We start from the raw sequence: 72,089 nt of genomic DNA, 5'->3' as shown, positions 1-72,089 counted from the left end.
CTAACCACAAGCTGGAACATATGCATAACAAACAGTGAATAACTTAAATCACAATCCCTATATGCAAGATCCAAATGTCTTGAACTACTTACATACAACCAAACCATCAGACCATGTGCTTCATCACAAACGAAAGGCAACATGAGTTTCTAAGGAATAACATGCTACTGTTATATGAAAATGGACAGATTAGACTAAATGCCATTACAATATACCACTAAACTCCAGAAATTGCAAGTAAATAGCTAATATTGATGATTAAAAGGAAAACGGTATTCATTCATGAGGATCTTCATGTAATTATAGCTCTCATACTTGCATTTCATCTCCTATAGAAACAAGGAATACCTAGAATTAAACGAAATAAGAAAAAGGGAGAATCAGCAGTAGACAGAAGGGATCAGCAGCAGGTTCCAGTAACAGAAACAAACCAACAAAGCATGTTCGAAACCCAGAAATAAAGTACTGCAACCCAGAAACCAGTCTCAAACACCCAATTAAATTAGCTGACCTCAGAACCAACCCTAATGACTAAGTTTCAAACCATTTCTAAGCTCAAACAATCAGGAAAATTGATTCAGGAAGAAAAGGATTTCAGATTATAAAGCTCAACCCAATGAAACAGTATTTTCTGCAGAAGTTTAAGCTGTTTTTGTTTTCCAGAATTTTTTTTCTCTTTCAAGTCTCTTGGGTTTGTATTTTAGCTCCTGAACCCCTGTCTTGAAAGGCAATATAAAGATGCCTTTATAGGCAAGGCATTAGGGCAAGCCTCAAGAGTTTATTTTTTGCCCTTTGGTCCCTTTTTAATTTTTATTTTTAGCTTAACACCCCTAGTTCAAATCAGATTTTTTACATTAGTCCCCACCCCAGCTTCCAGGAAGCTTCCCTCAGTTAGTTACATCAAGATTCCTTAAGCAGACTGACCAAATTACCCTTTTATCTTCTGAAAATTACTTCAATAAATACAAACGGGTCAACTGACCCTAGGACATAGGCCAAATTAAACGGGCCACACTTGCCAAATGGGTCAGCAACAGGCTAAAGCCCAATTCGTACATTAACAACCCTAAACTCTATGAGTTTCTGAGAGACAGAACCATCCAAGTATTGGAACAATTTTCAAAACTAAGACCTTAAACCAAATTACTACTAACTGACACAAATAGAGGGAAAAAAAAGATCCTGAACTAATCATGCATGAATAACAAAACTTCGGAACAACTAAACAAAAACCCAAAAGAGGAGATGAAGCAGAAACACACAAGAAAAGATAAACAAATAAACAAAACGGACAAAAAAGATACCTAACACCAGCCAGAAACCGATTCGGCAAACTTTGCAGGGCTTTTCAAATTTCTGACCGGAATAGCCCTTAATCGTGTATTTTCATGTGAAAATACGCGACTAAAGTCTGTTACAGTCTGAAACCTTCAGCACACCCGTTGATTTGGACTTTAGGATTTTAGGGTTCTTCTCTTCAGGTCAAGATTCGAGAAGTTCTGGGTAGATTCGAAGGAAATTGGTCCGGGATTTAGAAAGAGGGGAGTGGGGGGTCATGGGGTGTTATTTTGGTGGCGTTTGGAGGTGGCGCCGCCACCGAACGATGGTGGATTTAGGGGCGGCTCAGCTAGGGTTAAACCTGGCTTTCTGATAGACGGGGTGTTTAGGACGATGAAATGAGGAGGGGTAGGGTGTTAGGACATATTTATATCAGGTGAGGGCTGAGTTGCGGACTGTTTGATCAACTGAGATCAACGGTCCAGATCAACAAGAAGAAACGGCGTCGTTTGAATTAATTGGGGGATTTGGACCGGGTGAGATGGGTTTGGGCTGGGTTTCTGCGTGATTGGGGTGGGTAAGCTGATGGTGTAGGTTTGGGCTGGGGATTTGGATTGATTTTTGGCCCAAATTTTCCTTTCATGTTTTCCTTTTTTTTAACAAAAATCTTTTTCTTTTCCAAAATTGAAATTAAAACTTAAATTGAATCCTAAACCAAATTATCCTACCACATTAAATTAATTAACCCTAATAATTGTTACTACCAATAATTAAAAATCAAATTAAAGGAAAAAACTACCAAATTCAACATTAAAATTAAAAGTGCAAAATAAACTATTTTTGTGATTTTTTCCATTTTTTATAAAATAATTAATTTGTCTATTAATCCTAAAATGTAAAATTAAATCCTAAATGCAAATGCAACGTATTTTTTTGTATTTTCTCATCAATTAAAATGCACAAACAAAATGCAAACAATTAACAGAAAATGCCACAAAATCCGACAAAATTGCAAACACTAACAAAAATTATTTTGTTTTGAATTTGTTGGAGTATACATATAGGGCAAAAATCACGTGCTCACAACAACAACATGGTAGAAACCTCATACAATCCCATAACAATAACCGCACGACAGAAACCTCGTGCATCTCAATGTCAACAACCGCACGACAGAAACCTCGTGCATCCCCACAACAAGCACAACAACAAAAATGACTATAATATAAAGTACGCAAGTAAATCAACTCAAGAACTTTAGATTACAAAGAAACAGTATAACCAATTCACGAGGAATAACCACGGTAAAGAATGCTAGGCGTAAGAGAACAACTCAACAAGGTAAAACTAATATTTAACAATGACCCCACAATATATAATTCAACAGCAAGGAAGCTATCACAAGTCAAATAGTTCCAAATAAAGATAAGTCAATCAACTTCACAAGCCACTTGATGAGCAAAAGAGTATTATTAAGCACATATATTTACAATTGATACAAATTCACTCTAAGATAGATTGGAGATGCTTAATGTTCCAGAACAGTGCTAGACCTAAAGCCATATTTACTATGTGGCTACAGAACCATGGAAGATTGCTAACAAAAGACAGGCTGAAAAAATGGGGTCTCCATATGGATGAGATATATGTGTTGTGCCAGGCTGATAAGGAAACAAGAGAATACTTGTTTGCAGAATGCTCATATGCCAACAGATTATGGAACAGGTTATCTCAATGGGCTCAAGTCCACTCCATTGTTCCTAACACTTTGGATACAGTTTTTCCAGCTCATCATTCATCACTCGAAAGGGAAGACAGCTTCAGCAATGCTACTTAAAATGATGTATGCTGAATACATACATGTGCTATGGAGAGAAAGGAATACTCGAATATTTAAGGGTGCAAGTAGAGAACATGAAGCACTGGCAAGGGAGGTTGTGAGCATATGCTGCTTTAGGGCAGAAAAGAAAGTGAAGGGGCTGATACAACATTTATATTTTTGAAAAAAAGAAGAAGAAGAAGAAGAAGAAGAAGAAGAAGAAGAAGAAGAAAAGTAGTCATAGTGTTTTTGATTTGAGTTTATTATATAATACATGGATAGGGTTAGAAGGAACAGATAGTGTTAGATCTTGGGTAATCATTGTTGAGAACAGCTAGCTGAGATTGCTATGCTATGATTTATAATGTTTCCCTTGGTGATTAATAATAATTTTAATTACCAAAAAAAAAAAAGACAAGTCAAATAAGGATATGATATCTAAACTTCTTTTAAGGTTGAGTAATTACGAAGGAAATTCAACAGTTTAATTAAGGATAAGAGACGGAAAGATAATCATAACCTCAATTAGGACTGAGCAATTATAGAATCAGATAATAATAATTTCAATTAAAGATAAGCAGTTATGAAAATATATCAAGACAATTGGAGAAGTAAAATCTTCGGTCAAGTCAAATAGGCAACAAGAGTGAATCCTAAAGCAATTAATTCTAACCAAACCATGTAGGGGTGAAACTAGTAAATACAAACACAATCATAACAAGGACACCTTCACACTCAGTGAATATGAGGACCTAAGAATTCTAAAAGGCCAAATTTTCACAAATAAGTTCGAGCACGCACTCGTCACCTCGCGTACACGGACTACAATCAACAAAGAAGACTCAAATCCTAATAGGAAAATCTCTCACACAATGTTAGGCAAGATACTTACCTCAAGGAAGACAAACCGATATTCTAAAATGAAATTCTCGGGTGAAAATACCTCCGGACGGCTCAAATCTAACCAAAATAACTTCAAAGCACAAATAAAACTCATAAGAAACTATTCCGGATCATAAAGTCTCAATCTTTAACAAAGTCCAAAAATCGGTCCAAAAGTCGACCCCAAGCCCGCACCTCAGAACCCGACAAATTTTACAAAAATCGAATACTCATTCCGATACGAGTTCAACCATATAAAAATTATCAAGTTCCAATACCATTTCATCCTTCAAATCATGAATTTTTCATTTTGAAAACTTCCTTCAAAAACCACTATTTTCCTCAATTCAAAACACATATTAAATGATAAAAACAAAGATAAAATCATGGAATATATTAAATTCTAGGTGAAGAACACTTACGCAATCAATTTGCTTGAAAACCCCACAAGGAATCGCTCAAAACCGAGCTCTACAAGTCAAAATATGATAAAAATGGTCTAACCCTCGATTTGAAAATCTTATATTCTGCCCAGATGACTATGCATCGCGAACGCGGAGATAGGGTCGCGTTCGCAAAGAATAAAATAATAAGGTTGTCAAGAAGACCCTTTGCGAACGCGAGAGAAGCGACGTGAACGCGAAGCGCAAGGAACAGAAGCTTTTGCGAACGCAAAAAGAATGACATGAACGCGATGAAGAAATAGCCACCAGCCCTAGCTCCTAATTTTTACTATGAAAACGCGAAGGAGGGGATGCGAACGCGAAGAAGGGGAAAGGCAAACCTTCGCAAATGTGAGAGGATCTTCGAAATCTCGAAGAAGGACATCAGACACTAGAACCAGCAGTTCAAAAATAAAGGAAAATGACATGTAGCCCTCCCGGAACACACTCGAGGTATCCGAGACCCCGTCTCAACAACAAACAAGTTCTATAATCTAACACGGACTCGCTCGAGGTCTCAAATCATACCAAACAACTCCAAAAATACAAATCCTGCCATGAATCGAACTATGAACTTTCAAATCTTCCAACTTCGAAAACTCGTGCCGAAACTAATCAACCTACCCCCGGAATGACGCCAAATTTTGTAGACAAGTACCAAATGACGAGACGGAGCTATTCCAACTATCGGAATCGAATTCTGACCCCGATATCACAAAAGTCAACTATGAGTCAAACTTCTCCATTTTTCAAACTTCAACTTTTCCAACTTTTGCCGAAATGCCTCAAATTATCCTACGGACCTCCAAATCCGAATACGGGCGCATGCCTAAGTCCCAAATCACCATAAGAAGCTGTTGAAATCATCCAAAACTTATTTCGGAGCCGTTTGCTCCGAAAGTCAAATTTCGGTCAAATTCTCACCGCTTTAAGCTTCTAAAACTAGAATCTTTCTTCCAATTCGACTCCGAATCATTCGGTAACTGAATTCAACCATGCACGTAAGTCGATACACATAATATGAAGTTGTTCATGACCTTATGCCACCAAATAGAACTTAAATTCTCAAAATGACTGGCCGGATCGTTACACACATGCAGTGTAAAGCTAAGAGCGAACTAATGTAATGCCTCCTAATATGTGTTGTGAACTCCCAATCATTTGAATTTGGCTTATTATTCTAAGTTACTCGATCAAATAATAAACTCTCATCATCATCTTCCAAAGCATGTGTGCACAAGCTTATGATTTCCTATAACTAGATATTTACACCCGTGAATGTTGCTCCATTTACGAGTTGCCTACTTTTAGCTTATGCAAATCTTGTTGTCATTAGGGATGAGCATTTGGGCAGTTCGAATTGGATATAAAATTTTAGGTTGTATTTTATTTTCGGATTGAAGAAATGATAATCCAAATAATCTCGGATTGTGTCAGAGTTTTTAAGTTCGATTTCGGATTAATCGATCTGGATAATTCAGATTTTTGGTTTTTAAAAAGCTGAGCTAAAAGAAATATCAAAATTGAACGCGCCTCACGTGCGACAAAAACCTCTGAAGTAATGAGCTCTAACTCCTTTCCCTACCAACGACGACATTGTTGAACAGACATATGACAATTGGAGAACAATGAAGGCTGCGTCTGACACCCCTAAACACAATTAGTGAGAGATTTCCATCTCAATTCAACTACACAGCAGCGGTCGAAGGTAAGACCAATATGACTACAAATAGAGTGTTCGACAGGAACACAAACCATATGAACTTATGGATGAAAAAGTAAGAGTAATTTTCTCAAAAGAAGAAGAGGAGATGCTGGCAGAGAAGTGCAGACTACAATAGTGGGTAAGTTCTCGCGAAACTGTCCCCAAATTGACAAAATTAGGGATGACTTCAAGAAAACCTATCCACTTAAGGGGTCGATTAAGATTGGGGCCTATGATTGGAGGCATGTTTTCATCGACTTCATGGAAGAGGAAGATTTCAAGCGATTCTATGGTGGAAGACCAATTCATATTTGTGGAACAACCATGAGGATACAGAGATGGATCGTAACTTTAAGGCTGACATGGAATCTTGTAATGTACTTGAATCGAAATCAAAGAATTAGGGCAAAAATAAGTATTTTATGACTTGTAAGATTCAGCACAACAATATCTACAATGAAAGAGGACTAGTTCGAAGCTAAAACTCTATTAATGAGCTTCAAGCTTATTTGTTGAATTCCAAAAGAATTAGGAAGAAGAAAAAGAATATGAGAAGATAAAGAGAGGGGAGAAGTGAATAGAGAAGATATTTTGGGTAGTTAGAATTTTGCCAAATCTTGCATACCCTTTCATCCAGGTCGATGTGTGCATATATTAGAATGCACTGATAGTCACGTGCTTCTTATGTGTCCTAATAAAATTTGGATTCATGACAATCCATCCCGCTTGAAACTGACCTTGTCCTCAAGGTCATAGAGGAGACAATGGTTAGAAGCCATATGTTGTTTACTTGTAGGCAGGTAACACTGAACACCTACAAAAGTGCCAACGCCAATGACTGTAATGCAACTGAGTGAGCTTGTCAACTGAAGTCTTCTCAGGATGCCTATCAAATATATTATCGGCCTTTTGTATATTTAAAATTATAGCAAGAGATTTTGACATCCTTGCATAAGTGACAAGCACATTAATTCCCAAAAGCTCGGTTTTAAGGTCACCTTTTTTATAATGGCAACTGGTTATTACGCACCAAGAACCTATAGTCCTCTCCATTAAATCATTCTCAAATATATTCTTGTACTCACAACCTTCAATAATGAATCTATCAGTTGAACTTCCTCCATCCACAATGTTTGTGGCACTCGTTGGAAGCATTACAGTTGTAGCATTTCGTATGATAAGAAGAATTTCTCCCTTGTGATCTTCACCCAAAGAGAATATCCCTCCACAATCTTCAATAATTGCTCGTTTGTTTGCATCTTTAATTTTTTATGTCGTCTAAGTGTTTTCATGGAACCAAGCATGTAGTGAACATCAGTAGTACCAGTTGTTCCTCCCCTTAGAGTCCCTTTATCAAGAGATCTATAGTAATTCAAAACAATCAAGTCTTCAAAAGTGAATCATTTAGAAACTTGTAGCAGCAAACCAGATCTAGCTAATGCATTCTTAAATATGTCTTCATTTGAACAATCATGGACTAGAAAATTCAAGAATAAGAATTGGAATTGGAATCTCTCGTTGTACTCCACCTTCATTACCCATGATTTCAATAGTGTAACTAGTTGTTAAGCATAACTAGTTGTTCCCAATGCAAGATAAACCTATTGTTGGTTCTAAGAGCACCGGGTCAGCAAGTAACAATCACTCTCTTGTCCACATGAACCAACTCATGGACCCCTTTTCCATTCTCAAAATTTAATACTTCTGTGGTTTTGAGAGATACATATAAAATGATAACCACTGCACCAATAATAATATGTAGACTATTTTTTCTAACATTCTGTGAAATTGTTTTGATGTCTTTTTTCTCGATTATCATAGAAAATGTAATTAATGTGCCTTTGTACTTGACTACGTCTCCTGAAATTATCATTAGACTTCTTTGTACTGCACCATTTGAAAAAAAGATCAACCCAACACAATTACAGATATGCCACCCAATCAAAGAACATATTAAGAAAGTATCTTGTAACTCACTAACATCAAAATTGATGATTTTTCAATAAACATCAAGCAGCCTGGTAAACTGTCTCTGAGTCCACTCAAAAGTTTTAACATAGTCTAGAGAATATGAAATTATAGAAATAAAAAAAAATAAAGTACCAACAACCATTTTTAGCTTCTTTGTGCAACTCATTTAGTTGATGTAACAAACTGAATATCATACCTCCCGGATTAAAGATTATAGTAAAGCAATCATCCGTATGCCTTTCGTTGTTGACAGGAAAAATTAATAACCGAAGTAATAACATTTAGTTCGAGAAATTCGTTGAACAACTTAAAGGGATCATCTAATTCATAACTCATTCCATATAAAACATGACGGATTTTGCACTGGCTTACCTTAGTTTCAACAAGTTCATTCGGCTCATTGAACTTCCCTACAATTTCAAGTGGAAGTATCAGAGACTCGTTGCCTACCTCAATGTTCTTAAGGCTAAGAGATTTTCTAACGGAGGCATCTTCAAGCTCTAAGGGTTTTACAATAGGTTCGTTAGGCACGTCACTTCTTAGTGATTTCTGTTGCAAGATAACATAGTTCTCTTGTCGCACCCAAATATTCCTTTCATTTACTTTCATTATCTTCGAGAGTAATTCCAAGCATATCCAATATTTTATCTATTTTCTAATTGAGTCCATCTGATTCTCCATTCATTCTATCAAAATACGACTTGCTCTAAGCCATTAGAGACTGAAGTAGATTCTTCAATTGCTCTGTATATTCCTCATATGGAACTTCTTCTACCATGGATGTAGAACTTCCACACGTGTCAAGATATTTCTATGATACCATTTGTAATGTACTTGAATCGAAATCAAAGAATTAGGGTAGAAATGAGAATTTTATTACTTATAATATTCAATACAACAATAGCTACAATGAAAGAGAACTAATTCAAAGCTAAAACTCCATTAATGAGCTTCAAGCTCTTATGTTGAACTCCGAAAGAATTAGGAAGAAAAAGAAAAAGACAGGAAGATATATATATATATATATATATATATATATAGAGAGAGAGAGAGAGAGAGAGGAAAAGTGTAGAGAGAAGATATTTTGGATAGTTAGGATTTTGCCAAATCTTGCGTACCCTTTCAGCCAGGTCGATGTGTGCATATATGAGAATGCACTGGTAGTCACATGCTTCTCATGTTCCCTAATAATATTTGAATTCATGACAAATCTACATTGGCTCTAATTTAGTAACACTCCCTAAACTATCCTGGCACTATTATGAATGGCAGCGATGGAATGGATACTAGATCATATTGGACCTTTGATTGCTCTGGACAAAGCTATATTGACAAGAATTGGGCCAACAACGACAAAGGCTCGGGTGGAAATAGACTTATCAAGACCAAAATTAAAGGAAATAGAGGTTGCTCTTGTGGATTGCAATAGAGAAATTGTCATATTCAATCAGCAAAATGAATGTGAAAGTGTGCGGGATGCAACAACTAAAAATGAATGAACAAGAGATATCAGGATCGATGAATTGAGTAAATAATGGAACAAGATGAGGAGGGCTGGACCGAAGCAAGGAATTCCATAAACAACAAAAAGAAGGCTAGTGACAACAATAAAAAAGGGGCACCAGACAAAGTAGCGACAAAAACTAATTTATCGGAGGCAAAATCCAAGGTTGCTACAATGATGAACCAAGTAGTATCTAGCATAATGGAAATAGCTTAAGATCAAAAGGAGATGGAACTAGAAAAGAGGGTAGAGGAGGATCTAATAACCAAAGAAGTGCAACCAAGAGTTGCACTGAAGAGGTTGAAGAAGGCAAAAAAACAAAAGAAAAATAATAAGAAGACTGGCATGACAAAGGTGGCGAAAAAATCAAAAAAGAAAACTGCAATCTCAGTTCCTAGCCATCTTGAGGAGCAGACGCTTAGTGAAAAAGTAGGACTGATAAGCTTAAACGAGAACCAAGCAAAGAAACTATCAACCAAACGGAGGAGATTTCAGTCAAAAATTCGTCCCCAAATTTTGCCGGACCTGGAAATCCCTCCTGGATTTAAAGGATATGGCCAATTCCCCGCATTAAACCTAAGACTTATTGAGGTTAAAGGGAAAAAAGAGGAACTTGGACTAAATACTGCTATGGCGATAGAGGTTTAGGAACTCACACATGAAAAATCTCCAACGTGGAACATAGAGGTGGTCTTACCTCAAGGAAAAGTGAGGCAAGTCACGAATACACTAGATTCTGAGATTGTCTTAGAAACTCAATACACAGACATGGCTAACCTATCCAATAACGAGGGGAAAGTCAGATCTGATTACGAGAATGCAAGAAGACCCCAAAGAGCATTGGACTTTGACAAGGAAGAAGTTTCAGTCACTGGAGTAGGCAAAATAACACAATTCAACAACATTTCTCCCAGAGGTGTTCACAGCTCAAGTGATGTGAAGAAAAGAACATCACCAGGGGCTCACAGGCGCAACAAAAAGGACCAAATCCCTAATGTTCCCATGTTTAGTTCACTATCATGGAATATTAGGGGCATGAAGTCCCAAAAAGCCTTTGAAAGGCTAAAACTTCTACAATAACAATACAAATTATCCTTTATCGCACTACAAGAACCTACGGTAAGGTCCACAAAAATCGAAAGATTCAGATTACAACTGAGGCTGCAACATTGCCACTTTAATCGTAACAACAAAATTTGGCATTTCTGGTCATCAAATATACATGTAAATATATTGGAGGACTCCAAACATCAAGTGACATTTCAGGTAATCATTGCGATGTTATCCACACCCATACATGTGACAATAGTATATGCTAAATGCACTACAAGTGAGAGAAAAATATTATGGGATGAATTGAGAACTTGGAGCAATAACATACATGGATTGTGGGCAGTGGTAGACGACTTGAATGTTATTCCCAGTGCAGAAGAAAAATGTGGATTGCCATATAACCTGAACAAGAGCCTGAACTTCATGAATTGTTTAGATGATTGTGGTCTTCAAGATACAGGGTATTGTGGAGCTAAATTCACTTAGTGTGACAATAGGGGGTCAAACAAAACTATTTGGAAAAGAATCGATAGATTGCTTATTAATTCACAATGGACAAATACACAAAGAGACAACAATCACATACTTGGCGAGAGCTTGCTCAGATCATACACATATGTTGCTCAACATGAGAAGCTCAAACACTACTAGCCCAAAATACTTTAAGTTCTTAGACTTTTGGGTGAAACATAAAGACTTTATTTATGTGGTTCAAAAGGTGTGGGATGAACCTACTAGAGGCAACCTATGTGGATTTTACATCAAAAATTGAATAAGGTCTGCCAAAGACTCAGTACTTGGTTCAAAGAAGCCTTTGGCGATATCTATGAGGAGCCGAAGAAGTTAGAAAAATAAATATCTACTATGGAGGAAGATATGATTTTTCACAACACGAGTGAGAGGAGGGTTGAATTAAATAAGCTAAAAGCAGAATTCATTCAATACTTAAAATTCCAAGATGCAATCCTGAGAAAAAAGGCTAAAGCCAATTGGTTAAAAGACGGAGATAAAAATATAGCATTCTTCCATGAGATAATTAAAGGAAGAAGGAAAAGACTGAACATTCAAAATATAAAGGATGACAATGGTATATGGAGAGAAGGAGAGCAAGACATTGCTACGGCTACTATAGATCGCTTTTAAAAAGATATTCAGTCATGGTGAGGCTTCACTTGACCAATCAGTATTAAACTGCCTAACGCCAAAAATCACTTACGAAGATAATGGAATGCTCATAGCTATTCCCATATTAGAGAAAGTAGAAAATAGTGTATTCTCTATTAGCATAGACAGTGCTTCAGGATCGGATGGCCTAAATGCCCTATTTTATCAAACTTGCTGAAAGGTGATCGTAGAGGATGTATATAATGCAGTGTTGGACTTCTTTAAAGGTCCTACCATCCCGAGATTCTATACTCATACCTACCTAGTAATAATTCCAAGGGTGGAATTCCCACAACAATTGTCAGATTTAAGACCAATCAGCCTGTGCAATGTCTCAAGTAAGATCTTTATGAAGATCTTAAATGCCAGAATCACTTGACTTCTGCCTAAGATTATCTCTAATAACTAGTCAGGGTTTATAAAGGGAAGGCTAATCTCAGAGAACTTTCTCCTTGCACAAGAAATTATAAAGGATATAGCTAAACCAAAAAGGGAGGCAATGTAGTCCTGAAACTTGATATGGCCAAAGCGTACAACATGATAAACTGGTCATACTTGTGCAGACTAATGCAAAAATTAGGGTTCTCAAGGAATGGGTGGATTAATCTTCAACCATATCTCAAGTACTTGATACTCCTTAATAGTAAATAGTCAAAGGTTTGGTTTCTTCAAGTCACAAAATGGACTGAGACAAGGCGATCCTATTTCACCCTCACTGTTTATTTTAAGCGCATAGCTTCTCTTTATAATGCTGAATGACATACAAAATAGACGAAGGTATAGAGGCTTTTATATAGTGAGAAGTGGACCACAAGTGAATCATCTTGCATTTGCAAATGATATAATTTTGTTTATTAGCGGGCACAAAAACACCTTGAGATTGGTCATGGATACATTAACATCATATGAAGAGAATTATGGACAGAAGATTAACAAGAATAAAAGTTATTTCATGCTTCAACCAGGGGCTTCCTCAAGGGCAATCAATAGAGTGATCAATATTATTAGGATGCACTAACAAAGACTTTCCCATGAAGTACTTGGGGTTCTCTCTATTTGTGGGAAGACAAAAAATCTCATATTTTTTGGACCTAATCAATAAAGTGACAAATAGAGTTAAAGGGTGGCAAGCTAAACTTCCATCTACAGGGGAAAGACAATTCTTATAAGACATGTATTGCAAGCAGTTCCTATTCACCTCCTAGCCACTATGAATCCACCAAAAGGAGTATTCACACATATTGAAAAGATACTTGCAAACTTTTTCTAGAGAGGCTCGGATGGAAATAATAGACATCATTGGATCTCCTAGAAAGCTTTATATTTCCCATATCAGGAGGGAATATCCCACTTCAGAAGACTACATGATGTCAAAGAAGCATTCACAGCCAAGATTTGGTGGAACTTAAGGACCAGAGACTCATTATGGAAGGACTCCATGATAGCAAAATACTGCATAAGAGTGCATCATGTGGCGTCATAATAAAGATCTAGACAATCAAATAGTTGGAAGGCTTTATGTGCGATCAAACAAAAAGTGGAGAAAAATATTATCTGGCTCCCTAGAGAAGAAAAATTATCTTTCTGGTACGATGAATGGATAAAGCAAGGTCCCCGTTACAAACACATGCCGAGTGATGTCAAGCCAATGGATGTACCGCTGAAAGATGTATCAGAAGAAAACAGTTGGCAATATGAAAAAATAGAGGATGAGATCCCACATTCTGTTAAGAATATAGTTGACCACCAACACTTGATTTTATCACTAAAAGTTCCAGAAAAGGTAATATGGACAACAAACTCAACTAGAGTATTCTCAGTGGCCTCGACATGGAATTGTCTTGCAGGACCTTGTGGCATTTTAATGGACGGGATGCAACTCATGCAAGTAGTGCACAACTGGTGGAATCACAAAACTACTAACATAATTGTGTCTTTTATGGTGAAATTATTGCTAGCCCTGATAATTTGGAAATTGTGGAGGTCTAGATGTGCATACAAATATGAAAATGAAGCTCCATTAGTTTGCATGTTTAAAAGTTTGATTTTCAACACACTATCTAATTTGACTAGTCAAAAGTTAGGAAAAGTAAAGTTTGAAGACATCTTGGAATCAAATACAAAAGATGCTCGACCAACCAATAGGATTCAAGACATACATACTAGTCAAGTGGGTCAAACCACCAATAAGTTTTGCCAAGCTCAATAGCGATGAGAGTTGTGTGGAAGACAATTGTAGTATGGGGGAGTTATTAGAGACAACCTAGGCAACTTTATCTTAACTTGCTCAGACTTTATAGGGATAAACACTAGTAATTGGGTAGAAAGCAAAGCAATGTTGTATGGTTTGCAACAAAGTGTACAGAGAAGGATGCACAGTATAATAGCAGAAGCAGATTCTAAATTGGTCACTTCTTGCTTGACAGAGAACTCAGCTACTCCATGGAGAATTGCACAAGAGATCGAAGAGATCAAGAAGCTACTACACGAAGAGAATGTCAAAGTGCAACATTATTTCAGAGAGACTAATAGGGTAGCAGATAAATTAGCAATCATAAGCCATATACATCAGCAACACCTGATTTTCACCAGGTATGAAGAGTTCCCTAGGCAAGTAAAGGCGCTAATGAAATTAGATAGATGGGAGCTTGCATCTTTCCGAGTGAGACACCTGAAGGCAACATAAATTAACTTTGATCCACCATGACATGAGAAGTGGGAAGTGGCACGCCCTACTCATTTCCTTTTTCTTCACACTTATAGATATATAGTCATAGATGAATAGAGACTAGAATGCTAATCTCTTATTGTTTCAATAGAGGATAAATCAGTATGTCCCCCATCCATTCTTTTGCTCAGTTCAATCAATAAAATAGTTGCTAGTTCATATAAAAAAAAAAAAAAGCTGAGTTGTTTCTTCTTCTTACAAAAATAAAAATCTAAATGAAGTATTCATATTAAATTGTCTAAAAATTTCTTTATTCTCACTGCAACCATCTAAATAAAGTAATCAAGAAATGAAATCATTATCGAGGAGTGCAAATGAGACATTAATAATGCTGATAAAAATTAGCAATAGTAAAATCACATCCAAATAGAAAGTATTATGACAGTAACTTAGTAATTGTTATTGAATATATGAGATAATGTCTAACGAGTCGGCTATTGGCCTTATTATTATTATTGGCATATGAATAATTGACTAAAGTCTAAGGTATCACTAAATATAAAGTATAAATATTTCAGATTTTCAGATATCCAAAAATCAGAAGTATCAAATCCAATATTCAATTCGAAATCCAGAATTTTTAAAAATTAAATTTGAAATTCAATACGCAATCCAAAAGTCCAAACTGAAACTCCCAGAAATTTGGATTTTAGTTTGAAATTTGGGTTTGCCCAAACTATGCCACCCTTAGTTATACCACGAAAGCTAATACTAATATGATTGTGTTAATAATAATTTTATTTTAAGTAATAATAAGCATGAGTATGTTGTGCATACATTATCTATCTATATCTATATTATATTAAAAGCACGAAGGCTCTTAGCAAAATGTCGTTCGCTTTTTTTACCTTTTTAACATAGAGTTCACACTAGACAAAATACTCACTAATTATCTTTCTAATATTTAGACTTTTCAAATTAATTTAAAGTTTGACTATTAAATCTTCTTATTTGAGTTAGGTAAAAACTCCTATTACTTAGTAGGAATTATATATAAGATTCTTTCCTTATTTAGATTATTTTTTTTTTAAAAAGAATTATTAGTTGAGTTTTTCGATATCTTCTAAACAATTAAACAATAGTAATTAGATAACTTTAGAAGTCGTTATCCAAGTTTTGAGAATTTTTTTTGAATGGGAAACAAAACATGTGGTCTTGTCAAAGAAATAAACAAATCTATACTATAATAATTATTCTATTTACTTAAACAACATAGTAGGTAGCATTTCAAAAATATTGTGAATTTCTGAAAATAATTACAACTCCGTTATGTTGGTTGTGCCTTTTTAATTAAGCAAGAAAATAACAAAGTTTTAGCCATTTTTTTTATTAATTTGACCCAAAAATAAAAATACATAATTAAAATAGATAGTTATTTGCATCTTAAAAATAACAAATAATACACACTTGTTGCATTATTGTTTTAGCTAAAACTACTTTTATTTAGCTAATGTTTTTATAAATTTGATCCAAAAAGATAAAATTTACAATTGGATCAAATAAACACTATATCTAAAGAAGAAATTAAAAATACAAAATTGGATAAAGTATACGTTTGTATATTAACATGAAATAAGAAAAAATACATAATTATGTTGTAATAAATAAAGAATTATATTGATGATTGAAAAATATTACATCTTATCAAAGTTAATTTTTTTAATTTTTATCACTTTCACGCGTCTAAAGGATAATGTATGTATCTACGCTCTTTACCACGTTAACGTCCAGGAGTAACAACAATCAAATAGCCAACTTCGTGGGTAATTAAGACTACAATTTGTTTAGGGGTGTAACTGATTTCGTACAAAGTTTAGAGGATTTTTTTAATATAACCTTCATATTTTTGGCTCATAGATTAATATGGTCCTTTTAGAATCCATTAACAGTAATTAATCCATTACAATCTTAGACTCTTACTTCAATAAAAGAAAATATCGAATGCATAGTTATGTGCATGGACAAAGAAAGAAAACTCATTCCAAATTGAAGAAATAGTAGATTAATCAAAATAAAGCAGTTAAATAGTACATTTTGCAATAATAATTTAGTCTTTTCTAATATGTTGAAAATAATTGATATGTTATTTCTTATTGATCATAGAAATAGAACAATTGTATTTTGGTATTGAGAGTTTCTTTCTTCGTTGAAATTAGCTAATTAGGATCAATAATTTTTAGAAACTTAATCTTTTGTTAGTTTTTATTTTATAACTCAAACATAAATTTTAATATAATATTTATGTTATTTTTTAAAATTTTGTATTCGTTGAGATAGGTTACACGCGTAACGTGTGTATCCTAACTAGTATGGATAATTAGATTGAGATAGAATACGATTCAACTATTTATTATTTTGAGAATACAAAGCACAATTCTCCCTTTCCACTCCACATCCCCACCCACCCAAAAAAAGAACAAAGAAAACTAATAGTTTCACTTTAAATTTATTAGACATACCAAGAGTCAATAATATTGAAACATTATAATTCTTTGTCATTACCTATTGAAAAATTTCAATTCAATCGATGTGATTCAATAAATTAATAGTACATCATTTGGTTCTCCTTATATACATCAATAACACTAAAAATCTGATAATTACAGTGTACTTTGAATTTCATAATAAAATATGTGTTTTATATTTTATTATACATCACAAAAGGTTTATTTGCATTAAACAATTAAAGGTTGGTTGGGTCGCTATTTATGGTCAATTATAACTTAATTTAAAAGCTGAAATATTTGTGATTGTTCATTTTTCATTGGTAGTCATTGTTTAGATCAAAATGGATAAAATAAGTTTTTAATCACCTTATTATTTTCAAGAGTGTACTGTTATGTCGAGGTACCACAGTTATTAGAAAGAAAATCTGTATTGCTACCTTAATATGATATAGGAAAGGGAAGTTTATATCTTTCACCAATTAGAAAAGGAAAAAAATATATATATATATAAGAAAGAAAAATGGAAAAGGAAGAAAACAGCGAATTTGCCAAACCCTATAAAACAAGCGCACTCGAAAACTGAAAAGCTTTCAAGGAGGAAGACTGAAGAAAAAAACCCTTCCATAGACTGAGCAACTCAAGCCTGAACAGCGGCGAATTTCAAGCGTTCATCATCAATGGACGCCATAAGGAAACAACTGGATGTGTTAATGGGAGCCAACCGAAACGGCGACGTAACGGAGGTCGATCGCAAGTACTACGACCGTGAAGTTTGCCGTCTCTTCCTCTCCGGTCTTTGCCCCCACGAGCTCTTCCAACTCACTGTGCGTAACTGTTAACACCGCTCTCTCTATCTCTGCGTCTACCTGTTTCCTCATTTATGTGTTTGTATTTGAATCCCTAGGTCATTTAATTTTTGTTTTTGATAATTAAACAAATTTGAAGCCATAGATTGAAATATTGTTGCTCTATAGAGATCTTACCTTGTGCAAATTAGGTGTTCTCCGACTACTTCCGGGTAGGGGAGAGTGAATGTATGTACAGCTTTTCCCTTGCATTTCAGCTGTTTAGTTGCCTTGAATTCGTGTGACTTACAGGTCACGAAATGATAACCTTTACCTCTCTGTGCGTGCATTAGTAGACTATGCATTTTTGGTGCATTTTGGCTGCAAAAAGGGAAAAAAAAGAAGAAGAGGTTGGAGTTGGAACAGCTAGTTTGCTACATAATTGCTAAACTGAACTCATAATAAGATGTTTTGGTTGAAAAGCTTTATTCAAAAAATATACATGCGAAGCCCTATGTTAAGGTTATATTGGGTTTGTGTAGCTGGAACACCAAGAACATGTGTTAACATGGTTTCAGGCAGTGTCACACCTTAAGATCAACTTCAGGAAATGCGAGATCACACTAGTTGGAGAGGTGAAGAGTGTTGTAATATTATCACATTTTTTGAACTCTAAGGCTGGGGCTTATCACACTACCTACCTTGGCTTGCCAGTAGGTGCTTCAAATAAGGATCAAACAACATGGAACTCGGTACTACAAAGGATTGAGAAGAAGCTTGTAGGATGACATAAACGATATTTGTCCAAAGGAGATAAAGAAGTACTTATTAGGAGCACATTATCGAGCATTTTCACTTATTTTATGTCCTTGTTTCAAGCTCCGGCTAATGTCACGTGAAAGTTGGAAAGACTTTAGAGAAACTATCTATGGGGTTCGATGATAGTGAAGTTTCCACATGGGTTGATGGGAGATCGTTCTTACCCTTAAGTGTAGGAGTGGTCTTAGAAGATCTAAGGGGTTGTTTGATTACAAGGATAAAAGATAATAATTTCGAGATAAAATGTGGGATTAGTTTATCTGCGATCTGGTTGAACTTTTGATTCAGGTAAAAGCAACCCCGAGGTTGTTTATGCCACACTATATGTGGGATAACCATCCCAGGATAGAATAACAAAATGACACATTTTCGCTTCTCGAAAGCGCTTCTCCCAAAGACTTTTAAGAAATCCAAGACGAAAATTGGATAAAAGTTTATTCAAACTTATTTAGTGTAAAGCTAAATAATGTATTATTTTATTTCCTGTATGTTCATTTTTAGTTCAATGAATCAACCATCTCCAAATAATTGTAATCATAAGTACATCAACTAAATAATCATGTCATTCCCGCCCCTAATTATAATTCTAACTTAACTTGTTCACAAATCAATCGACTCTAATGGTGTTCAACAAGGTCATATTAGGAAACTGGTTATGGAGATTTAGGATTGAAAAATATTCTTTTTTGAGGAAGGTAGTAGTGGAAAAATATGGGACCTTGGAAGGGGTTGGAGGACTAAAAATGTCACTATTCTTTATGTGTGCGAACATTGGAGGAATTTTTAAGGGATGGAAAGAGTCTACTGTCGATGCGTCATTCAAGGTAAGGGATGGGAGGATGAGTTTTTGGGGCAGAAGTGGTGTATGATAACATTTTGAGGATTATTTTTCCAAATATTTAATGAATTTCATGCCCTATCCATGTGGTCCGATGACTACAAGATGGAGAAATAGTTATAAATTTGAGGTTTAGGAAGAATTTTGAAGAGTAGGAAGTGGTAGAGTTCCAAAGCCTGGTTGGTATGCTCCACAATGAAAGCACGTTACAATAGTGTATGGAGTGGTGGTGGTGGGGAATAGTGGAGTATTTTATATCAAGTCTTATTATGAAACTAGGATTAAAGAAATATTTTGAGCATAAGTTATATATTTTGAGCACAAGTTATATATTTTGTGCTACAAAGATCTTACCGAACCCCCCCCCCCAAAAAAAAAAATAAAATCCGAATAACCCAAAAACCCGAGATTGAAAAACCCGAGATTGAAAAACCCGAATTTTATTGGTTTGATCTTTAGATTTAATAACCCGACACAATTGGTTTGGATTGGTAATTACAAAATCCACGCTATCAATGTCGTCTGGCCCAGTTGCCCCAACTGGACTTAACCATTTGACTTCTGACAATAAGAGGAAGAGAAGCCCTCTTGAGTAAGGGCTCTTGAGTTAGAGTTCGAACTCACCTTCTTTCTTCTATTTCATAGCCTCTTCCGTATTCTCAATCGGAATAGCCAGGCCAACAATCTTTTTCTTTTATTAGGAACCGAATCCGAAAGAGACGCAGCAGCAAGAGGTCCTGAATCAAATAGAGCAAGCAAGTCCGTATTCTGTTCGGCTTACGGCTTCATTCCCAGAGTAAGGAGAAAGAAGACACAGCGCCGGTACCCCTATTTTGCAGCAAAGATGGGAGGGTAAACTGGTCAAGGCACATAAAAATTGCATGACAACTGTACTTCTACCAATAATAGTGCTGTATTTTTTTAAGTTACCGAATTGCCCTGACAATGCCAGGCAAGCATGTTGACCCAGTGCTTGCTTATTCCCTCTTCTACATAGTACTCCCTCCGCTCCAGTTTATGTGAACCTATATTCTTTTTGGTCCGTTCCAAAAAAGAATGACCCGCTTCTAAATTTGGAAACAATTTAGCTTAAACTTACAATTCTATCTATAATGAGAAGCTTTTATAACCACACAAATACTTTGAACCCCTTTTTGACTTGTTTAGGACCACAAATTCCAAAAGTCTTCATTTTTTATTAAAATTTGTGCCCAGTCAAACGGGTTCACATAAATTGGAACGGAGGGAGTAGTAAAACTTCTCATTACAGAGGAGGTTGTCTTTCCATGTAGCTCGGTTTGGTTTTCTAAAGTTTCAAGTAAAGGGTGCTTTTTTGACATGGCTAGCAGTAGAATGGGGTGGTCTTGATTAAGGGTGGCAATTTGAGCCCAAATCCATCCAACCCACCCAACCTGTCCAGAGATTAATGGGTTGAGCTACAAATATTTGAGCTCATGGGTCTATTTGGGCTGAGCCCAAGTTAACCCATTATTTTTTACAGCCAATTCTGACCCATTAAGCAGTCCAAATACAACCCATGAAACTCACCCAAAACAAAGGTATCTCAACCCAGCTTATCTAGAAATTTACTTAGTTGCCCCAATTTTATTTTATTTTTTGTATTTTCAATTTTCAATTTTTTTGTTTTTCTGCACCCCCCCCAAACCCCCTCAATTTTTTTTTACTTTTTTTTTGTATTTTTTGTTTTTTTCGTTTTTCTGCATCACCCACCCCACCCACAAAATATATTTCAATATACACATTTTAAGGTAAAAGGCTTTTTTATGCCAGATGAGCATGATTCTAAAACATGGGCAGGTTGGGCTATGACCCATTGTTTAGCCCATCTCGACCCAACCCATCTTAGACCAAGTACACTTTGGGCTGGGTTGGGCAATGACCCATTTATTGATCTAACCCATCTTGAGTCTTGACCCGCCCAAATTCTGCCCAACCCGCCCATTTGCCACCCCTAGTTTTGATGGCTTAGAATGTAAGGAAAAGGAAGGTTGCTTACAAAGTTGGTGCTTTATGTCCAAGTGGTCTGGTGCTGATGTCCGCCATCTCTTGATGTTTTAGAATTTGACGAAAAGAAAGGTTGGTTATCTCAACTGGTGCTTATGTGCAAGGGGTCGTGAAGATGTCCACCATCTCGTCATACATTGTCATATAGCTCTAAGGTTATGGCGGGGGAACTCTTAGATGGCTTGGCATACTTTGGGTGATGCTAGACAGTATGAAAGAGGTAATGTTAAGCTGAAATAATGGTAGAAAGAGGTGAATATGCGGGGAGTGGAGTATTGCGCCACTAGCACTTATGTGGGTCCCTTCAAGAGAAAGAAATATGAAAGCTCTTAAGGGTGTAGAGAAGAATTTTGTACAATTGAGGAGTAAATTCTCATCCCTTATTTCTTTTTGGTGCGCCCATGAAATTTCCTTATGTATAGAAGATCAGGTGTCGTTCGTAAAAAATCATATCTTTTTTTGTAGGTTTTCTACTATTTTGGTATACTAGTATACATATGTTTTTTGCTCAATCTTTGACAAAATTTATTACTTTATAAAAAATACTGAGTTCGTAGAATTATGTATTATTTATTCTGGTTTTAGCACGGGGTTCTTAATTACCTGGGCTTTGGGAGCTCTTTGCTGTTGAAAGACCTTAGACTTTTGATACTCCGCTGGTCAAAATAATAAATTTAAAAAGACCTTAGTTTTTAGATATTTCAAAACACATTTGGTAGGGAGCCCATCGGCTAGATGTGATGCTTTTTATTTGCATTTAAAAATATTTAGAGACTTCTCCTATTTGCGGTTGGTCAATTTTGTTAAATTTCATTGTAAATGAAAATTCTTCTAGAGTTTTTTCTTTTTAATTTTTTGTTGATAAAGTCATACTCCTTCAGTTTCATTTTATGTATTTTAGTTTGACTCTGCACTTTCTGTTTCTTAGTTTGTTTATGCTTGGAGTTTAAGAATGTAAAAAAGACTTTTGAATCTTGTGGTCTTAAACCTAAGGTGATAAACCAAAAATACCTTTTAGGGGTGGTTTGGTAGGATGTATAAGAATAATGCGGAATAAGGTGTATTAGTAATGCATGGATTAGTAATGCATGTGTTAGTAATGCAAGCATTAGTTGTGCATATATTATTTCTTATCTACTCTTTGGTGTGGTGTATTAAAATTATAATGCATTGCATAATTTTTAAGAAAAATAGTTGTTTACAAAAATGCCCTCCATATTCTCTAGCTTTAAAGGACTTTAAGGACAATTTTGTCTTTAAACATACTAATGCATGCATTAATAGCCTTGGTATTACTAATGCCATGGTTTTCTATGCATTACTAATGCATAGTATAATACCAAGTATGACAAGTATTAGTTATACACATGTTGAAAAAATGTACCAAGCAAGGTATTAGTAACGCATAGAGCTAATGCTTGCATTATTTTTTCTAATACCTCCTACCAAACGACCCCTTAATCTTGTGGTTTTAAACATGGCATGTCCCTCCTATAAAAGAGTGTCATTAAGATTTAGGGATAAAATGGTCTACTTTCTCTACATTCTCAATGCCCAGCTGAACATGACATCATCTACATCAGCTGTCCTTACCCGTTGGGTACCATATAGGTTGAGCGTTGTCCACCATAATTGACTCGTTCAACTATGAAGATGTGAACTAATGAAATGACAAGTTTTAATCAGTAATGCTCTATGCTTATAAAGGAAAAATCCAATATTGTTAATATGATACCAAGCTTTATTTAATCTAAATGCAATAATTTTTGTCAAGTGAAATTAGTCAATAATTTTTGTATAAGGTGAAACTAGTCAGTACTAAAGGGTCAGCTGCAGATGGTATCCTTACTATTAAAAAAAAAGAATATACGATAGTAAATCCTCGGTGGGCTGGAGGGTTGAGTTGTTCAGTTTATTCTAGGTCTACACCTTCCTCTGCATTTCCTTGTTGGTTATAAATTTTGTGCACTGACTTTTTATTTTAATTTCTTTCTTGTTGTGTAGAAAATGGATATGGGGCCATGCCCTAAGGTGCACTCTTTGCAGCTGAGAAAAGAGTATCCTTCTTTGACGTGCATGCTATGATTTTGCAAGTGTTCCATATTCATGTTTTCTTGCCCGTAATAACTTCGAGAATTAATATCTTAGCCATGCGTGGGCTATTAAGTAAAACTAGAATTTTTTTTATGTCTCGATACATGCTAGATAGGCTGGTTGTTGTCGCAGGTTGTTTAACTATACAATTTTGTTTCTTCATACATTCTGTCATTCTCCTTTTTCTTTGATTTATTTACAGTTCAATGAATCACTGTTCTATTTTTTTTACGTCAAATGATTATAGAAACTATTACAATATTGCTGGCCGATTGCCTGCCTAGTTGCTGAACCGAGTCATTAACTAGACGTCTGTGAAATATATTATGGTCGTTGTTAACACGGATTTTCTGTACATCAGTGCAGTCCTTTCCCCCCAGCCCCCACCCCCACCCCCTACCCCAAACCAAAACCATCTGCCCAAACATAAAAAAAGAAGAGAAATGTACAAGATATGTCCTTATTGAGAGAAAAAAAAGTTGCACAATAATGCTGCATTCTTTGATCAATATTGCTTCTTGATCATTACCTTAACCTTTTCTAGATATGTCGAAGCAAAAGAAAAGGGTCAGGATAACTATGACAGGGACTTGGAGGATGCAATTGATAGGCTGATTGTTGAGTGTGACAGGAAAATAACTAGAGCACTTAAACGGCTTGACGAGGAGGATGCCAAAGCTGCTATTGCCATATCAGTATCTGAAGTTACTCTGGTAATAGTCAAGTGTTGGGCTCCAAGCTCATTGTTTTCTTTTGTTGGTCACTGACACTTCCTCTTTGTCCTTCCTCTGTTTACTATCCTTGTTACAAGTGTTGTCAACTTGCCTAAATTGCAGACACCGGAGATTGATGAGTTGTCAAAGCAAATCAAGGAGAAGTTGAAAGAAGCTGATGTATATGGTAAGTTCTTTTAGGCTCTCTCTCTAAGAAAATGGTAAGTTCTTTTAGGCCTAGCTGACTGCCTGCATCGGGAAAGCATGCTTATGTGGTCTTGATTGGCTATTTGCCAATATAAGGTTGCTTATATTTTACTTTTTTCATTATATATGAAAATGACTAGTTGGCTTGCTAATCTATATACTGCTCGAGCATGAGACAGTTTAAAGGAGTAAAATAGGCTTGATGATTGGTGGTGATATGATAACATTCGTTGTCACTTTGTCTGAATTTACATAGTTCAGTTTCATATTCGGATCTAGCCTATTAAATTTGAGCGAATTGAATTGCTGAGGAATAAAATGTAAAGTGCTATTATTTCATGCCATTTTCTATCTGGTGAAGATCTTTTTGAGTTGGCAAAGTTCTTGAACAATCTAACTTCTTTGTAGATCTTGAAGGCAAGACAGATATGAAAATTCGAGCTCTGGAAGAGGTTGAAGAACTCAGAACTAAGAGAGCAGACAAACAGGTACAGAGGGAACTTGGAGACATTGAATTAATTTGCTAATTAGTCAACATAGGCAAAAACTAATGACATTGCGATACTTAATATTCACATGGCTGTAGTGTATATGGTTAGAACTCATAGGTGTTTTCTTTTATCCAATGGCAGTCAATGCTCCTTTTGGATGCATTTAACAAAGATCGAGCATCTTTACCTCAGCCACTTCAGAACGGTCCACAGTTAGCACCCTTGCCTGCAGCTGCTCCAGATCCTCGCATACAAGAAATGATAAATGAGAAGCTGAAGAAAGCAGAAGATCTTGGTAAATCTAAATAGCTCTAAACTGGGTTACTTTACAACCTCCAATTTTTCCACTCAAAGAGTTAGAATTCACTCTTTGATATGCTATTGACTCTCTTTGGATATTGTCTCTAAATATCTAAATAGCTCTAAACTGTGTTGCTTTACAACCTCCAATTTTTCCGCTCAAAGAGTTAGAATTCACTCTTTGATATGCTGTTGACTCTCTCTGGATATGGTACAGTTTCATTATTTTGGTTTATGTCCATGCACGAGTGTATGAGCAGGTTAAATGGAAAGTAACATCAAGAAAAAATAGTGACCAAGTTTGGGTTTTATCTTACCCAACACCCATTACTTATTTAAAAAAGTGACTGTATTTGAAGATGCAACCTTGAGATTATTATTAATAAGTACTTATGGAAATGGCAGGCTGATTATGTGACTAAAGTGAACAATGATGTGCTTTTAACTAGATATTTGAGAAGATGTGTTTAAACATCATTGCTCGAAAATAGTTATGATCCCTTGACATCAGAGGAGCCATATCCTGCTGTGAATCTTGTAAATATACTTATGCTAATTCCAGTTCATTTGGTTCTGCATTGGGGAATCATTTTCAACTCTCAGTGTATGATTCTCATACCCATGATCTCAATTTTGAGATAAAAACACATTTAATGGGAGGTAACAGGTACGCTGTGAAATAGTCGAGAATTATGTTAATAGAAATTGCCTTAGAAGCGATTTAAGCATGATGGGAGCATGTGTCTTATAACCTTCAAAGTGAGTAGTACACTAGAATTACGTTACGATAGCTGCTCTATCTTTGCCAAAAAAAAAATGTCTTGTTTTATAGGTGAGTTAGATTTTGGAAGCTCAATGCTGAATATTATACCTTTTACAGTTTTTTGGTACCTTGGCGCACTTTTTCTTCTTCTTTCAAAGTTACCTTAATTTATAAAAAGGATGTTATGTAGCATGACACGATTTTGCTGAATCTTTTCTTGCTTTATATGGAGCATGACATGATTTTACTGAATCTTTTCTTGCTTTACCTTACATTTTTCCTCATACTTGGTTATCTAGGTGAGCAAGGAATGGTTGATGAAGCTCAGAAAGCATTGGAAGAGGCGGAAGCTCTTAAGAAGGTTGTCGAACAGTAGTTTCTGTACTCAATTGTGCTCAAATATAACTTTTTAGAATTTAATTTGCCCTTCTTATCTTTCTCCGTTAATTTTATTTTGGGGCTTAAAACACTTACCCTTGTAGTTCGACTACTTCTCTCTTTGATAATGCCTGTCTTCCTCATTCAGCTGCCTGTGAGGCAAGACCCTGGTCAGGATTCCTCAAAGTACACTGCAGTTGATGTGCGGATTGTAAGTCTACTTTCTACAACTTTGATAAGCATTATTTGTTGTATTTGTTTCTCCTCAATTACGAGTTTCTGTAAGTACTTTCACTGAATTTAATCTGAATGAATAGCAATTTTATTTTGAAAATCTAGCCAGATGATTCCTTGAAAGAGGGGCCAAAATATTATTCTCTCCGTTATATTTTATTTGTCTTAGTTTGACTAGGCACAAAGTTTTAAAGATTTTGAATCTTGCGGTCTTAAACTAAAGGTGTGTATACAACAACAACAATAAAAAACCCAGTGTATTCCCACTAGTGAAAACTAAAAGTGTGTATAACATACCAAAATTATCAATTGGATCTTGTGGTCTTAAACATGCCATGTCATTCCTATAAGGATGTGTCATTAAGGATAAAATGAGAATGATGGAATTAAAAACATAAAAATATAAAAAGAAGTATTTTCTTTGGGAACATACTAAAAAGGAAAGTACGACACATAAACTGGAAAAGAGGGAGTAATTTTCTGAAAGCATGGTGAGGTAGTGGGTAATGGGTTTGCTCTCTATGGTGCCTAATGCTTGACACCCTCCTCTTTATAGCGGCCAACGCCCTTGTCTAAATTTTTATTTCCTGTCATTCTTTTGCCAATTTCAAGCTACATTGATGATGTACTGGACATATGCTACAATTTTGTTCTTTTCGTTGCTAGTGCAAAAAGTACTTGCGTTGTTCTGCTACCAGTGACTTCTGGAGGAAAGAATTTTAACACTTTTTTGGTGATTATGTAACATAGTGAGATTTTGATGGCAACTTTTTATATTTCCAAATTAGAAAAAGCAAGTTGGTTTTCTCACTCTTAGTTTGAGGGGTGTATTGAATATTAAGAGAACGCTTGACTAGTTTCACACATGTATAGATTCATCGGACATGACTAAGAAATAATTTAGTAAAATATTTAGCATCCAAAGGTGTGACCCTGGTGGTCAAGAAGCTGGAATGGACCATGGGCCAGGTTCAGATTCCAGTGAAAGGCAAAAAAAGCATGTGTTTTGTTCTCGTCTGTTTAAGCCTTGATGGATAGAGTTAGTTTATACATGTGCTGTTGGGTAATAATAGGTACTCATGATTTAGTAGAGATGCCCAAACACCACAATTACAACCAAAAAAAGATCTTACAGATTATTAAGAGTGCCTATCAGTGTGATTGACCAAATAAGGATAGGAAGTTCCACTCAGTATGTTTTTTTGGAAACACAATTGTTACCATTATGAAAAAAGCTTGGTCAAACACGGATTTAGTGCTTAAAAGTGCTTTTCAAATTGATTAGCCTCATATACTGCTTGCAGTATTTTTGCGCAAAGCACTTTTAAATAAAGCGCTTTTTAAAATAAGCAAATTTTAGAAGCTTCTTTTTAGATTTCTAATCAATCAAGTCAATAAGAACTAAGAAGTTCTCTTCTCCTTTTCATACTTTCCGATGCTAATGGAAGGCTCTCTAACATTTTCTTGAAATGAACTGACGGTTAAGAATTTCTTGAGTACCTAAGTCAAAGAAAGAACTGAAATGTTTTTTTTAATTGGGTATTGTGTTACTAGAATCACTGCCTCAAGTGGGTACATATATGTATATACATAGAGGTTCTCTTCTCCTTTTCATACTTTCCGATGCTAATGGAAGGCTTAACATTTTCTTGAAATGAACTGACTATTAAGAATTCCTTGAGTACCTAAGTCAAAAAAAGAACTGAAATGTTTTTTAAATTGGGTACTGTGTTGCTAGAATCACTGCCTCAAGTGGGCACATATAACAATGACTGTTCTTTGTTTCTATTCTTGCATATATTCCTGCTGAGAAATCTCAGGATGTGGTCTTGACATGAATTTGCTATCTCTGACATGCTGTTTATAACTTTTGCAGACTGATCAAAAGCTCCGTGTGTGCGACATCTGTGGAGCCTTTTTAAGTGTTTATGACAGGTGAATGTTCCTTTTTCCTTTTCAGCTTTTGGAAGATATGCTAAGTAGCTTTTAGGGAAATAAAGAGCTACTTTGAAGTTTTGAGTGCTTCAGTTTTTGACATGGCGATTGTACCTCCTTGTCACCAGCAGGCTTTTTTGGGCCCAGTTTTTCGAGGATAAACTTTTGCCGCTAAATAATGTGCGTCTTTTCTGTGTTAATTTTATTAGTCATGTTATGCTTAGCTAGAAAGTTATGGGGCAACCTCATTTTTTGTTATCTCTACAATTTTTGTTTCTTAAAACTAATTGGATAGTGTACTAATAATATCCAGCTATCCTTGCTTTTCTCATCTTTTCTTTTCAGTGACCGTCGCTTAGCTGATCATTTTGGAGGAAAGCTTCATTTGGGTTATATGCAAATCCGTGAGAAATTAGCTGAACTTCAGGTAAAGATAAGAATATCTATTTTTCAAGATTTCTTTGTTGCAGCGCAGGCCCATTTATTGGAAGTATAACAGACACTTTTGCAATGTTTATATATATATCGAGACTTGTGCTTGTTTCCTTTTTTTTTTTGGGTTGGTAAGGTATTCTTGTGCTTGTTTCCTCATTTATCTGGTTGCATAAAATGATCTCTGATTGAGTGGCTTCTGCGGAACAGTCATCTTCTTAGAAATTTAAACAAGTATTTGATTTAGTGGCTCAATTGGTAATTTAAATATTTTGATTGAGGTCCTGCTGTGTCAGTTTCTTCTGTAGAAATTTTCAATATGTATACTCTTTTGGTGTTTTGCTATACTCAGATATTGTTTCTTTTGTAGAGATTTTCTATTGTCTTTTACTGATCTTGTAGGTCCATAGGGAAAATAAGTTCTCATATCACCTCATAATGACGTGAAATGTGTGTTTAGAACTATAAATATTTTTTATGGAACTCATATTAGGGTATAATTTAAGACATGATAGAATAGTTGAATAAGTGACTTCAACTTGATTTTCTTTGAGAGCAGGAAAGAGTTACTCCCTCCGTTCTAATTTATGTGAACCTGTTTGACTGGACACGGAGTGTAAGAAAAAATTAAGACTTTTGGAATTTGTGGTCCTAAACAAGTCAAAAAGGAGCCAGAGTGTTTGTGTGGTTATAAAAGCTTCTCATTAAGAGTAGAATTGTAAGTTTAAGCTAAATTGTTTCCAAATTTAGAAAGGGTTCATTCTTTTTGGAACAGAAAAAAAAGTAAATAGATTCATATAAACTGGAACGGAGAGAGTAATAGTTATGTAAAGGAGATACTCATCATGGAGGTGAGTAGAATCAATTATTAATCCAACAACAACTACTACACCTCAGTCCCAAATTAGTTGGGATCAACAATATGAATCCTCACTAATCATGTTTTCTCCATTTTAATTCATCTCGGGTTAGCATTATACAAAATAAAAAGTACTATAAGTTCTTTTTTCCCCGCAACTGGCATGAAAATCCCAATAGCACTAAAAGACTCCTAAAAAGCATAAGACCTAAAGTAAGCATATTAACTTGACTACAACACATCAACTAATTGGCATTGCATGTATAGATGTTTTTATCCATTGTGTCATATCTTTTGCTAAGTTAGCATGGCTACCAAGAGATTGTAGGTCTTTCGAGAAAAATTCATTTCCATGTGATTTAGATCTACCTCGTCCTTTTTAAACATTTACGCTCATCATAGTTTCACATTTGCGGACCTGGTCGACGCAGGTTCTGACCAAATCATCTCAAAAGACTCTCATTTTATCCTCAATGTGCATTGTGTGACTTTGGGTATGGTAGGCGGATTAGAGTTGATGAAGTTGAGGGGGCTATGCGCAAGATGAGTAGCGGCAAAGCGACCGGGCCGAATGAAATCCTGGTGGAGTTTTGGAAGAGTGCGGGCAAGGCAGGCTTGGAGTGACTCACTAGGTTATTTAATGTCATTTTTAGAACGAAGAAGATGCCCTAAGAGTGGAGGGACAACACGGTGGTTCCTGTATACGAGAACAAGTGAGGACGGTGGGTGGGGACTCAGACCATTTCCTGGTTTTGATGAGGTTGCATCAGGGGGTCGGCACTCGGCCCTATTTTGTTTGCTCTGACGATGGACGTACTGACGCGCCACATCCAAGGGGAGGTGCTGTGGTGCATGCTATTTGCAGATGATATTATATTGATTGACGAGATGCACGACGATGTCAACACGCAATTAGAGGTATGGAGGCAGACCCTGGAATTTAAAGGTTTCAAGTTGAGCAGGACCAAGACAGAATACTTGGAGTGTCAGTTCAGTGGCGAGACTCAAGGAGGGGAAGGGGAGGTGAGGCTAGACTCGCAGGTCATCCCTAGGAGAGGAAGTTTTAAGTAGCTTGGGTCTATTATTCAGGGGATGGGGAGATTGATCAAGATGTCACACATCGTATTGGGGCGGGATGGATGAAATGGAGACTCACTTCCGGTGTTTTGTGTGACAAGATGGTGCCACCGAAACTTAAAGGTAAGTTCTACAGAGTGGTGGTCAGACCAACAATGTTGTATGGGGCTGAGTGTTGGCCAGTCAAGATCGCTCATGTCCAGAAGATGAAGGTAGCAGAGATGAGGATATTGAGATGGATATGCGGGCACACCAGGTTAGATAGGATCAGAAATGAGGTTATTCGCGACAAGGTAGGTGCGGCCCCTATTGAGGACAAGATGCGGGAAGCGCGGCGTGGGTGGTTTGGTCATGTGAGTAAGAGGAGCACAGACGCCCCGATGAGGAGGTGTGGGAGGTTGACATTGGAGGGCCTACGGAGAGGTAGAGGTAGGCCAAAGAAGAGGTGGGTAGAGGTGATTAGGCAAGACATAGCGTAGCTTCAGCTGATCGAGGACATAACCCTTGATAGGAAGGTATGGAGATCGAGGATTAAGGTAGTGAAGTAGGTAGTCTAGAGTGTTCATAACAGTAGTATTGGCACGCAGTCTCGCTTCCGTTGGTAGTAGGTTTTTTTGGCTAACCGTTGTTTCCTTCATGGTTGATCACCTTGCTATCTTTTTGTTTTTATTCTGCTTTTGTATGGCTTTTTGGTACCGCCCTTCTTGTCTATATTTTCATTAATGTGGTCTTATGTTTTCCTGAGCCGAGGGTCTATTTAAAACAACCTCTCTATTCTCACAAGGTAGGGGTAAGGTCTGCGTACACACTACCCTCCCCAGACCCCACGGTGTGGGATAATACTGGTATGTTGTTGTTGTTTGATCTATTATGACCGCACATCCATATTAACGTCCGCGTCTTTGCAACACTTAGGTTATGTTGAACTTTAGCCCAACATTCTCTCTTGCATAATATTGTGGGTCTTTCAAGTGTTCCATAGAACTTACGTTTCATTTTGGTACACATCCTTTTATCACAACATGATATCTGAATTTGGTAACACTTCTCCATTCAACCAATTGATTTTAGTACAATGTAACGTCTTCATCTACCATTACATTCTCATGGAAAAACAAGACATCTGAATTGTTTTCATTTAGGTGCAACAATCCCGTATAATTTCACCTCAACTTCACTCTTCTTAAGCTGACTAGAGTTGCGGTGCATATACTCACTCCTACTTCTTATCCTAAAATCCTTACTCTAAAATGCTTTTCCATGATTCAAGTTTTTTTACACCCTTGTTGGTTTCGTCAGTTAATATCGTCAACAAATAGCATACACCAAGGGACGACATCTTATATTGTGTCGGTTAACTCATCCATAACTAGGGTAAACAAGTATTGGCTCAATACCGATAGAGGTGTCGGGCCACAGTTACAAGAAACTCCTTTGTATTTCCTACTATTGTTCTTATGCTAGTGCGGCTGCTTCATACGTATCCTTTATGACGTTTATGTATTTAAAATATGATTTTATTGGTTGAAGTGTGACCATCTCATCTAAATGCTTAAGCTGTTAGAGAGAACACATTTTTATTTACTTAATTATGTCTTTAACACGCTCCCTCATGTGTGGGCCTTAAATTTTTTCACGGGCCAAGCACGTGAAAATTCCTTTTGATCATGGGTGGCAGTGAGACTCGAATTCAGGACTTCAACGTGCTCCAATACCATATTAAAGTGTGTGACCCTTTCATCTAAAAGCTTAAGCTGTTAGAGGGATCACACTTTTATTCATTTAGTTATGTCTTCAACACTTTTCTTCCAGCTTTTCATAGCTGAAGCATAAGTACTGATGTGCATGTTCCCAACTGATCTATATAAGTATTTCTTATTATTGAACTGACTCTCTCTTAGGCGGGGCATCAAAATACATATATCTTTACTGATTGACCAATTACCTTGTCAATAAAAGAAGGGAAAAACATTGTTTATCATTCTTTACATTGCTAGTTTATTCCATGAATATGTGTTCATTCTAATTTTGCCCACGTAACTGTGGGAGTTTGTTATATGCTTCAATTGTGCTATCTCAATGATGTCAAATTGCCAGGAAGAAAGAAACAAGAAGCGGAAGGCCATAGAAGAAGATAGGAGGTAGTGTTGGATCTCCTATTATGAAATGCTTATTCAGCATTTTTTACTTTATCTGTTGTTGCTTTTACTATCTTGTGGTCAAGTGTTGAATTTACTATATGCAGATCTAAAGAAAGAAAAAGCAGGGAACGTGATAGAGAATCAAGCAGGGACAGAGTTGATAGCCGCGAAGCAGGGAGAGATCACGATCGCAGGAGTAAAGATCGCAGCTATGATCGTGAGCGTGACAGAAATAGAGACCGCTCTCGCAACTATGATTCAAGAAGTCATAGGCGATCACGTTCACGGTCAAGAGAACGGTCTAGGGATTATGATCGCCACAGGTTCTAATTTTTTCCACTAAGCTGATTGCGTTATATATAGTTTTATTTTGTGTGGACTTAAAGGTGTGAGGTTGTCATGTACCGAATAATGAGTAGCTTCCAATTCTTTGCGGAGGGCTTCTGATTTTAGTGAAGGGAATTTGCTAGGGATGTTGCGTTATTTGCCCCATACCTCCCACTAATGTGGTGAAAATTTTGGGGGAAGGCACTGTCATAGATTTATCCCCAATTATATATCACGTTCCTTTACATTAGTGCTTTTAATCAGTTGCTAAAGGCTCGCACTAGACATGCTTAAGCCGTGACAGCTCAGGCTTAGTGCTGGCGCACATGGGATTCGTCTTATAAAGGGCAGCACTGAACAACAAATATAATTGATGTAGTGATATTTTGATTGTTAAACAAACATTCTGTATGAATATGTTAGTAATTAGGAGCAGGAAATTAAAAATTTACTGCAAGTAGATTAGTTTTTAATTAGAGGTTTAGAATTAGAAAATCTTTTACTAATTTGTCTTAAATATCAAAAAGTTAAAACTATATTTTTTTCATTTGAATAAGAAGTTTAAAATGTTTTGTTTTTATTCAAATACTTTATCAAAATGGTATTTCTTCATATTTCATTTAGTTGCAGTTTTTTCGTTTACTCCATGTGAATTAGAATTTAAAGCTACTGCTATATATTTCCACCTAAATGCAAAACTTATAATGATTTTAGCAGATATAGATACTTGATGCAGCCACTAGTACCTTCTCTTTAGTTTATAACAGAAATGCATTTGAGAAGGGTTTTTGACTAGCTTGATGTGAGAGCACCCCCTGCTGGTAATAGGGGTTCGATATACACTAACTGTTTCTTCTCTGTCTCCAGACGATATGATCGTTACTAGGTGAAAGCTGCTGTGGCATGGAGAGCTGGAAAAGTTGTGTCGTGACTTGTTGGATGTTTGGTACTTTGTAGTATCCAGGAGACGATGCCATATGTATTGCTGTCTTTATTTGGTCAGTTTTTGATTCTGCAGTGTTAGGTGAAATTTGAGATTGACCTTCAAAATTACATGTGCGTTTTATGCACCAGCTAAATTTTATGACAATGCAAGGTTTTGTATTTTTGATTGCCGCACTTTCAGATTGCACCTTCACTACGGAGGTAGTAGCTCATTGAAATTTAAATACAAGCATCGATCAAAAACAAACTCTCGGGAGTCCGCTGGTGTGTTTCTGGCTAAAATGTATTGACGGGTAAATTATACTTGATTGGCCAGTTACCTGTGCGTTCCTGGAAATGCTTGTACTTGTTTACTATATGAACTTAGCACGTGACAAATTGAGATGAGAGTTTATATTGACTATGGTTGAGGTGTCCAACCACGATATGCATCCTGGTTTGGTGCAAACACTAGATGTGGACGAGTTTTTAAAGCTAAAATATAACACAAGTAATTGAATCCTGCGCTTATCTGAGGCTTCTACCCGTCTTTAAAGGGTTTTTTTTCCCTGAACGGTCCCCGGGGGGGGGGGGGGAGGGGTGGTCGTGCTGGGTTAGCGGTTCCTTTCATTGGAGGACTGAGCTTGGTTAATGTTGGTGTTTAAGTTCAACGTTGGTGTTTCAGTTTGGTAGTTGGGACAGGTCTGAAGCTCAATGTGGATTTCATTTTCTATTGTAAATAACCAAAGGGTAGCCGGCGTCATTATTTTCTTCTTTTGTTTCTAAGTTGTAATGTGATAAGATAAATAAAAATAAAGGGGAAAAGTACAGAAATAGCCAATTTAAACACAAACTTACCAACCTCTAGTCCAAAGTTAAACACTTACCAAAAGTAGCCCAAAATTTAGAGATACACACGAGTGTATCAATTTACCACGCATCAGAGAATCACGCTTCCAACAATCACGCATATGAGAATCACGTTTCCTTCCCTTTTTCAAGCTACCAATATGCCAGATCACAACATTCTCTCCCTCTGTAAATCATAGCATTCTCTCCCAAAAATTCTCCAAAGAAGCTCCAAATTTCACTCAAAATCGATCAATTTCACTATATACCTTCGCAATTTCTGTGTAAATACAACTTTTGCAATTTCTGTGTAGAAGGAACTACGAACTGCAATCAAAATCAATCAAGAAATTAGTGAGTTTTGACCTAATTTTAGCTACTTCAATGGCAAATTTACCAATTTTTATTCAGTATGGAGGCCGATGGAATGTTGACAATAGCTTTGTAGATTATAATGCAGATGTTGTAATAGTTACACCAAATATAAGTTTTGATGATTTTGTAGACGTGATTTCGAAACAACTTATGATAGATACTTCATTGAATGCTATTGAAATCAAATACACTGTCCAAAACGGTTCTCCACCAATAGTGATACACAATAGTATGGGTGTATGTGTATATCTTGAGCTGAAAAAAGCTCAGAATTTACAATGTATCCCCTTTGTATAACATCGAGTGAAAAGGATATGGACATGATCTGCTACAATTCCAATTCTGCTATGATTTCCTCAGAATGTGCACAAAGCTCAGTTATAGAGGAGAGATACAATGGCGATACAATTAAGATGATCGAGTTTGGGGATGGAGAAGACTGGAATGATACAGAATCTGATGAAAATACAATAATAACTGACCCTCAACACATAGATGTAGAAGAAGGTCAAATTTATAAAGACAAGGCAATGATAGTCAAAGTCATGAAGCACTTGGCAGTAAAGGAAGAATTTCAGTTTAAGGTGCATAGATCAAGTGAAAGCAGGTATCAAAATATTTATTGTATAATTATGTATCTCAATGTATATCGTAGTTGATGTTAGAAGCATAATTATGCAGAAAATAAGTTGTTGCTTGTAAGTATGTGGCTGTACACTTTTAAGGTGTGGTTGTCACCGTCTAGTACTGTATAATCATTGTATTTTTTTCATCTAATATTGATGATGGCAGTGTGTATCACTATATATCATTGTATTTCATGTCGCTCTGTTTATTGATGGAAAAGTTTATATCCTTATCGTAGGTACTGCCTAGTATGCATCAACAACAACTATGATTGGTATTTTAAGTCTTCGAGCCTGGAAAAAGCAAACATTTTCAAGGTCAGAAATTTTAGCAAAGTGCACTCATGCCTCTTGAAAGACAGATCTTACGCACAATACCAAGCTACTGCAAAACTCATCGGCAGTCTTCTGATAGACAAGTATAAAGACCCAAAAATAATATACACTCCTAATGACATAATTGGAGACATGAACAAGCAGTATGGTCTTCAAATGACATATATGCAAGCATGGAGATCGAAAGAATATGCAGTTCAAGTACTGAGAGGGAACCCGAGCGGATCATATGAAAAGTTGCCAAGCTACTTTTATATGCTGGTTCTTACAAATCCTATGTCGGTGATAAGTTTGAAAAAAACAGATGAAGACTTGTTCATGTATGCTTTCGTTGCACTATATTCATCTATAAAAGGATGGCAGTATTGCAAACCGGTTGTTATTGTAGATGGAACCTTTCTTAAATCGGCATAAAGAGGAACAATATTGATAGCATCAACACAAGATCTAGCAGGTTATATCCTACCACTCGCATATGCCATAGTAGATTCAGAGAATAATGCTTCCTATGAGTGATTTTTTGCGAGATTCAAGGATGCATTTGGGGAAATGGAGGGAATGTGCATAGTCTCGGACATGCATGAAGGCATTGAAAATGCAGCGACAACATTGTATCCACAAGTACCTCGTTGTGTCTGCATATGGCATCTATGGAATAATGTTAAAAAAAATTACAAAAAAAAACCATTTGTTGCTCAAAGATATATTCTTTGCTATGGCCAAAGCATACACAGTTGAGAAGTTTGATTACCACATAGCAGAGGTAGAGAAAATTGATAAGAGGGTCAAAGATTACTTAATGAATGTTGGGTATGAAAGATGGTCCAGAGCATATTCCACTGTCAATGAAACATTGACGATGACTTCAAACATTGCGGAGTCGATCAATGCAACGCTCAAGGCTTCTAGGGAACTCCCAGTACTGCCTTTGCTAGACTACATAAGGCAATTGATCGGGCGATGGAATGTTACAAACCTAAAGAATGTAGTAGAGTCATTCACTGATCTTGGAAAAAAATATGATACAATGCTGATGGAAAATCTTGAATTGTCACATCATATGAAGGTATAACTGGAATCTGTAGATACGTGTGCATAGAATATGTAATCATGCCGAATTCACGGATCTGTTATATCTTGAACCCTTCGTGTGATTCTGTTAAACTAGTGTCCACCTACACAAAACCAAAAGCTTTCAATTTAATGTAGCATTTATGCCTACCCCACTGCTGAAATATTGGTTGGTTTGACATTATATTAAGCTATTTTGAATCTTATAGGCTCTCTAGTATATGTATTTTAAGGGCATCTACTTTGTCACCACTAATGATAGTTGATAAATTTTGTAGGTAACCCCTTCGACGAGTTACTTATATTCAGTACTTGACAAAGGTAAGCAAAGAATGGTGTTCCTAAAAGATCGAACTTGCAGCTGTAGAAGGTTTCAGTTGGATGAGCTGCCATGTGCACATGCTTGGGCAGTATTAAAATACAAATACTTTGATCACATTGAGTATTTCTCGGTGTACTACACCAGGAAGTACCTATTGAAGACCTATGAAATTCCAATTTATCCGGTTCCTGATGAAAGCACATGAAAATTCCTGCAGAAGTTCTAAATGAAAAAGTCTTGCCACCAGACGTGATTAAAACAATAGGAAGGACAAGGAAGGGGAGATGCAAGCCAATATCTGAAAGGGAACGAAAAATGTCGATTTCATGTAGGCAGTGTGGAGAAGAAGATCACAATAGAAAAACTTGTAGAAATAATACAAAGAGCGGATGAAATATGTCAAATTTAGAATTACTTGTTATTTTACTTTACTGAATATCATAGAGATTTAGAAGAATGTAATATATCAAGAACTATATCATTGTAGAATGTCATTTGAATTTTAGATATAAATAAATATTTGACCTATCATTTAAAATCGTGTTGAAAGTGTATATTATACATCTGTTTGATTAAAAAGAAATTGTATCAGCTATGTATCATATTTGTATCATATATGTATCGCTTGTGTATCATATTTGTATCATCTATGTATCGTTTGTGTATCACCTATGTATTTCTGTGTATAGGCTCTTACTCATGTCTGTATTTGTGTAGTAACAAAGCTAACTAATGGAAAACAGTCGTAGCAGCTAGAAAACTATGCAAATAGTTTTAGAAATTTGCAAATAAGAGTGGCTTCATCAATACATATTTGAAAACTATGTATCATATGTGTATCATATCTATATCATATGTGTATCATTCGTGTATCTGCAAGAGACAATGTATCACAAACTACGGTATATTTTTTATATCTTTAATTCACAACAGAAAATCAAGGGAGAAAACACCAAAATAAACTAAACTGCAACACTCTAATATCACACTGAAACTCATTAAACCTTTATAACAGAGCAAACATATCATTTGCCATACAATTCTTAAAAGTATTCAGAAAATTCAAACACAAACAAAATCTGATCCGTCTTACAACAATGACAACATAACAAAACATAATACAAAATGAAATTATAGAGTTCATCCTACAACAATGATAGAAGTAACTACTTCTTCTGCTTTTGTGACTTCTTCTATCGACCAATAATCTCATCATCACTTTGCGGGTTCAGTTCCATCTTCTTTCTAGCATAATCCCACAAGAGAGCACCAAATCTGCACCGGTGTGCATAGGATTCTGAAAGATATACTTAAATGGATCTAAGCGAGATATGAGATAGGTAGTGTAAGATGACAAATAATGTTTCAGCTTCTGCGCCACCCAGGTTAGGGTGCAACATGTCCTCTCGAGCTGAGTGTACTTGACCTCATACGGTGTGAATTTCTTGCTGAGATAATATATGGCATGCTCCTTCCTGCCAGTGATATCATGTTGACCCAATACACAGCCGAAAGAATTGTCCAATACCGTCAAATATAGAATCAAAGGTCGTCCTGGTTCTGGCGGGACCAACACAGGTGGATTTGACAAATACCCCTTTATCCTATCAAACGCCTCCTGACATTCATCTTTCCACCTGACCGCAACGTCTTTCTTTAACAACTTAAAGGTGGGCTCGCAAGTTGTCGTGAGCTGAGCGATGAACCTGCTGATATAATTCAATCTCCCCAACAAACTCATCACCTCTGTCTTGTTCTTCGGAGGTGGCAATTCCTAGATAGCCTTGACTTTCGATGGATCCAGTTCGATACCCCGGCGGCTGACTACGAACCCCAACAACTTTCCAGACGGCACCCCAAAAGCACACTTTGCAGGATTAAGCTTGAGATTGTACCTGCGAAGCCTTCGGAAGAACTTCTTCAGATCCTTGACATGGTCAAACTGCTTCCTAGACTTCACGATCACATCATCCACGTACACCTCGATTTCCTGGTGTATCATATCATGGAATATTGTTGTCATTGCCCTCATGTAGGTTGCCCCAGCATTTTTCAAGCCGAATGGCATGACTCGATAGCAGTACGTTCCTCACGGCGTGATGAATGCCGTCTTTTCAGCATCTTCCTCGTCCATTAAGATCTGATGATAACCCGCGTAACAATCTACAAAAGAACCAATCTCATGTTTGGCACAATTGTCAATCAATATATGGATGTTTGGCAGGGGAAAATTATCCTTAGGATTTGCTTTGTTGAGATCCCGATAATCAACGCACACCCTGGTCTTGCCATCCTTCTTTGGCACAGGCACAACATTGGCTAACCAGGTGGGATACCGCGTGACCTAAATAACTTTCGCATCGAACTGCTTGGTGACCTCTTCTTTGATCTTTACACTCATATCCGTTTTGAACTTTCTCAGCTTCTGTTTGACAGGAGGGAATGCTTGGTCAGTGGGCAACTTGTGAACCACTAAATCAGTGCTTAGACCCGGCATGTCGTCATAGGACCATGCAAAAATGTCTTTGTATTCGAATAGTGCTTTGATTATCTCCTCCCTGAGTTGAGGTTCCAGATGGACACTTATTTTGGTTTCACAAACATTTTCTTGGTCCCCTAGATTAACTGCTTATGTATCGTTCAAATTAGGTTTGGGCTTTTCCTCAAAATGACTTAGTTCCTTACTAATTTCTTCATAAGCCTCATCATCATCAAATTCCAACTGGTCATCACACTCAATTTCTTGTATTATTACTTCAGAGTTAGATTAGCTTTTAAAACTGGGCCGAAGATTCCTCATGCATGTCATGTCATTGATACCAGCATAAAAAGGACTGTACAAAAGAAGAAAACAAAAATAGAATTAGAAGAAATGAAGGAAAAGGAACAATTGCATTTCATTGAATATAAAGATAACAAAGTTTTAACACATCCAACTGGACGGAACATAATAATCTAAATTACAGACCCTGGAATAATCCAGACAACTAAAAGAAAATCAAAATCCACTACCAAGACTCCCTCCGGATAGGAAGAGGAGTAACTTCCCAGTTGTTGACTTTTGCACGTGGTCCCACAAATTGCACATCTGCCTTGCTGGACCCTTTCCCAGCCTGAACCATATTGACCTCAGCGAATAACCTTTCGAACCCCTTCTCCAAATCTCCATCGACTCCAATCAATGGTCCAGGGACCTTTGACAACAGTTGCTTCCTGGTACCCGGCCTGACATAGAATCCTTATAGGCCACACTCACTTGGCCTCCCAACCCCTTCATATCTCAGAATAATTGCTCTAAGCTTTTGACCTTTCTGATCATCTCTTCATGCTCGGGATTTTTGGGCGGTTTCTCGGTCTCTGTCGGGATATCAAGATGAGGAGTGTAAGGATATGGTTCCGGAACTTTGAAGGTGAGTTCAGGGGGATAGTATTGGTTGTCGTGAGTTTGAAATAGGGGTTCACTGGAAGATCTGTGTAATGTAGCAGGTAGGGGTGCCACAAAAACAGGTGTAATTGGTGGGGGAGGATACGATACTTGTTTGGGTGGTAAAGCTTGAGAAGTATGGGAAGTGGTACCTTGACATTGTTGGTAGAAGGGGAAGGCTGGAGATGAGTTCACAGTGGGAGGCTCCGGAGGTTGGGCTGATGGTGGGATATAAGCAGGATTGGCGGGATAAACCGGTGGTGGATGCCCTTTTGCCCAAGCTTGGTACATTTTAGCCATCTGCTGTTTCAGCTTATACATTTCTTCCCTCATTGCATTAACATCCATTTCTTCCATCTCTTTCGATGGATCGACAATACTGGTTTCCGGTTCCTGGTCGACCATATTTAGCTTGTCTTTCGATCGGGTGTTGTAGGAGTGAGTTGCCAGAATGCCAGTCAACTAACCACCTGCCTGAACTTAATGCATCAAACAAACAACCTTGTTAGCGATTAGGCTTTAACAGATTGGCAACCGCACATTGGGCATGAATGCACCTAAACAGTTAACCGTCTCTATTATGTATTTGATTGGTTGCATGCGTCATTCCGGCCTTTTCTTTCTTTTAATTGCAGACATCCCCTTTTCTTTTCTTTTCTTTCCTTTCCTTTCATTCTGGCCTCTGTTCTCTCTTTGTTTTTACTCTCTCTTATTTTTTCTTTCTTGTTTTTCCGCTCTTTCCTTTTCTTTACTCTCCTATTTTTCCTCTTAATTTCTTTCCCTCTTTTCCTTTTTTTTTTTTGGTTACGGTCGAATCCTATGGAGATTGCCTACTTATCATGACCTTGCATGAATCAGACCAAGCGTAGTTCCTGTGGATAAGTGTAAAATAAAGTAAAAACATTTGGGATTTTCAATTTTCATATAAAAACGCTATTACAAAGACTAAAACTAACAGACTCGAAAGAAACTAATAGACTTGAGATACAGACTCAAAAACAAACAACCCGCATGCTCTAATAACAGAAATACAGACTCCAAAACAACGGGCAGACTTTAACGGAAAGAAAACACAGACTCAAGAAATCACGAATACATCAATGCCTCAACTGTCCCTGGGACCCGCAGGGCGTCATTCTGCCTTGCTGCGGGGCGTCATTCGGCCTTGCTGCGGGCCGACTTGCTAAATCCTCCTAAAAGTGGTAGAGATCCTCCATTACCCGGCGAACAGAAATCATCACAGTGGCGAAGAACATGGATCTCGTCATGTCCTCACAGCTACTGCACTTCATTGTGATATAGTTGGCAACCCTTTTGACTCGCTCTCTTATGACGCCCTTCTCTTGCAACAAACGCCCAATTTGTTCGGTTCCGGCTTCCAAAGTTCGTTCAGCTACCTGGTTCTGCTCTTGGAGTTGTTGCAAGTCCCTTTCTAGCCATGTCATTAAGGCGTAACAATGTTCTCTTTTAGCCTTAAAATTTTTGGCTTGTTTAGCCATTTCACCCTCGAGGTTGCCGATTGCCTTTTCCCAACCTGTGACCCCTCTTTCATATCTTTCTTTCATCTATTGAACGAAAGCTGCACGCCCTTCGGCGCTTTTGGTCAACCTTGCCCGTGCTTTTGCTAGTTCAGACTCAGCTTTCTGCAGGTCATCTTCGTAGTCACGTTCCTTTTGAGTGAGGTTGTAAATGAGCCTCTCATCTTTCCTGCTTCGGCCTGGGTTCTTGGCTTCAATTTTCAACTGTCGAACCTGAGCTCTGAGGACCTCGTTTTCGCGCACCAATCTTCTCCTTTCACCTTCGGCCTCTTGTGCCTGCAAATCATTGTTGAAGGTGACATTTCTCAATTCTTCTCGCAGACCGTGTATAATGGCCTTATATTCCTTCTCCTTCTCCCCCCCAAGCTAACCTCTCTTGAATTTTATCATCAAAGGCTTGAACATGAGGCCTTTTGGCGGGCCTCTCGGGCTTTGGCTCGTTGTTCACATAAGACATTTCTTCAAACCAAGCAGCATAATTTGGATCTATTTACCCCTTGGCGACGTCTGGTACCTGGGTGCCGTTTTTGAGATACCGGCTGCTATTCCAATCCTGCTGAACTACAGCCTCAGGCAATGCGGCTTCTGGATGCAACTCTATGACCTGGATGCTTAGATCTTCATCTTCAGACACAATCTGATACCTTCCCAATTGCCTCAAGACCCTCTGCAGTGCATATGGCTGAATACTCCTTACGCCCATTATCCTCAGGTATCCTTTGGTAGCAGTCATATAGATGGCTTCTGTCCTCGGGAGCCATCCTATAGTCCACTCAACCTGACATGCATCAAGAGCTTTCAAATGAGAAACTCATGCTTCAAATCCTTCTGGTGTGTTGTAATCTTTTATCCTCTCCTCGTAACTAATGATGAAATTGTTTAGGCTCGAACCATAACTCATGAATCTGGGATGATGGTGAAGATGCTCGATCAACCACATTTGCAGAATGATACTGCAACCCTTAAAAAACTGAGCCCCTACTTTGCATACATTCAATGCACGATAGATATATGCTAGCGCCAACGGGGAAAGTGTATGATCTTCCTTGGTACTGAGGATTTGTGCAATTCTAGCCATACGAATGTCCACCATTCCTTTCTCATTTGGAAAAACCATGATCCCCAAGAATGCCACAATAAATGCGAACCGACGATGAATTTGCCAAAGACCCTTGTTTTGTTTGTTGCTCAGGCCCTTTTCATGCGTTTCAAAACCAGAGGAATGCCCGAACCTGAAGTATAGGAAATGGAAAGCACAGCACCCGTTGCTCACACGTTCCCTATTTGTCTGTTTACTAATATTCAAGAGGTCAAAGAACTTGTGCACCAATGGAGCCCTTGGAAATATGAGTTGTTGCTTCCTCAAGTCCTGTCCAAATTCGATGTACCCGGCTATCTCCTCCAAAGTAGGGGTGATCTTGAAATCTGAGAAACGAAAGACATTGTGGACATGATCCCAGAACGTTACCAAAACTTTGATCAAATCTTCCCGTGGTTTGATTTCAAAGATGTCTATAAGAGCACCCAAGTGCTTTTTCACCCATTTCTGACCATCTTCATCTAGATCATTCCACCACATACGCAAGTGTAGCCGAGCCTGTTCCCTGACCACTTCTGGCGGTTCTTAGATGGTACTCATTATTCCTGTAGAGGATTAAGGTTAGGGTTTGACTCGAGTTGACCCTTTTGTAAACAGTTTTTCGAAGAAGAAAAGAAAAAGAACAAATAAAAGAAGAAAAGAACCATAATCTCTTCCCCTGTATGCCATCTTTAGCCAAATGGCTGTTTTCGCAAATGCGGCCCCTTCCCAATTTCACGCAAATTTTGAGGCCGGGGGAATTATTTTATGACCCCTCACAAGCTTGTCCATTCTTTTACGAAAATAGCCTTTCGACAACTGAAAAATACTCTGAGGCTACCTTGGCAAGAACGGTTTAAGACATTGCCGAAGCTGGATCGGCTTATTTTGACCAAAATCAAGATTGCATTCACTCGACCACCGACTCTCTTTTCTTGTTTTTCTTTTCTCTTATTTTCAAAAATAAGGCCGAACCTTATGTAGGTTGCCTACGTATCCCAAATCCGGTGAGAATTAGACCTTCGTAGTTCGGTCAGTTTTGATACATTTGAAAGAACACAGTGTTTGACTCTTTTAAAAATAACCCCCCTTTTTTTTGAAAAATTTTGGGCAGAGTTTCAGGACGCTTTTAAAATACCGGGATGTTTTAGGACCGGGTTTTATTTCCTTTCCTATATCACTCTCGATTTTCCTCTCTTCTCTTTTTTTTTGCTTTATTTTCCCTAGCCGGCTAGCATGCAAGCCAAAACAAATAAATGTTCACATAGCACATAGGATGCATCAGTATGGTCTGTTATTTCGGGCACACCTGTCCTAGACGGACTCAACCTCTGTGTTGTGTCCCCTAAGTCAAATGCACATGATGCAAACAAACGTTCCTACTAGGGATCCGGCATGGGGCTGTATTTTTCTAGGTTTAAATCCTGAGGTTTTGGTCTAGACTTGGGGTACCCCGAGCGGACAACTAGGGCCGAGGAGGGGGCGACGTACCGGGAGCACTGAAGTCTACCCGGCCTTGTTGCTTGCCCAACCTCATTCTATTTGGTAGAATTTCTATAGGAAAAGCGGGCCACGCGAACGTGTGCACCATTTTTAGAAGACTCAGAGAGGTGGCGTAAGAAAATATTTAATAATAATAAAGCGGTAAATAAATAACATTTAGCACAAAAAATTCACAGAATACAGTAATATCAACGATGAATGAAGCCAAGTAAAAAAAATCATTAACAAGCTCGAATTCTTGAACCCTAAACCAGAGATTCTGGGTTCGATCCCCAGCAGAGTCGCCAGAGCTGTCACACCTCCTTTTTACCTACACCCCGTAAAAGGTATAAATACAAGGGAGTTTTTCCAATTAAAGGAAAATTAAAATGGGATCATTTATTTATTAAAAATCAGAGTCGCCACTTGGGATAATTTAGGGTGTCCCAAGTCACCGGTTTAAATCCCGAGTCGAGGAAAAGATTGACTCTGTATTACAGTCTGCGAACCAGAAATCTGAGTAAGGAATTCTGTTAACCCGGGAGAAGGTGTTAGACATTCCCGAGTTCCATGGTTCTAGCACGGTCGCTCTGATCATACTTGGCTTATTAAAATTATTTAATTGCTGATTTTAGATCCTATGTGCATTTGTCTATTAACCGCTTTTAAATCACTTGATTATTCGTAAATATTTGAGTTACGTGTACGTATACTCTTTTCCTTTGGCGCGCCAAGAATCATGTCACGCGAACGTGTCCATAATTAATAACGCCTTGTTTATTTATTTAAGAAAAATTGGTTGAGGTGGCACGGACGCATCCCTCGTGTTGTTTTTAAGATCGTAGTCATGTCACACGAACGTGTCCACAACCACGATAATAGTGTAAACGGCCTTAGAGGCTTATCTACGAACATTCAACAATTATTCCTAAAATCGAGTCGGGATTGCTAAGGCCACGAGTTACGGGCTAACTACACTGAAAAGCAAACGGGCTAACTCAAGGCACATGGATACGCAACCCAGAAATATTAACGTGGAGAAAGGTCCTGGCAGCTCATTTGCTGGGCCCATATTCTTTTGCTTGAAATTACTCTCTTAAATTTGTCCACATGACCAGTTCAAAGATCCAAGCGGGCTGGACATAATCCCCAAGAATCAGCACCATCCATTGTCCAAAACCTGATTTCTTAAAGCCCAAAGCTATTTCTCCAATAATTCATTTGAAACGCCCTCGCAAAGAATCATACCACATGATATGTATTAGAACTAAGGATTAAATCATGAAGACTAAACGTTAAGCTACAATCTGAATCCAACAAACTTTAGCGGAATAAAAAATCTCGATATAAGAACGGACAAAGACAACAAAACAAAACTGCAACTTTAAGGTGGACCTTATCTAACCATTCACCCATTAAGATGGCTAAGCTAAACCTTACATGAACACATTAAAACAAATGCATAGTCTTTGAAAATGAAGATAGGTCCTGGGAAAATTCTTCTCAGTAACCAAACCTATATCATGAGGAGCATGGACTGAACCACACTTTTATATTTTGGAAAGGTTAAACGAGCGCAAGAAATCAGACCCAATGAGAGTAACCAGCAAATCAAACCAATGAGAGCCAACAATCAGAATTTGCACTCAGAAGAATGAGTAGATGCACTGCTTGGACAGTGCGAAACAGGGCAGATTTTCAGATAAACAATTAAAGGTGAACATGATAAAGGGAAGGTCAAACTACTCTACACATTCTAATAGTTTCCCAAATACATGAGTGACATTCATGAATAAGACATAAGTGTGGCTAAGCTTAGCACTGACTTACAACACTGTAATAGTCCAATAGTCCAACATTATTTATAACACATTGGTGCAAATCCCAAGTCTGAAAAGGAAATAGACTACAAACTATATGACTAACTACTCATAATGATTAACGAGAGAAATATGCAGAAATCACAAGAAGACCAATAGACTCTGCTCGAAAGAACAAAACAGCCATTTCAGCTTGATTTCATAGGCTTCTGGTCTAGATTTACTCAAGGTTCAAATGTCCTTACATACCTGAAAATGTGAAGAAAACAACAGTGAGATAATCAGAAACCCAGCAGCAGTAACAAGCAGCAAAGTGGGACTCGAATCCAATGGAACAGTGTACCAAAAGTTCAAAACCCCAGAAAATGCAATTCAGCAGACCAGATTGCAGTGTCAAACATACTTTCAAAGAAGCAAACACCCAAAACCTAGCCTTAATGACTAAGTCTCAAGCCAATTGTTCAGAGACCATTTCAGAAGTGAGAGCCTCAAGAATTACAGAAAAAAAACTTTCAATGGAACAGTGATTGTTGTTTTTTTTCCAGTTGTTCTGATTTCTCCTGTACCTTCAGCCTTTTTGGTCTCTCTAAGGTGTAAAAAGAAAAACTATTTTGAATGAGAAGAAGGCTTTCTTTTAAAGGCTGAGGGTCTGCTATCAGAAGAATGAGAAGAAGGCTTTCCAAGGCAAGGCTATCAGATTTTTCCCAAAATACCCTCATAGGGCATCTTTTAAAACTGACTATTGGACAACTATCCATTTCCTTCAGATATTTTCAATTTACAGCCTGTTGTCCCTAACCATTTTGGGCAGCTGTCCATTTAGGAAGCTTCCCATCAGTTATTAAAGATTCTTCAAGTTGAAATAATCTCCAAAATTACCCCTAAAGTTCCCCATTATTCACTTGCCCCCCTCAAATTCTGAATGCTCACAATCACAATAAACAAATAGGCTGACACTTTCAAACAAATTGAAATTCAAAACAACTATTGAAATTATGAGAAAACTAGCTTGAATATCCTTCACACATAAACGTGAATTCAGAAAATGTTCTTGAAACAAGAATTAATGCGAACAATGAACTATACTTGACTAATCTCAATGCTTCAGTTCCAAAATCAATTCACAAATGTGAAATGAAACCTAGCGGAAAGAAGAAAATCTCATGAATTGAAACCAAATTAAACTCAAACCTTACGAAGCCGATTGTCATTGACAATTAAGCAAACAAGCTGATTAACAAACTTACAACCAGAACATAACACAATTAAGCAAGAACAAAAATTCTGAAGGACGAAAACTGGAACAAACAGAAGGGATCAAAAGGAAATCAATCGATGCAAAGGAAATTATCCCAAACCTGCTTCGGCAAGAACTGCATGAACTCGAACAACTTTGAAGAAGAAAGTGAACCTTTGACGGTCATTAATCGGTTGTCCTTAAGAAAAGACAAACAATTAATGATGGTTTTGGGTTCACTTGACCTTGCTAAGCCATAAAGGAACCCAGGGAGAGACTTGGCTATCCGGACCTCTGCTCTACCACTGACGGACCATTTTGAAATGAAACAAACACGTATTTGAGGCAGGAATGAGATGAGGGGTTGCATGGTGTGATTTTGGGTGGATCTGGGAATTTTAGGGTTTCAAGCGCTAACCTCAGATCTGAGATTTGAGGCGATGGAGGGAGATTTGAGAGGAACTATTTGGAGATTTGGGATGGGGAGGTGGAAGGGAGTTCATGGTGTTAATTCAGTGGCTATTGGACGCCGACGCCGCCACCGGACGGTGGGGAATTCTAGGGTGGCTACTAGGGTTTGGGGGGAAAGCTTCTGAAGTTGGGGATGTTGGGACGATGAATTGAAGGGGGGAGTTGGAAGGGAGATTTGGGATGGGGAGGTGGAAGGGAGCTCTGTTTCTATTTTACACTCTTTGTATTTTGATTCCTTGTATCTATTTTGTTAGAAAATAGAATGGTGACTACAATCCAAGTGCTTTGATGCTTTACAATGACTATAGGGCACTTGCCCATTATTGCAAAGTTGAGTTTAATGGTGACTTTGGATATGAAATCACAGAAGGTGATGATAGACACACTGTGGATCTTGAACATAAAAAATGCACTTGTAGATTAAGGCAACTTTCTGGGATCCCTTGCCCCCATGCTATCAAAGATATAATATATGATAGGGTATGAAATATTTTAAGTTAGTTTTCTCACTTAAGCTCATATTTTTCAAGTTATCTAATTAGTGTTATTTCTTGCTTTTGAAAGGGTGATCCTAAGGAACAAATACATTGGTACTATAGCAAAGAAGCATATTCCTTGACTTACAAGAACAAGTTTCAACTAGTTAAGGGTATAAAATTCTGGAAAATTGATCTGAGCCAAGCAATGGATCCACCTGAAATTGCCAAGACTGTGGACAGACCGAAGGTAAAGAGAAATAGAGAACCTGATGAAGCAAGCAAGAGGAAGGGCGAGTGCAAAATTTTCTTGACAGTCACCTAATATTCTGTTGTCATGGTCCAGAGGCAGAATATTCTGTTAAAGACTCTCCAGAGGCAGAATATTCTGTTAGTCAGCCCCATAGTAATTCTAGGACTTGTTTCAAGGTAATTTTTTTTTATTAATTCATTCTTTGGATGGCAGAGTAAAGATGGTAGAGAGGGTACAATATCAAGTAAAAAGAAGCAAAAAGATAGTACAATATCGACTCTTAGTACTGAAGATGATTGGTCAGACTATGAATCTGAAACTAAAGCACAAACACAACAATCTGATTACTCTTCTCAAGTCACAACACAACAAGCACAAGCCTATGGTCCAGATATTGGCGATGAGGAAGATCCACCGTTGAGACCAAAAATCATCTCTGAGTCACAATCAATACTTAAGGAAAGAAGGCTGAAAGCAAGACTACCAACTGAGACTAGAAGGATTCAATTTACTGGGGGTGCAGATGGAGTGTTTATGCCAACAAACTTGCCTTACTCACCAACTAAGGCAACTTGGAAGGGGAAAGCTATAGTTACACTTAGCCAACTCCAAGCTGAAGTAAGAAAAAAGAAAAAGAAGATAGAGTCAAATGGGGAAGGAGTCCCTGTACCAAATGCTGAAATTTAACATAAGTTGGCTAATTATTTTTGTGAAAAACTTAAGGAACTTAGTTTATGGATGACAATTATGCACAAAACTATTGATTTTTGGTGAGAGTTATCTTGGTTTAACTGGTTATTCAGCAGTGTTTCTGTTGATGTTAGCATAATACTAGATGTTAACTGGTTATTTTGTGAATATTAGCTTACAGCAGTGGTTACTGATTATCTCTGTTTTGAAGTTGTTTTTCTCCCCCTTTCATAACATCGTCGTGACAATAGAAGATCCACCTAATATCTCATCTACTTCAGATCCAACGTATCATTTCTTCCTTATACTAGTAATTTGCAAATTAGTCACATTGAGCGAGTTTCACACTCAATTTTGATTTGGTCATCATTTTCTTACATTTTCTGTTGAAAGATCACAGGAATTCAAACCTTGTTTAGCTCGCTCTAACGCCATTGGATTAATAGGTTGATCAAATTTACAACATTCAAGTGAATGTATGGAAATTCTCACCAGCTCCACATACTTGCTAATGTTGTCTACTTTATATAACAAACTCAGCTAAATGTTGTAAATCACTTCTAATTTTAATGTAAATGCTTTATAGTTTCACTCTAAACATCAACAATAACTACCCATTATAATCCGACAAGTGGGGTATAAGGAGGGTAGAATGTTAGCATAATTTTTCTTGCACACATTACTAGTTATTAATTCATATATAAATCAAAACAGAATCGAAGTGAACACAATGCTGCTGAAGTGAACTATGCTGCTTGGGTTTCTAGAAAGTTGAGAAATTACACAACACCAGAATTACATAAAGTGAACTATTCGAAATAGTTGAGAAATTACACAACACATGAAGTGAACACAATGTTGATGAGAAATTACACAATACCAGAAAGTTCACACAATGTTGCTGAGAAATTACAACCATAGCATTACAATGCATTTAAATTACAATCATAGTTTCAACCATTACATCAGAAATAATACAATGCATAGTACAACCATTTTCATCCAACCATTACAATACAATACATCTAAATTATACAACTAAAACAACCATAAGCAATTACAACCATAAACAATTACAATCATATTTTCAAGTCTTCCCTCAAAACATAAAACTAACCACAAATCCAATAATGAAACCCAAAAACATAAGAAATAATTTTTCCACCCTGTTTCCAAGCACCATGTTTCCAAGTCTTTCTTTAAGAAGAGCATCCTTTTCCCTTTTCAATTTGTTGATGAAAATAATAGCTCTTGGTGGAAATTCATCGTCTTCCCATTCCCAATAACCACATCCAGTTTTCTACAATAAAACATAACATCATAAAAAAAATCGATTACAAATATGCCAAAATCATTGATCCAAATCTCTCGGAATAAGCACTAATTAGGTAAAAAAACAGAAAACTTACATCAGGTTTATGACACTTGAAAAAGCATCTTCCGGGATATATTTCAGACCGCGATGTGAGATAGAGTGAAGCAACTCCACATCCACACATCCTTCGACGACTATGTGAAAAACTCGAACATTCTGACATTTCAAAGCAAATGAAAGAAGTAAGAGAGGAAAGTGAGTGGAGCAAACAAGATGGAAACGGCCTGTTGTTCCTGAAAAATTAAAGGGGTGACGGCCTGTTGTTCCTGAAAAAACAAGATGGAAATGGCCTGTTTAGGAAGAAGAAGACAGAAGGAAGAAGATGACAGAAGGAAGAGGGAAAGGGGTGGGTAACGTTTGTTTTAGGGCTGGGGCAATACAATATAGGGGATTAAGTTTGGGTCTTTTAGAATTAGGGATGGGTCGGGTCGGGTCGGTAGATTCAGGTTGGGTTTGGTATTAGATAACTAAAAAAAATATTGGTTCTGTCTAATAAGGGCATGGATGCACAATTATTGAACGGTTTGGACATATTTGGGCCAAACTAATAACGACGGGCATATTTGTCCTATTTTACATAGTTCACGGGTATATTTCGCATAATATTTATTACTTTTAATACAAAAGTAGACTTTTCATTCTGAAACAAAGAACCTTTTTTAGATATGTAATCATTTGACATACTTATAAATAGTCATGCTGAATAGTTTTCCAAACATATGAATTTGAGTTGACGTTTTTTTTGAATTAAAACTGTTAACATAAGATAATATTCTCTAATCGATATACCCAATCAAATAAAAAGACTTGATTATTTTCTAAATGCTTATAGTATTACCTAAGACCAATAATGTATTGGCGAAATTATCAATTGCAAAGGAATTGTTAGAAGAAAACGATAACAAAAAAATTATTAACAATTTTACATCTCAAAAAGCAAGAAGAATAAACTTTAAATAAAAATATGTTATAATATTTTTTACAAAAAATAGGCCTCATATTAAACTTTGGATTTATGCCACTTATGTACTTGAGCCGCCCCCTGATAATCCCATACGTGGAGTCTGGGGAGGATAAATAGTACGCAAACCTTATCGCCACAGTGAATGTAAAGAGGTTATTTTTGTTTGACCAGAAAAGTGTTGAACCTTTTAGTTAAACTAATTAATGATGAGATATGTGGTGAATCTTAGTTAAGAATAATAATTTCTAGATCAAATGTGTTGAGGAATTAATGTAGTGAACGACGTTTGATAACGTTAAAGAGCACGTTTATGTTCTATGAAAGCTAATAATGTGATAACATAAATATGTAATAAATGTAGAAGATGACAATAAATGTAATAAGAAGAAATCTACTACCCAATTATTGAATGAGTTGGATGGTTCCTTCTCCTGACAACAACGTAGAAATAAGAGAAGTAAAGATGGTTATGGAATCTTTGGATCTTGTGGATCAAGATCGAGTAATATGCACCTGGATAATATAATCAATGAACAAGACAACTTTTCGTATATTCTCTTGAGTCAACCTTTTACAATGTCTTTTTCTCAGAAAGTGAAGATCCTTTTTGTTCCCTACCTCTTATTATTTATAAGGAATATCCCCAAGAAACTCTAAAAAGTGCAATATAAGGAATATCCAAGGGAATATTCATGGTGCCCTTTCCTAAGTCTATACTACCGTTACAATTGTAACTCCGGATGCTCGTCCTCGGCAGCGATCCCTATGAGAACGACCCCATCGTCATAATGTTGTGGTCGACCCCGTCCTTGACACGACTTATCTGCAATTACTGAGTCGCCAAATTTTGACCAATACAGTTTTCACGTGAACCCTCAGCACGAGCCATGAGGAAAAATTATTTTAAATCACGATTACTAAAATACGAGTTGCTTTAAATATAACTCTTCCTTTAGTTTGCTCCCACACAATAATCTCCCTAAAGTTTTCTATTGATCCTCTCTTGAAATATGGTTCCCTAACGTGCTGATTTTCGTATCACAATTTATTTTGGAAGAGGGAAAGAAATCAACTTGTATCCCTATATTTTTTATACTAATTTTAGAGTACGCTCTTTGCGCGTGTACCCCATATAAAAAATAATAAATTTTAAAAATTATAATAACATTATTAAACTGTATATATCTAACGTGCAATTGTTAAATATCATTTTGAAGTATTTCTAACATTTGATGTTGAGTTAAAGAATATCATAATAGTGAATGATAATTTAGTATTTAAGAATGTGTTTTTATATTTTGCTACATAAATTTTGTAGAAGATATATTTATTTTACTTTTACTTTTACTAAGATAATTTAATTATATTGAATTAATTGGTTTTAAAGTTATGATCGGCTATAAATTATTTAACAAACAATAATAAAATCAAAGGTGTGTCCTTAAAATATTAGTTAAATTTAATGTTTTAAATACTAAGCAAGAGATTTATAATTTAAATTTCTTAATATTAGGAGCTCTTACTAAATCAAATAATTAAATATTATTTAATTGGCAAAATACTTTTAACTCCTAAATAAAAGAGGATACTTTCTTTACTTACAAATTGGAGACGTAAGTTAAGCATAATTCATCTATTTCAATTTGCTTATAACTAAATCATAATAAGCGTTAGATTCTAAATATTAGAATCTATATTCTAGAATTAGAAGGAGTTAGAAAAATTAAAGTTCTAAATATTAGGAGAATAATTAAATGATTATTCTTAAATATAAGAAAAATAATTAAATGACTATTCCTATATATTAGAAAAATAATCAAATGACTATTTTGTCTAGTGAAAACTTTATTTTAAAGGGGTAAAAAAAGTGAACGACATTTCGCTAAGAGTCTCCATGCTTGTAATATAGCGGCTATAAATTATTTAACAAACAATAATAAAATCAAAGGCGTGTCCTTAAAATATTAGTTAATTTTAATGTTTTAAATACTAAGCAAGAGATTTATAATTTAAATTTATTAATATTAGGATCTCTTACTAAATCAAATAATCAAAAAATATTTAATTACCAAACTACTTTTAACTCCTAAAAAAAGAGGATACTTTCTTTACTTACAAATTGGAGACGTAAGTTAAGCATAATTCTTCTATTTCATTTTGCTTATAACTAAATCATATCATAATAAGCGTTAGATTCAAAATATTAGAATCTATATTCTAGAATTGGAAGGAGTTAGAAAAATTAAAATTCTAAATATTAGGAGAATAATTAAATGACTATTCTTAAATATAAGGAAAATGTCACGACCCAAAATTCACTAAGGGTCGTGATGGTGCCGGACACCGCTGTCAGGAAAGCCAACCATCAATACTTAATTAAATTCTCGTTTTGAAAATTTTGAAATCATGTTTTTTCTTGAATTTAAGAGTAAAAGATGGACTTTACAGAATAAATAATAATGTTTTTAATAATTTCGATACTGAGTAACCATAATCATCCCAGAACCCGGTGTCACAAGTGCATGAGCAGTTTCTAAGAAATAATGTAAAACAATGATTGTCCGGAATACAAATTGTACAGAGAAGAAAATACAGTACAGTACTCTGAAGGAGACTCTGCTGGCTGCATGTCGTCTCGAGAGGTGCAGCTCACCTAAGTCTCCGTATCAACCATGCCGCTACGCTCAACTAGGCCACTAGACATACATGTGCATGTGCAACAAAAATGCACAACAAGTGTAGTATGAGTACAAAAACAACGTGTACCCAGTAAGTATCCCGTCTAACCTCGAAGAAGTAGTGACGAGAGGTCAACTTCGACACTTACTAGTGGTCCAATAATAATGTATTAATAATGTAAATAATCATGGATTTATTAGAAATGGCAATAAACTCAAATAAATCAAGAAAACAAGTAAACACTCCTTTTTATATTAGAAAGTCTCCAAATTCATATTCCATTATTTATCAATATATGTCAGACCAGAGAGGCAATATCAATTCTTGTAAATCTCAAGCAAGAATTACAAGCATGCGCAAATCATGCCGAGGTCGTACGACCCGATCCAACATAAATATAAAATGTGCACTGCCGAGGGTCGAACGACGCGAACCATAGATATATCTATTACCCCGCTCACGAATCATACGTGTGACGCAGTCAAATATAAATAATAGAGTTACCCCGCTCGCGAATCATACATGCGACGAAGGTACTTATAGATACACACTTTCAAACAATCAATTTATAATTAATCAGGAAACATTTATCCAAGCAAAAGCCAATTCTCTTTTAACGATTTAAGAAAATGAGGTTTAATCCTTCTTTTTTTAGAAATTCTTTTACTAATTCGATATGATTTAAGCAATTTAAGTTATCTATAAGATTACAAATAGTTCAGGTATAACATGCTTTTGCGTCCTAGACTACCCGGACTTAAGCACAATAGTAGCTATGCACAGACTCTTGTCACCTCGTGCGTACGTAGCCCCCACAAATAGAAGCACATAACAAATTATTTCACCTATGAAGACAATTCCCTCTTACAAGGTTAGAAAGGAGACTTACCTCGCTTCGAAGTTCCATAACCAGCTCCCAAGCCTTTCAAACAACTCGACCGATGCCCAACGCTCCAAAACTCACTTTTGCTTTATTAACATTCACAAGCTTTTAATCCTCCTCCGATATCGTAACATTGAGTAAAATGCTCATACGCCACCAACAAATTGATATCTACAATTACAATCCCAATTACAATCAAAATATGACTCAAAAATATTAAATATTTATCAATATCCATCTATGGCTCATAAGTTGGCTACAAGCCTTTGGCTCAAATCGTCTAATAGGTTCACTCACTAGCACATTCAACTCTACTCTTATCATTTAATACCCATTTGAAGTCATCAATGATACTACATTAATTCTCCAACACCGCCAAATTACTATTCATCGTTTTCTTTAACCAACATTTTCAAAACATTCAATTTGGTGATTACTTAGTTGAACACTTCCAACTAAGCTAGAAAATGATTCCATTGGTTCATTGCATCCTTTAATTTCATTTCTAAGAGCACTATTTATCTTTCCCTCATTTTCTCAAGAACATTATTCATGCTATGAACTAGGGATTATGAAATCAATTATCCGACCATAACAATTTAAAACAAATATTAGAATTACTCTCACCGACTCATAAGAAATGAGCTTGAAGCATTAGAACTACCTTCTTGAAGCTTTTCCTTAAAAATCCAATGTTTGGAAAATTTGGTGTTCTTGAATAACTTGGAAGATTTCTAGGGATTTCAAAGATTGAATGATGTTAATACTAGTGTTAATAGGATGTTATTAACTTAAAATATCCAAAAAAAAAAACTCACCTTGTATTCTTAAGTAGTCCCAAGGTCGAATCTAACTTGAAAGAACCAATCCCTAGCTCAAGAAAGCCCCCCAAAATGGTTGCTGCCCGACTGCCTTATATAGGCACAGGTGCTTCAGCGAGTTGTACCTTGCGCTGTGCAGGTTGTACCTCATATTACAAGTTTTTCCTTGCTGAACACCTTTTACTAAAACGTTTATAACTCCTTGTAGAAATATATAAATGATGTACGGTTTAAAGAATTAGAAACTAGACTCGAAGATCTTTTATTTGATAGGTTGTCCACTATATAACTCCTTATAAATTTTGAGATATAAGCTTCCAAAGTTGGCTCCACGCATCAAAAAATTCTGCCAAAACTGCTTTACTAGCCTTTATTTAATCGACCATAACTTTCTGTACAAATATCCAAATGATTAATGATTTATCCTTCTGGCAACTAGAATACAAGGGCTACAATTTTCATGTTTTACAAATTTTTAGATTCCTTACAGATTGTAAGATATATGCTCCTAAAGTTAGCTCTGTGATTGCACCAATGCTGTCCAAAAACAGCTTCTGCAGCAGAAAAATGCACCGCTCCCATTGTCCGAAATCCATTTCGTTAACCTTCCGAAATCCACCCGAGGCCCTCGGTTCCTTAACCAATTATACCAACATGTCCCAAAATACAATACGAACTTAATCGAGGCTTCACGCCACATCAAACAACGTCAAAACTACGAATCGCGCATCGAATCGAATTATGAGTTTTCAAATCTTCCAACTTTTATATTTTGCGCCGAAACATATCAAATCAATTTGGAATGACTTAAAATTTTGTTCACAAATCACATTCGACATTACGGACCTACTCCAACTTCTGGAATCGGAATCCAACCCCAATATAAAAAAATCCACTCTCGGTCAAACGTCTCAAAAACCTTCAAATTTCTAACTTTTGCCAAATGACTCCAAAATGACCTATGGACCTCCAAATCCACTTTCGATCGCGCTTCCAATACCAGAATCACCACACAGAGCTATTCCCATACTCGGAATCCCCAACGGACATTGATAGCATTGAAATGCACTTCAACCCAAATTTATAAAATTCTTCTAAAATGCTAACCTCCACAATAAGCGCTGAAACACTCCCGGTTCATCCAAAACCCGATCCGAACATACACCCAAGTCCGAAATCATCATACGAACCTGCTAAAACCTTCAAATCCCGATTCCAAGGTCGTTTACTCAAAAATCCAATCTTAGTCAAGTCTTTCAACTTAAAGCTTCCGAAATGAGAATTCACTTTCCAAATCAACTCCGAACTTTTCGGAATTCGATTCCGACCATGCGTACAAGTCATAAAACTTGAAGTGAAGCTGCTCATGGCCTCAAACCGCCAAATGATGTGCTACAGTTCAAAACAATCGGTCGGGTCGTTACAGAAAATAATTTATTGACTATTCCTATATATTAGTGTCACGACCCTAAGCCTGGACCCGGTCGTGATGGCACCTCTCGTGAAGACAAGGCCAGCCGACACTTTTCCATTTCAGTTTTAAGTAATTAAACAATAAAAATTAAGTCCAAAACATAATAAATAATCCCAAAGTAAGCAGTGAACATTACAGTTGCGGAATAAAACCCAACACAACCCGATACCAGGGTGTCACTAGTCATGAGCATCTACAATCCGGGTGATACAAGAAAGGTCTATATAGTCTAATACAAATCTAAAACATAAGAAGATAAGATAAAGGAAGAAGCTCTAGGCTGCGAACGCCGACAACTACCTAGAGGATCTTCGAATCCGCCTGAGCTGGAAAGATCAACACTCGCTAGCGGGATCAGCAACGCCTGAATCTGCACACGGGGTGCAAAGAGTAAAGTGAGTACTCCAACTCAGTGAGTAATAATCATAAATAAAGACCGCAAGCAAGAAATCACGTAAGGCACATTATAGGTTATAAGGAAGCAGTAAAAGCCAGTGAACAGTAAAGCAGTAAAGGTGTGTAAAATTACTGAGTTCAGTTTAAAACTTCATAAAATGCCTTTTTAACATTTAAGCAAGCAAATGGCAGGCAAATAGGAAAGATAACACATAAAGGATCGCCCCTCGTGCAATATCATAGAACAACACCAGCCCTTCGGGCTATATCTCACATCACAATGGGTACCCTCGCTCGTTGGGGGTGTGCAGACTCCTAGAGGGCCCCCTTACGGCTCAAGTGCAATATCAAGCCATCTCGTGGCATCATCACTAGGTCCTCGACCTCATATCAACAAGCCATCTCATGGCGTATAAATCTCAAGCTCTCGGCCTCATAATCATAATCAGTGTTTCCTCACAACATAAGCCCTCGGCCTTACTCAGAGAATCTCACAACCACTCGGGCAACAGTAAAACATAGTGCGCAGCCCAAAATATCATTTAAGTTTTAAAGTAGAGTAAACATGGTTGAGTTATGAAACAGTAGAATATAGCATGACTGAGTTCAAGTATAAAGTCAAAACAGTGAATAAATATCAATAAAAATCCCCTAAGGGTTTAAATAGTTAGCACGAGGCCCAAATATGGCATTACACCTAAAACATAATGATAGCAACTAGTTTTCAGTCGAATACACAAAAAATAGTTATTCGGGACGGATTAAGTCACAATCCCCAATAGTGCACCATCCCACGCTCGTCATCTAGCGTGTGCGTCACCTCAATATAGCACAACTATGTGCAAATCCGGGGTTTCATACCCTCATAAAATCATTTACAATCATTACTCACCTCAATCCGGTCCAAACTCTCGCCCGCGATGCCTTTGCCCCTCGAATCGGCCTCCACTTGTGTCGAATCTATCCAAAATCAGAATCACGACCTCAAAATATGCTAAAGGAACGAAGCCCAAGCGAAAATAATCAATTTATAGCATAAATCCTGAAATTACCAAAATCCGACCCCAGGGACCACGACTCAGAATTCGATAAAATTCACATTCATAGATTCCTCATCTCCTCACGAGTTCATACATATCAAAAGTACCAAAATCCGACCACAAAAGGTCCCTCAAATCCTCAAGTCTAGGTCTCTAATACCAAGTCCTAGTTTCTCCAATTTTAACCCTTAAATTCCATTAACTATAGCTCTAATCTGTGAAATAATACCATAGGAACAAGTTTTAGGTCCAAAATCCTCACCTCAATGAAGTTCCCTTGAAATCCTTCTTCAAAATCATCCAAAAAGCTCCAAAGCCGACTTAGAAATGGTGGAATAGCTCAAAAATCGCGAAGGAAACAATTTATATATTCTGGCCCAGGGATTTCGCATCTACAGCCAAATTCCTGCTTCTGCGGTACCACTTCTGCGGTCAAGACCACCGCATCTGCGGTCCTCACTTAAGTCCTCATTTTCGCTTCTGCGATTCACTATCCGCACCTGCGCCATCGCAGGTGCGGTTCTCCAACCGCTTCTGCGGTTTCTGCCTCCCTAGCTGCTTTCCACTTCTGTGGCCCCCTTCATCGCATCTGCGGCATCACACCTGCGGTCCCCAATCCGCAGGTGCGGAAACACCAGAAGCAAAAAATCTGCAGCTTCACCAAAAATCTCATACTCTCCGTCAACCATCCGAAATCACCCCGAGGCCCCCAGGACCTCAACCTCAACCAAAAACACAAACACATCCCATAATTTTATTCAAACTTATACCAATATTCAAAACACCTTAAACAACATCGAATCAACCAAAACACATCGGATTCAAGCCTAAGTTTCCAAAAATCTTCAGAATTACGCTTTTGATCAAAATCCCAACCAAACCATGTCCGAATGACCTGAAATTTTGCACACACATCTCAAATGACACAACGGGACTACTGCAACTCTCGAAATTCCATTCCGACCCCTATATCAAAATCTCACCTATCAACCAGAAATCGCCAAAATACCAATTTCGCCAATTTAAGCGTAAATCTACTCCGGACCTCCAAAATACATTCTGATCACGCTCCTAAGTCCCAAATCACCTCCCGAAGCTATCTGAACCATCAAAACTCACATCCGAGCCCTCTAACCCATAAGTCAACATCTGGTTGATTTTTCCAACTTAAGCTTCCTCAAAAGAGACTAAATGTCTCAAACCTTACCAAATCCTTTCTGAACCCGAGCCAACCAACCCGATCACATATAGAACCGATAGGCAAAGTAATAAGAAGCATAAATGGGGGAAACGGAGCGGTAACTCATGAGACGACTGGCCGAGTCGTCATATCCACCCCCTCTTAAACAAGCGTTCGTCCTCAAACGAGTCAAGAAACATACCTGAAGCCTTAAACAAGTGAGGATATCTGCTCTGCATCTCCCGCTCGGTCTCCCAGGTAGCCTCCTCCATGGGGCCGACCTCTCCACTGCACTTTCACTGAAGCTATATCCTCTGACCTCAACTTTCGAACCCGATGACCCAAAATAGCTACTAGCTCCACGTCATAGGTCAAATCACCATCCAACTGAACCGTGCTGAAATCCAAAAAACATGAGACGGATCCCCAATATACTTCCGGAGCATAGAAACATGAAACACCAGATGCACACTCGACAAGCTGGGTGGCAAAGTAAGCTCATAAGCCACCTCCCTAATCTTCCGAAGCACCTCAAAATGTCCATTAAACCGAGGACTCAATTTACCTTTCTTCCCAAACCTCATAACACCCTTCATGGGCGAAACCTTCAACAGAACCTTCTTACCAACCATGTAGGACACATCCCAAACCTTCCTATTAGCATAACTCTTTTTCCTCGACTGCACTGTACGAAGCCTCTCCTGAATTATCTTCACCTTCTCTAAAGCATCCTGCACCAAGTCTGTCCCCAATAGCCTAGCCTCACCCGGCTCAAACCAACCAACTGGAGATCTACACCGCCTCCCATACAAAGCCTTATATGAAGCCATTTGAATACTCGACTGGTAGCTGTTGTTATAAGCAAACTACAAACGGTAGAAATGGATCCCATGACCCTCCGAAATGAATGACACAAGCACACAACATGTCCTCCAATATCTGAATAATGCGCTCGGACTACCCGTCCGTCTGAGGGTGAAAAGCTATGCTCAACTCAACTTGAGTACCCAACTCCCGCTGCACAGACCTCCAAAATTGCAAAGTAAACTGATTGCCCCTGTCTAAAATGATGGAAACTGGGACACCATGCAAACAAATAATCTCCTGGATATAGATCTTTGTCAACCGCTCTGAAGAATAGGTAGTACACACAGGAATGAAGTGCGTGAACTTGGTCAGCCAATCCACAATCACCCAAATAGCATCGAACTTCTTCAAAGTCTGTGGAAGTCCAACTACAAAGTCCATAGTGATCCGCTCCCACTTCCACTCTGGAATATCCATCCGCTGAAGCAAGCCACCCGGTCTCTGATGCTCATATTTAACCTACTGACAATTGAGGCACCGAGTTACAAATCCCATAATATCCTTCTTCATTCTTCTCCATCAATAATGTTGCCTCAAATCCTGATACATCTTCGCGGCACCCGGATGAATGGAATACCGCGAGCTATGGGCCTCCTCCAAAATCAACTCTCGAAGCCCATCTACATTGAGCACACATATCCGGCCATGCATCCTCAACACTCTATCATCACCAGTAGTCACATCTCTGCCATCATCATGTTGAACTTTGTCCTTAAGGACAAGCAAATGCAGATCATCATACTGGTGCTCTCTGATGCGATCATATAAGGAAGACCGAGAAACCACACACGCCAATACCCGACTAGGCTCCGAAATATCTAACCTCACGAACCGATTAGCCAAGGCCTGAACATCAACTGCAAGAGGTCTCTCCCCAATTGGAATATATACCAAACTCCCACACTCATCGCCTTTCGGCTTAAAGCGTCGGCCACCACATTGACCTTCCCCAAATGGTACAATATGGTGATATCATAATCCTTTAGCAACTCCAACCATCTCCGCTGCCTCAAATTAATATCCTTATGCTTGAACAAGTGCTGGAGACTACGATGATCAGTAAACACCTCACAAGACACACCATACAAGTAATGCCTCCAAATCTTCAATGCGTGAACTATGGCGGCAAACTCAAAATCATGAACGGGGTAGTTCTTCTCATGGGGCTTCAACTGATGAGAAGCATAAGCAATAACTTTACCCTCCTGCATCAATACACACCCAATACCAACTCTCGAAGCATCACAATACACAGTATATAAACCTGAAGCTGATGGCAAAACTAACACTGGAGCCGTAGTCAAGGCTGTCTTGAGATTCTGAAAGCTCTCATCACACTCATCCGAACATACAAATGAAACACCATTCTGAGTCAACTTGGTCAAGGGCGATGCGATAGATGAGAATCCCTAAACAAGCTGGTGATAATAGCCTGCCAAACCAAGAAAGCTGCGAATCTCTGTGGCTGAGGACGGTCTGGGCCAACTCTGAACCGCCTCTATCTTCTTCGGATCAACCTGAATACCCTCGCTGGACACCACGTGCCCCAAGAAAGCCACTAAACTAAGCCAAACTCACACTTGGAGAATTTTTCATAAAGCTTCTCCTCCTTCTATATCTGCAACACAACTCTCAAATGCTCCGCGTGCTCCTCCTAACTACGCGAATACACCAGAATATCGTCAATGAAGACTATGACAAACGAGTCGAGATAAGGCCGGAATACAATGTTCATCAAATGCATGAATGCTGCTGGGGCATTGGTCAGCCCAAAAGACATTACCAAGAACTCATAATGACCATATCGGGTCCTGAAAGCTATCTTAAGAATATCTGAGTCCCTGATCTTGAACTGGTGATAACCTGAACGGAGATCAATCTTGGAGAACACTCTCGCTCCCTGAAGCTAGTCGAATAAATCATCAATGTGAGGCAAATGATACTTGTTCTTAACTGTTACTTTGTTCAATTGCCTATAATCAATGCACATCCTCATAAAGCCATCCTTCTTCTTCACAAATAGAACCGACGCACCCCAAGGTGACACACTAGGCCGAATGAACCCCTTATCAAGGAGCACCTGAAGCTGCTCCTTTAAATCCTTCAACTCCGTTGGTGCTATACGATACGGCAGAATAGAAATGGGCTGAGTGCCCGGCACCAGGTCAATACCAAAGTCAATATCCCTGTTCGGTGGAATGCCCGACAGGTCTGCAGGAAACATATTGGGAAAATCCCTCACAACTGGAACAGAATCAATATTGGGAGTCTCTATACTGACATCCCTCGCAAAGGCTAGATACGAAAGGCAACCCTTCCCAACCATACGTTGGGCTTTCAAGAATGAGATTACCCTACTGGGAACATAATTAGTCACACCTCTCTACTCAATCTATGGCACACCTGGTATAGTCAATGTGACTGTCTTGGCATGACAGTCCAGAATAGCACGACACGGAAAGAGTCAATCCATGCCTAAAATGACATCGAAATCCACCATACACAATAATAAAAGATCCACTCGGGTCTCCAAATAGTCACCACACACGACCGGTACACATGGTCTACAACAACAATATTGCCCACCGGGATGGATACATGAATAGGTGGAACAAGAGACTCGCGGGGCATACCCAAATAACGAGCAAAGTATGATGACACATAAGAAAAGGTAAAATTGGGATCAAATAATATAGAGGCATCTCTGTGGCAGACTGAAACAATACCTGTAATAACATCATCGAAAGCAATAGCATCGGGTCTAGTTGGAAGTGCATAGAAACGGGCCTGACCGCCACCTGATCGACCTCCCCCTCTAGGGCGACCCCTAGCTGGCTGAGCGGGTGGTGGAAGTAACTGGTGTTGAAGCCGATGGCTGACTCCTCTGCTGAGATGAACTCGCAAGACGACGAGGACACTGCCTCCACATATCACCCATCTCTCTACACTCATAACAACTCCCAGGTGCTGGAGACGGGGACTGAAGGGAACCCTTAGCACCGGAATGACTAGCAGATGCACTCGGCATAGAAAAGCCCTGAACTGATAGAGCACGGGACGAACTCTAAGCTAGAAGGGCACTAAGTGATGACTGGCCATGCTGAGAACTGTGAGAACCATGAACCGACTATGCCCCACGATAACCTAGGCGAGCTGGCTGAGCATGCCTGAATGGACGGCCTCTGCCATTCTGAAACTGACCTCTCGAATGAGCACCACTATAACTACCAGATCCTCGAGGCCTCTTGGCCTCCCTCTCCTCTCGCTCCTGGTGATGAACTGACTCAATCTCACTAGCAATGTCTACAACCTCCTCAAAAGTCGTACCAGTCACCCTCTCCCTGGTCATGAGAATACGAAGCTAATAAGTGAGGCCATCAACAAACTTCCTAATCCTTTCTCTATCTGTCGGAACCAACTAAATAGCATGATGAGCTAACTCGGAGAACCTTATCTCATACTGCGTCACAGTCATCTCTCCCTGAAGTAACCACTCAAACTGTCTGCGCAGCTCCTCTCTGCAAGACTGCGGCACATACTTCTCCAGAAAGAGAACGGAGAATTACTGTCAGGTAAGGGGTGTTGCACCAACAGGCCTACGCCTCTCAAAAGTCTTCCACAGAGTGAACGTAGCTCTAGAAAACTGATAAGTAGTGAAAGCGACCCCGCTAGTCTCCAGAATACCCGCTGTACGAAGCATCCTCTAACACTTATCCAAGAAACCCTGGGCATCTTCGCCCTATACACCACTAAAAGTCGGAGGCTGAAGTCTACCAAACCTCTCCAACCTACGTTGCTCGTCCTCTGGCATGGCAGGAACTACGTAGACCTTAGCAGCTGCAACCGGCTGGGCTGGATATGCCCCCGGTGTCTGAAGTCCTTGCACGACCTGCTCAGGTGTGCGAGCAACGGGAGTCTGATTGCTTCCTCCAGCCTGAAAAGTAGTTGCGACTGTAGTGACTGAAATCGCCTGAGCTAGGCCAGTGCAAACTGATAGAATCTAAGCCAAGGCCTCTTGAAGACTCAGAATTACAATGGGCACAGCTGGTGCCTGAGCTGGTGCTGCTAGAGCGTCCACAACTGGACCTGATCCTGAACTGGGGCGGCTGGTGGATCTGCAGGTTCTGCCCTAGTTGTTATGCGGGCCACACCTCTGCCCCTACCGCGACCACGACCGCGTCTTTGGCCTCTAGTGGCCACAACTGGTGGTACTGGTGGTCGTCCATCCTGACCGGTAGCGTGTGTCCTCACCATCTGTAAAAGAATAGAATAACAAAAGTTTAGTACTCGGATCAACAAATTCGCACGACAAGAATTTCAAGAATATAAAGTTTTTCCTAAAGGTTATGCAGCCTCTTGAGGATAAATACAGACGTCTCCATACTGATCCGCGAGACTCTACTAAACCTGCTCATGACTCATGAGACCTATGTAACCTAGGCTCTAATACCAACTTGTCACGACCCTAAACCCAGACCCGGTCGTGATGGCGCCTCTCGTGAAGACAAGGCCAGCCGACACTTTCCCATTTCAGTTTTAAGCAATTAAACAATAAGAATTAAGTCCAAAATGTAATAAATAATCCCAAAGTAAGCAGTGAACATTACAGTTGCGGAATAAAACCCAACACAGCCCGATACCGGGGTGTCACTAGTCATGAGCATCTACAATCCGGGTGATACAAGAAAGGTCTATATAGTCTAATACAAATCTAAAATATAAGAAAATACGATAAAGGAAGAAGCTCTGGGCTGCGAACGCCGGCAGCTACCTAGAGGATCTTCGAATCCGCCTGAGCTGGAAAGATTAACACTCGCTAGCGGGATCAGCAATGCCTGAATCTTCACACGGGGTGCAAGGAGTAAAGTAAGTACTCCAACTTAGTGAGTAATAATCATAAATAAAGACTGAAAGCAAGAAATCACGTAAGGCACATTATAGGCTATAAGGAAGCAGTAAAAGCCAGTGAACAGTGAAGCAGTAAAGGTGTGTAAAATTGCTGAGTTCAGTTTAAAACTTCATAAAATGTCTTTATAACAATTAAGCAAGCACATGGCAGGCAAATAGAAAAGATAACACATAAAGGATCGCCCCTCGGGCAATATCATAGAACAACACCAGCCCCTCGGGCTATATCTCACATCACAATGGGTACTCGCGCTCACTGGAGGTGTGCAGACTCCTAGAGGGTCCCCTTACGGCTCAAGCGCGATATCAAACCATCTCGTGGCATCATCACTAGGCCTTCAGCCTCATATCAACAAGTCATCTTGTGGCGTATAAATCTCAGGCCCTCGGCCTCATAATCATAATCAGTGTTTCCTCACAACATAGGCTCTCGGCCTTACTCAGTCAAAATCTCACAGCCACTCGAGCAACAGTAAAATATAGTGCTCAGCCTAATATCATTTAAAATATTATTTAAATGTTAAAACAGAGTAAACATGGCTGAGTTATGAAAATAGTAGAAATATAACATGACTGAGTTCAAGTATAAAATCAAAATAGTGAGGAAATATAAATAAAAATCCCCTAAGGGTTCAAATAGTTGGCACGAGGCCCAAATATGGCATTCCGCCCAAATATGGCATTCCGCCCAAAACATGAAGATAGCACTAGTTTTTAGTCAATTATGCGGAAAAATAGTCATTCGGGACGGATTATATCCCAATCCCCAACAGTGCACCACCCCACGCTCGTCATCTAGCGTGTGCGTCACCTAAATATAGCATAACGATGTGCAAATTCGGAGTTTCATACCCTCAGAACATCATTTACAATCATTACTCATCTCAATCCGGTCTAAACTCTAGCCCGCGATGCCTTTGCCCCTCGAATCGGCCTCCACTCGGGTCGAATCTATCCAAAATCAAAATCACGACGTCAAAATATGCTAAAAGAACGAAGCCCATACGAAAATAATCAATTTATAGCATAAATCCCGAAATTACCGAAACCCGACCTCCGGGCCCACATCTCGGAATTCGATAAAATTCACATCCATAGATTCCTCATCTCTCCACGAGTTCATACACATCAAAAGTACTAAAATCCAACCAAAAAAGGCCCCTCAAATCCTCAAGTCTAGGTCTCCAATACCAAGCCCTAGTTTCCCAAATTTTAACCCTTAAATTCCATTAACTATAGCTCTAATCCATGAAACAATACCATATGAACGAGTTTTAGGTCCAAAATCCTTACCTCTCCCTTGAAATCCTTCTTCAAAATCGTCCAAAAAGCTCCAAAGCCGACTTATAAATGGTGGAATAGCTCAAAAATCGCGAAGGAAACAATTTATATGTTCTGGCCCAGGGATTTCACATCTGCGGCCAAATTCTCGCTTCTGCGGTCAAGACCACCGCATCTGCGGTCCTCACTTAAGTCCTCATTTTCGCTTCTGCGATTCACTATCCGCACTTGCGCCATCGCAGGTGCGGTTCTCCAACCGCTTCTGCGGTTTCTGCCTCCCTATCTCATTTCGCTTCTGTGACCCCCTCCATCGCACCTGCGGTCCCCAATCCGCAGGTGCGGAAACACCAGAAGCAGAAAATCTGCAGCTTCACCAAAAATCCCATACTCGCCGTCAACCATCCGAAATCACCCCAAGGCCCCCGGGACCTCAACCAAAAACACAAACATATCCCATAACCTTATTCAAACTTATATCAATCTTCCAAACATCTCAAACAACATCGAATCAACCAAAACAGATCGAATTCAAGCCTAAGTTTCTAAAATTCTTCCGAATTACCCTTTTGATAAAAAACCCAACCAAATCACGTCCGAATGACTTGAAATTTTGCACACACATTTCAAATGACACAACGGGACTATTGCAACTCTCGGAATTCCATTTCGACCCTATATCAAAATCACACCTATCAACCGGAAATCACCAAAATACCAACTTCGCCAATTTAAGCCTAAATCTACTCTGAACCTCCAAAATACATTCTGATCACGCTCCTAAGTCCCAAATCACCTCCCGAAGCTATCCGAACTATCGGAACTCATATCCGAGCCTTCTAACCCATAAGTCAACATCTAGTTGACTTTTCCAACTTAAGCTTCCTCAAAAGAGACTAAATGTCTCAAACCTTACCAAATCATTTTCGAACCCGAGCCAACCAACCTGATCACATATAGAACCGATAGGCAAAACAATAAGAAGCATAAATGGGGGAAACGGAGCGGTAACTCATGAGACAACTGGCCGGGTCGTCACAATTAGGAAAATAATTAAATGATTATTTTGTCTAGTGAAAACTCTAATTTTAAGGGGTAAAAAGGCGAACGACACTTCGCTAAGGGCCTTCATGCTATTAATATAGTACTTAGGGTACGTACGATGCGTGTGAATCCCGTCTTAATGAGTATAAATTTATTTAAAAATAGTATTGAGTTATAAAAGTAAAGTGTAAGTTCCTAAAGATGGTCATGAATATAAATTGTGTATAACTAACTCAATAATTGAAGAAATGATCTCATAAGTCGTCAATCTTCAATAATTCAACTTAACATTCATTCCAGGTTTGTAATTTCATAATTTTAGTTTCACGGCAAGAATCTTAAAAATCTAAAGAATCTTCAAGGATACAACTTACAACATATAAGCATGCAACTAATAATCTACGAACTTTAAATAAATACAAAATCAAAGTACAATAATAATAAAAAGACATTAAAAATAAATAAAGCAAGCTAGTAAGAGAATCTACAATTGAAAGCTAGCTAATGAACCTATTCATATTTAGCTAAATGTACCATGGATTAAAAGTTAAAAGATCTCATAGATTATTTTGTTATTTTTGTAACTATTATTGATTTCTGCTCAACATTCTGCATAATTTTAATAGTGCATTTAAAATTTTTGAAAGTTAAAAGTATAATATTGAATAATTTTACTGGTGCAATTGTATTGTATATTCTTAAAAAGTAAACTATTTATGTTATTGTTCAAGAACCCGTAGCTCTTCTTTCTTAGATCTTTTTATTTTTCCTTTATCTATTTTTTATCATTTATATATAATTTAAGTGTACGACTTATACAAAGTGAAATTTAATAATGCTATAAATATTATAACGTTATACATAGTCTAAATAAGAAAAAAAAATTTAAAATTTTAATTAATTTTAAGCTCCTAAATATTAAAAAAATAATTAAATAATTATTAAATGAAGTGTTTCTTACAATATTAAATACAGTTTAAGGAAATTCAAAATATGATATTTTTATGATAAAGATCAAGTCTGAAATGAAAAGAGAAAGGTTAGTTTTAAATTCTAGTCTAGGTAAATATTATTAAATATTGTTTCATTAACACTATTCCAGTGGATGGTAATACTCACATTTCGCTAAAAGCTAGAAAATAGGATTCTTATTTAATTTAATAAGAACATATTTAATAACCAAAATTTTAGGTGATTTAAATGTCCTAAATATAAGAAAAGTAACTTAAATTACAATTGTGTCCAATATAAAATCTATTTTTAGAGGGTAAAAAAGACGAACGACATTTCGCTAAGGACCTTCGTGCTTTTAATATAATATACTAGTCATTATATACGCGCGTTGTACGTAAATCTTTAGTTAGAACACTTATGTGAAAGAACAGCTAACTAAATTTATCAACAAATTATTTACAAGATGAAGCGATCATTGTAGAGTAATTGACGTGATAAAAATATGACAACCATTCTGAATCTAGAAATTAATTACATAAACAAAATACTTGAATTCAAAATGATATCGTCTTAACTTACAAAGATGATAAATTTACTTGAGTCTCATATGCATTATTAGAACAATAAAAGAAAGATATTCATACAAACTTTTCCCTGTATTTTTTTCCTTTAAAATTAGATTTTATTTTTTCAAAATAACTCAATTATTTGAATTATGTAGTAACTCATAATATTTAGGAACATAAAGTATGTTATAAAAGATATCTAACTTAATTTAGTTTTAACTTTATATGAACTAATATAAATTAAAATTTTAAAGGGTTGTAAGTTTTTTTGCTTCGCTTAATTGTTATAAATGTTTTTAGAGCTTAATACTAAAATTTTCTTTTATATTTGTAAAAATTTAAGACCTCTAAATTAATTTTAAAAAAAATTCCTTCTCCAAATAGAACTCAAATATAGACTTTTCCTTTTTCAAATGCAACACATCGTGAGGAAGAATCTTGTATTAACTTAACAATATGCTACGTAAAGTCGTAAATCACCTATTCCCACACAACTATATATTTTGTTGTAATAAGGAATAATAATTCGTTTTAAAAAATAATTATGGACATGCTTTTTAATCCAAGTAGAATCAACTTTGTAGGATTGGTGTATATAGTTTAAATCGAAAAAAAATTCTACCATTGGCTAATTTACAATTAGATCCTAAAATTATATAAATATTTAAGGGCATAAAAGTCGATCAATGTTTCGGGGATATTTTAGTCGTTCAACATTTAACATAAATTATTCATGCTTTTATAATAACTAGTTTTAGTGTACGTGCGTTGCACGTGTGCATCACGTTAATCAATATAAAATATATATGAATTATAGAAAAATAGCGATGGAGGTTAAATTAAATGCAATATATGTTTAAATGATAAAAATAAATATTAGTACATTGATGCAATATATAGTTGAATTCAACATTTCTGAAAGAATTTAATGTAATTATTCTATAGTATCTATAATTATAAATATTTTATTATATAAGATACAAATATGGTAGGTTGTTATTTCATCTAACAACTCTTTGTAAACTCTACGTTCATAATGTCATTATACAAAAAAAAAAAAAATTGTTCATTCAAAGTTAATCAAAATTATAGACAAGCCAAATGAACCTCTTCTTGTGTAAAATGTTTTTCTAGATTCTTATTGATCTAAATCTAAATTCCCTACTTTGCACTTTCATTCAATACCAAATAAAAGTTAATACTATCCTAAACTCACTCCAAATGCACTACGCTATTGACAACTTTGAAATTTCAAGAGTTCACATTATTGAGGTCA

General features: G+C 37.4%; 2 protein-coding genes and 1 long non-coding RNA gene across 6 annotated transcripts; 2 read left to right on the top strand and 1 right to left on the bottom strand.

Moving 5' to 3' along the window:
* The first annotated feature begins 17,546 nt into the window (after positions 1-17,546).
* Positions 17,547-34,516, top strand: LOC104233701 (uncharacterized). Of its 4 annotated transcripts, XM_009787134.2 has the most exons (13): positions 17,550-17,818; positions 23,466-23,518; positions 24,100-24,268; positions 24,392-24,455; positions 24,884-24,963; positions 25,108-25,261; positions 26,329-26,390; positions 26,556-26,618; positions 28,518-28,576; positions 28,922-29,003; positions 33,042-33,085; positions 33,190-33,408; positions 34,280-34,516. In XM_009787134.2, the coding sequence occupies exons 1-13, from the start codon at positions 17,672-17,674 to the stop codon at positions 34,296-34,298; spliced, it is 1,215 nt and encodes a 404-aa protein (XP_009785436.1). In that variant the 5' UTR covers positions 17,550-17,671; the 3' UTR covers positions 34,299-34,516. The 4 variants fall into 4 exon arrangements, 2 of the variants coding, with proteins under 2 accessions (XP_070030454.1, XP_009785436.1); XR_011407541.1 differs by lacking the exons at positions 33,190-33,408; positions 34,280-34,516 and adding an exon at positions 28,708-28,756 and having other exon boundaries at positions 17,547-17,818; XR_011407540.1 differs by lacking the exons at positions 33,190-33,408; positions 34,280-34,516 and adding an exon at positions 28,705-28,756 and having other exon boundaries at positions 17,547-17,818.
* Positions 34,517-37,117: 2,601 nt separating this feature from the next.
* LOC104233704 (uncharacterized) lies at positions 37,118-38,120 on the top strand. The gene is made up of 2 exons (XM_009787141.2): positions 37,118-37,588; positions 37,872-38,120. Exons 1-2 carry the CDS (start codon positions 37,118-37,120, stop codon positions 38,118-38,120), a joined length of 720 nt encoding a protein of 239 aa, XP_009785443.2.
* Positions 38,121-51,231: 13,111 nt separating this feature from the next.
* On the bottom strand, positions 51,232-52,134 carry LOC104233700 (uncharacterized). Its single transcript, XR_011407375.1, has 2 exons — positions 51,794-52,134; positions 51,232-51,684 (listed from the first exon to the last, which is right to left on the bottom strand). It is a non-coding gene; the product is annotated as an uncharacterized lncRNA (long non-coding RNA).
* Between the last annotated feature and the right edge of the window lie 19,955 nt (positions 52,135-72,089).

The sequence above is a fragment of the Nicotiana sylvestris genome, chromosome 5 (assembly GCF_000393655.2).
Source record: "Nicotiana sylvestris chromosome 5, ASM39365v2, whole genome shotgun sequence".
Taxonomy (NCBI): domain Eukaryota; kingdom Viridiplantae; phylum Streptophyta; class Magnoliopsida; order Solanales; family Solanaceae; genus Nicotiana; species Nicotiana sylvestris.
This window is presented reverse-complemented; position numbering and strand designations above follow the sequence as displayed.

Bases quoted from the DNA above. Each gene is read 5' to 3' on its own strand.
- LOC104233704 (XM_009787141.2), top strand. From the start codon at position 37,118: ATGCAGCGACAACATTGTATCCACAAGTACCTCGTTGTGTCTGCATAT. The intron at 37,589-37,871 runs GTATAACTGGAA...TAAATTTTGTAG, and splicing joins AATTGTCACATCATATGAAG to GTAACCCCTTCGACGAGTTA.
- LOC104233701 (XM_009787134.2), top strand. From the start codon at position 17,672: ATGGACGCCATAAGGAAACAACTGGATGTGTTAATGGGAGCCAACCGA. The intron at 24,456-24,883 runs GTAAGTTCTTTT...ACTTCTTTGTAG, and splicing joins GAAAGAAGCTGATGTATATG to ATCTTGAAGGCAAGACAGAT. The intron at 25,262-26,328 runs GTAAATCTAAAT...TTGGTTATCTAG, and splicing joins GAAGAAAGCAGAAGATCTTG to GTGAGCAAGGAATGGTTGAT.